Source organism: Ailuropoda melanoleuca, chromosome 1 (assembly GCF_002007445.2).
Source record: "Ailuropoda melanoleuca isolate Jingjing chromosome 1, ASM200744v2, whole genome shotgun sequence".
Classification (NCBI taxonomy): Eukaryota; Metazoa; Chordata; class Mammalia; order Carnivora; family Ursidae; genus Ailuropoda; species Ailuropoda melanoleuca.
This window is the reverse complement of record NC_048218.1, coordinates 109672493-109738038: the sequence shown is the minus strand read 5'-3', so window position 1 is coordinate 109738038 and position 65546 is coordinate 109672493. Positions and strand designations below refer to the sequence as shown.

Genomic DNA, 65546 nt, shown 5'->3' with positions numbered 1-65546 from the left:
TTGCATGGTGCACTGGGTGTTATACGCAGCTAATGAAGCATCGAACTTTACATCGGAAACCGGGGATGTACTGTATGGTGACTAACATAATGCAATAAAAAAATTTTTTTTAAAATAATAAATAAATAAATAAATAAATAAATAAATAAATAAATAAAAATCGGGCGGCCTTTTTTCAATTGATTTGTAGATGTTCTTTATGTGCATATATGTACCCGATCTTAGTCGCTGCCCTATTTGGTTTATTGCTGTATAGTTTACGGCGTGTGCTGTTGCGTGGAGGGTAACCCGTACAGTAATTTACAGTGGAGTATTGCTGTTGCACAAGTGGATTATTGGTTTCGTATGCAGACTGCTTCCCGCCACCACAAAATCTCATTGGTTCTGATTGTTTTTATTGATTTTCATGACTTTCTAGATAGACTATCATACATCTGCAAGTAATGACAATTTTGACCTTTCCTTTTCAATCAATGTCCCTGCTATTTCGTATTCTTACTACACTGACGAGAGTCCCCTCTGTAAGACTGAGTACCAGCCTCAAATGTGAGCATCTCTGTTTCGTTCCTGACGTTGAAAGGGATGCGTCTGATGTTTCCCCATTAGGACACACGAGCAGCAGTTACCTGGGGGCTGCCTGTCTGTGCTCACCCTGTGCCCCCGTCCTGCTCTGCTTAGGTGGCACAGGTGTGGGCTGCTCATTCCCTTCCCTCTGTCCTGTGCTTCTCCTCTGGAAGCTGAGAAGTGATACACTTTATTCCCGGCCTCTCTTGCAGCTAAAGGGGTTCCCGTAAGACAAGCCTGGCCAAGAACCACAGGGAGAAGCCCTAGAAGTGCTAGTTTTCCTGGATAAAAGGTGCAATCCCAAGAAGAAAATGCCTTTGCCCTTCATCTTACCCCCTGTTTCATGCCCGGATGCAGGTGGAATGCTTTGAGCTGTGGCAGCCGGCCAAGCTCCAGGTAGGAGCTAATGAGGCCAATTCCTTCATGACATCCCTGGATCATGGCCCCAGCCACGGGATGGTCAGTCGGGTTCCCACGGAGGACACACAGGAGAGGCTCAGGAAACAAAGGCTATTGTACCTTCAGGGCCCAGAGACAGGAGGCACAACATGCAGCACAGGGAGGCACCAGGGTGTTCACGTGGCAGAAGCAAGAGGAGGGGAGAGCCCAGGGCAGGGTCTCTACTGGTATTTCCACAGGAAAGGCAGGGCAGGGCACGGTGAACAGCCTAAAACTGGCTACTTTGAATAATTCTAGCAGGTTCTAAATGACAGGGGCGTCCCTTAGCTGCCTGGTACCTGGCCTGGGATGCTGAAGACAGAAGTCCTCCCTCTGTGGTCCAAGTAGGTCGAGTATGGCTCTGGATTGGCCGGTTTGCATATCAGTGGCATGCTTCCACTGGGCCCTTCCGTCTCCAAGTCTCCAAGAACCCGCTAAGCCAGGAGGGTCAGTCTCTTCCCAGCCAGAACATTTTTAAAATGTTGAAAAATCCAGGCACCTGGGTGGCTCAGTTGGTTAAGCGTCTGCCTTTGGCTCAGGTCACGATCCCAGGGTCCAGGGATCAAGCCCCGAGTTGGCCTCCCTGCTCAGCAGGGAGTCTGCTTCTCCCTCTCCCTCTGTGTTCTCTCTCTCTTGCTAATAAATAAATAAAATCTTTTTTAAAAATGCTGAAATAGCATAATACACAGAAAATAAAAAACATATACAATATGACCACAAACTTTTTTAAGCCACTTCTTTTTGGTCATGCTCGGGCTCTATGTTACCTTTGGCAGGATGCATCCTAGCGGGTGACCTTGGCCATGTACCATTACGTAGGGAAATTCCTGTCTTTGTCCATGATCTGGGATAGTTTATACATCACATAGGAACAGATGATGGAAACACTCATAAACCCACACGTAGGGCCTGTTGTCATACTTATAAGTTAATATCTGAGTAACTTGCCAACTTCTTCTATGGAGATTATTCTATTCAGGGATCCTACCTCAATTCTCGTCTTCAGAACGAGTGTGCCATTTTATTGATCAAATCCTCTCTAACTTTTCTATTTCATTAGCTTTGTTCCCATCATTATTTATCTCTTCCTTCTATACTTGATGTGTTTTCTTTGCTATTTGTTACTAGTGTATTGCGTTGAATTCTTAGTAAATTTTGTTTCAATCTTTCATATTTCCTGAAAAACACATCCAAGGTTATACACCACTGTGATCGTGCAGGGATTTGGGGCCCATCAACACCTCCAGCATGAACCCTCCACACTGGGCAGTCGACCCATGGCGGGAGGGCGTTTGGTCAGTCACGCTGGGCACCAGGCTCCTTGCACAGCCCCTCACTGCCGAGCATAAATGCACCCATGTGCACTGGTGTGCAGACGGTGCGTTTATCCTTGTTGACTTTAAAGTGATTGTGACTTCTGTTTTTCTTGCCTCTTGAATCAAAAATTATACAAAAATCTTTTTTGTAATTTCCAAGTGAAAAGATTCTTTCTTTTGCCTCTCAAGTCCTTTCAACCCAGGAACGTGGCCAAAATCATTTCAACTTTTATCAGTTCCCCATGGGTGTTTGAAAAGAATGAGTATTTCCATTTGGGAAAGACAGACAGGTGGGTGATAGATAGATGGTAAACACTAGATATATATTATATCAAGCTTGTCCGTTGTTATACAACCCCAGTTTTGATGTGTGTGTTTACTTGATCTGATTTCTGGAAGCCTCCACGGGTGAGTGAGGCTCCTGGACCCCTCCCATGCCCACCCCTCTCCTCGCTGCCAGGCTGACCACAACCCCTGAGACAGAGTTCTCTGCAGCACCTCGCATCTCCCAGACTCACAAACATGGAGCCCTCCGAGGGCAAAGAAGGTGCCTGTATGGACCCCAGCCCTCACAGCACCCACCACCTAGTTAATTAGGGCTGGATAACCGAGAGAGCATGTGTGCTTCCCAGATACCTTCTTGATCATCACTACTATCTATTTGGTGTCGATCCCCTGATTGAGAGCTTAGTCCTCCAATGGTACAGTTAAAACTGTGCTCCTGGGCGCCTGGGGGACTCAGTTAATTAAGCGTCTGCCTTCAGCCCGGTTTATGATCTCAAGGTCCTGGGATTGAGTCCCGCATAGGGCTCCCCACACGGTGGGGAGTCTGCTTCTCTCTCTCCCTCTGCCCCTGCCCCTCCTCCTGTGTTCTCTCTCTCTCAGATAAATGCATAAAATCTTAAAAAAAAAAAAAAAACTATGCTCCTACAGGAAAACAAATCCATGAGATGAAGAGACTCCCATGAAAGCAGCGTATTGTGAGAACAGCCACAGCCACAGAGCGCACCTGCAAAAGCAATGATGTCATTGCTTTATCTCGCCCTGACTGTCCCTTGGCACGAATGGGGCCACTGAGGGACAGAGTCCCTTTCACATCTGCTGAGGTCAGAATGTTTGTGTCCTTCCCAAACTCACGTGTTGAATTCCTAATGCCCATGGGACGGCATTCATAGGTAAATCCCGCATGAATGGTAGCAGTATCCTCATAAAAGAGCCCCTCCCCCCTCCCCCTGAGAAGGTTCAGCGTGAGGACATCTGTGAGCCAGAAGCGGGCCCTCAGCAGACACCTCACAAATCTGCCAGCCAGGATCTTGGACGTTCCAGCCCTCAGAACTGTGAGAAACAAATTTCTGTTGTTTACAAGCCGCCCAGTCTGTGGTATGTTGCTGTAGCCGCCCAAACGGACTAAAACGATATTCTTCTAAACAACCAAAATGCTTAGAAACAAAACATATGGAGCACAGAAGCTGAAGCCAAAGGAAGCAGCTTCTGCGGCCCTGGTCTACCTTCGTCTCCGGGTACATCCGTTCCCCGTGTAGGGATGAGGGACCCGAGGCAACCCCAGGGAAGATCGGGTCAGGGCGCAGACAGCTAAGCGAGGCTGAGTGTGGGAATGGACACGGAGCCCAGGCCAGCTCCGTCCCTGACTGCGAGCAGCTTCACGTGGATATAAGTTTACAAACACAACACGCCTGGGACACCCACAGGAACATCCTTGTCTCTGTGCCTTGGCCCCGTCTGCCCACCACAGGCTTGCCACGTTCTCTCCTGTGGTCACCCTCTGCAAACATGGGACTCTGAGCATCCCACCGGTGGCTCTGGGACCTGTCACGCCCACAAAGCTGAGCAGAGGATATTCATACCCCACCTCCAGCCAGAGATGATTTTCAGAGCAATGGCAGACAGACGACAGCTCCCCAAGGGAGGGCCCCAGCCGTGGAGACTCAGCCCCAAAGCGGGGGGAGCAGGCAGGCTCCTGGTTGGACAGGTGACGGTGACGGCAGAGACCCTTGGGCGTGACCACAGCATCCCGGGACAAGGTTCTGAAGAACCAGCAGTTGCCAGCTCCATTCTGCTCCGATACCTTGCAGGGGAAGGTCCTCAAGAGCTGGGGTGGCGAGAGGGGCAAGGCCTCTCCAAGGTACAGGCCCTGCCTGCCAGGTCTCTCTGGCCTCCCCCAGAGCCCAGCCCCACCGCTGGTCCCAGCAAGGGCGTGCTGGAGCCCATAGCCCATGTCCAAAGACCACCCTGGAACTGCAGCTGGGACAGCAGCCAGCGAGAGGTCTCCACCCGCTGCTCCACCCGATGCCTCCAGGACCAGCATCGGCCCCCTCCCCTGAAAACCCACCCAGAGGTCCCGAAACGCGCAAAGAAGGACAGGCTGCCAGCACCTGCCTGGCATCCCTCCACCCACCCACATTTCCCTGGCTTGAAGCCCTCCGAACTCTGACATTCTGGGCTTCTGGGGCATCCCTCGGTCACTCCCTATCTGGAAAACGGGCATGAGGACTTGTCAGCCCCAAGAGACAGGCCTCTCTCCGAATGCCCTGAAATAAAACAGAAAAGCCAGAAGCGGATGACTCTTTACTCAGAGAAAGCACACACAGCACAGACGGAGCTCAGCCAGCACGCAGCTCACGGGACCCCAGCCCAGAGGGGCCTGACTCACAGGGGGCCTGGGAAGGAGGCCTGCACTGGGGGCACACACAGGGGGTCTCAGGCAGTGCCTGGCAGCCAGGGGACCCCGGCCTGACTCTCAGTCTGTCGGGGCTTTCCGTCCTCAGGCCGTGCAAGGGCTCCCCGCCAGAAGGGCTCAGACACAGAGGAGCAAGAGCCTACAAACACCTCGAGCACCGTCCATCCAACCCCAGCTAAGGTGTGAGTGGGCGGGCCAGGCCAGGGAGGCCCAGGGCAGAGCCAGAGGGGGTGGAGCCAGCCAGGGGGTGGAGCCTAGGGCCGGCGCAGGAGGTGGGGTCAGGGCAAGGGGTGGGGTCAGGACTGGGGTGGGATCAGGGCAGGGGGTGTGGTCGGGTTGGGAGGTGGAGTCAGAGCCAGGGCAGGGGGTGGGGTCAGGGCAGATGGGGTCAGGGCAGGGGGTGGGGTCAGGACAGGAGTGGGGTCGGATTGGGAGGTGGGGTCAGACCCAGGCCGGGGGGTGGGGTCAGGTCAGGAGGCCCGGGCGGGGCCAGGCAGGGCTCTGCGAAGGAATGGCCTGGACACCAGCCTGGGCAGCGGGCACAGCAGCAGCGATTCGGGCTCCGGCCTTAGTGCGTTTTCTTCCCCCGCCCAAGAAAGAGGAAGAGCCTGGGTGAGCAGCATGAGTGCAGCGGGCTGCGGGGCCGGGTGGCGCCTGCCCACGACCGCCGGGTCCGGGTCGGGACAGCTCCGCAGCACCCGGCCCGGCCTTCCCTCTCTCCAGGCGCGGCCCCTCCGACCGCCGGACCTCACAGCAGCTGGTCAGGGCGCTTGCTGCGCCACACCACCAGGCCGGCCATGGCCACGGTCAGCAGGACCGGCACGGCGATGAGCGGGATGAGAACCTCGTCCGGGGGGTCCTCCCAGTGCGTCCTGTCCACGCTGCAGTTGGCGAAGAACTGCCTGTGGACGCCGCTGATGAATCCCTGCGCCAGGGGGTTGGGCCAGTAGCAGCCCACCACGTTGGTCTCCACCTCGGTGCAGTTGGTGAAGCTCTCGTAGTACCTGCAAAGGCAGAGGGCGTGACAAGCGGCTCCCTGCACCACCCCCCATGCTGGCCGTGACCCGGAGAGCAGGGGGTGGGGGCCCAGCCCTGGGCAGCGCTGGACAGAGGGCACAGGAGCACCCTCGGGACCCTCCTACCATGGCCCCTATCTGACATGCCGCCTCCTTGCCCAGAGGCTCCTGGGGCAAGGTGATCATCCCCCCCACCACCACCAAGCCTTTCCTCCCCCCAGGCTTCAGCCCGGCTGTCCCTGTGCCTGAGCTGCCTCCCCCACACGCACAACCAAGCTCCACTCGGCTTGGCCGGATGCCTGCCACGAATCCCCCAGGCCAGTGATGTGACCTCTGCACACACCCTGAGCTCATCTAGCCCAGACCCCAGACCTCCCATCTCAACCAAGAGCAAACGGAGCAGGGAAGCTCTGTGGCTGAGTGATGTCCGCACCTCATGCCCGGGACTGGCTCCCTGGGAGGCCAGGAGCCCCCAGAGCCCCCAGTCTGGGCCCAGCCCCCAGGGCTCCCAGGACTTCCCGGTCTGCCCAGAAGACATATCAGGCCTGACTCTTCCTTCAAGGCAGAGGGATGCACGAACCACAAGGGTCTTATCATCTAAGATGCTCTGTGGGCCTCAGGGGAGGGGTCTCCAAGGCCAAGGGCCAGCTGCCTCATTTGCCAGGTCAGGAGGGGGCGGCCCCCATTGGACAGGACAGGCTCGAGCCCCCTCCTCCACGGGCCTCCCTGTCCATGTCATCAAACCTCCGAAGGGCACTCAGCAAGCCACCCATGAGGTGCCACGTCTGTCCAGCAGGTGGGCTCTGGACAGTTCAAACAGCCGACTATGGTGCAACTAAGGGGACCCAGAGTCAGCCAAATGGCCACCCCACCCTGAACACAACCAGCGGCCCCGGGACGTGGGAGCCTAGACTGGTGACCAGCACCCAAGATGCTCTGGAGAGAGGGCTGGATGGACACATGCCAGGTCCACGGCCTGTGCCTCCCCACACCTGGCTGAGTGCCGCATGCAGATCAGGATTAGGAGGGCCAATGGTTCCGGCCTTGGCTCCCCACGGGAACGAAGGCTGGGGTGAGGCAGGCCTGAGGCTCTGTGCCCCGTGCCCTCCTTCCTGCGCTGTCCTGGGGAACATGGCCTGGCCTGAGCCCTCAACAGGAAGGAGCTGCTTCCTACACAGATGCTGTCTCTGCCCAACAAGGGGTAGGAGACGAGGGGCAGTGGATTCACGTGGCCAGGCCCTCCGGGTGCCCAGCCCTCTTGGCTGCACCAGGCAGGGTCCTAGCGCAGAAGCTGGAATGCAGGTCACACACCTGGGCCCCCCAGGTAATGCCTACGAGGAGGAGCCCACACAGACAGAAGAGAACCAGAAGCAGAAGGGACGCCTGAGTCATGTCCAGAGCCTGGGACATGCCCAGGTCAGAGCCACAGGAAGCCTGTCATCCCCAGACCCACCCCCGCACCCACACGGTTAGTGGGCTGCTGTCCAGGAGAGATCCAACATGGCCTTTGCTTGGGGCAGCCCCCGCCCCGGGAGTCTGACGAGAACCCTATGCTCTGACTCCCTCGCCTGCGGGAAGGCCAGCACCACTCTCCGCAGGGCCGAGATGAGGCCGGCTGAGGCTGGACACAAGCGTGCAAAGCCAGGCAGTGGAGCCCGGCCCCACACCCCCAGAAGGCAGTGCTGAACAGCGTAGGCTGACAGGCTGCCTCCGGCCCCAGCTCTGACCATCTTCCAGATTTCAGCCATGTTTCTTGTGTTCCTGAGCCTCAGTTTCTCCACCTGTAAGGGGGGGTTCAGAGTACCTCTCTCCAGGAGGATGACGGAGAGGACAGGTGAGTGTGCATAGCAACCATCACCGCGGATCAGCTCACAGAGCCGCATACCCAGTGCCCACGCAGGGTGCTTCTCGAGAATGCTGGGGACTAGCTGGGCGCACAAGGGTTGCAGAGGCCACGACTCCCTGGCATCCTGCCGTCCACACGCAGCCCCGCGCCCTGCTGACTCGCCGGCCCCGGCTGGGGCTGGAGACACAAATGAGACTTTCTTCACAAGGAAGGCGCTGTATGCACGACTTCAGGGAACCAGGGTCACAACACTTGTTCTTCCCCAGCATCCCCTGGTCACACGGGGTCTCCCCATGTCCCCCTTGGGTGTGGCCCCCGGAGCACCCTCCCTCCAACTCCTGGGGTGCTGCTCACACAGTTAAAGGAGATGCAGCTCTAGCCCCGATGGCAGGGGGGGCACACAGCCCAGAAGCCCCCGGTCAGATGCCCTCTCCCACCAGGCAGATGCTTTCCCCACTCGGCTCCTTGCTTTCCTTCAGATTGGCTGCCCGTGTTGTTGCTCGTAGGAGATACAGCACGGCACCTGGAAACCTCGCCAGCAGCCACCCCTTAATGGGATGGAGGGGGTCCCACCCTCAGTGAGCTGGCCGTGGGGCAAGCACAAGGGCAGTGACCTCAGATATGGATCACCGTGGGGACAGTCCCCCCTTGGTGCTCCCTGCCACTGGGACCCCTCGCTCCCCCCCTCCTGCTCTCACACTCTGCCTCTGCCCTCTGCCTCTGACTTTGTCCTCTTTGGTGGTTTTCTCACTATTTGGGGGGCTGGGGGTGGGGGCTGCACCCTGAGAAAGGGCGCCTGGGAAACAGGAGGTGGGAGCCTGTTGCTGTTTCCATGATGACAGATTGGCAGGGGGAGAAGCATTCTTGAATTCTGAAGCCCCAGCCCCACCCCCTCCTGGTTTCCAGGGCTGCGTGGGGAGCCTGAGGCCCCGAGTCCTCACGTGTGTCTAGCCCGCTGTTCTCTTTCTGCACACGCACCTCTGCCCCTTCACGGCCCGCGTCTTGGTCCGGGGCCTTGGTGCCAGCCACTGGGCGAGCCCTCGGGGTCTGAACCTGAGCCTTCACCTGCAAATGGCCTGGAGTTTCTCCCTGCACCTCCCTGCCCGCCTTCTAGAAGTCCTGCCCCCGCAGGACACCCGGCCTGTTGGCAGACCCTGGACTGCCTCGTGCTCCCAGCTCTGTCTTCCCGCCACTGTCATCTTCTGCTCCCTGGTCCCCCCGCCAGGGACTCTTTCTGTGTCTGCGGCGCTTCTTCTCTGGCCCTTCACGAAGCCTCTGAGGCACCGATAGGGCACTGGGGTCTCCCTCTTGCTGCACGGGGATCTCGAGATGCTGGTCCCTGCCGTGCTGTTCCTGCCAGAGCCCTTATCCCTTATCCAATGCCCCAGTCACACCTGGTCGCTCACAACTGGAAGGGGTCACGGCTGGTGGGGGCTCGTGCCTGGGGGAAGGGGTGGCCTAGAACTTCCCTCCGAGGGATCCCCGGGGGCCCCGCACCTCAGGAAGGTTGGTTCACCCGAGGGGTCGCCTCCTGGGTACAATGGAAGGGGCGGCCAGGCGCCAACCGCTGTCCCTAGGCCCCCCAGCTCCAGGCCCCAGGCCATGCTCGTGGGTATGAGAAGGCACAGACCCTCCGTCCCAACGGCTCAGAGAACAAGCCTCAGGGAGGGGCTCTGGACCCCAGCTGCTCCTTGGATGGTCCTCAGGTGACTCACAGACCACCCAGGTCTTTGGAGGCCGGCCCCCCTCTCCGGCGTGGGGTCTGGCTCAGCTGGCGTGGGAAGTCAGCTCCCACTGGCGCTGACCCCAGATGCCCCTCTGGCAGCCTGTTTCTGTCCTCTGGCCCTGGGGCTGGACATCGGCTTGACCTCCTCACCGAGGCTTTGGCGGTGACAGAGGCACAGGGTGGGAATCTCCCACCTCACCCTCCCTGGCCCACCTCGCATGTCCACTCCAAGCCTGGTGCCCAGAAACTTCCTCATGGCTCCGAGGACAAGAGGGAGCCCGGAATCACACTTTGCATCAAACATCAAGACGCACTGGCTTCTCCCTCCTTGCAAATCATCAGCGATGGGCCTGCCCCCACTCCCTGCATCTCCCCATTGCTGGTGCTATGCCGGTAGCCCCCTTGGACTGAGCTGTCCCTGCCCCACGCCTGCCGGGAGCCCCCGTCCTCCCCAGAAGCCCGGGGTCTGCTCAGCTGCTTTAGTCCTTAATCCTCCAAGCTCAGGCCCCCTGCTCTCCATCCCCAACAGCTGTTCTAGGGGCTTCCGTGCCCAGTACCCCAGCAGACAGTGGGTCTGGGGGTGAGCTCCACACCCACAACCCCTGCGTGGACCTGGCACAGTTGGTGTGGGGGAACTGTTCCTGAACGAAACAGAGTGAAATTTCTCCATCTGCTGGGAATGGGCAGGGGAGGGCAGGGAGGGCAAGCATGGCCGGGGTGAGCAGGGGAGGGCAGGAGGTGGCAGGGGAGGGCAGAGGTGGGCAGGGGAGGGCAGGCAGTGGCAGGGGAGGGCAGGGGTGAGCAGGGAGGCCAGGCGGCGGGGAGGGCAGCCCCGTGCGGAGCCCCAGCACTCACACAATGAACTCAGACAGGTTACACCACTTCCAGACGTCCACCTTGTGCATCCTGTCGGCGAAGGCCTTCCCGCAGAGGGGCAGCTTCTCCAGCATGCGAGTCTCGTTGCAGCCACCCACTCGAGGACACCCACCTGGAGAGGGGACAGCCACAGCCATGACACTGCTGGGAACGTCGTTTGCAATGTGATCCTCACACTGCTCCCGTACCGTGTGGCCCAGGGAAGTGAAGCCACTGCCAAAAGGGGACCCACGTGGGTGTCACCTAGATGGAACCCAGAGAGCCATGGTCTCCCAGCGGGGTGTGGGAGAAAGAAGGTGAGGGAGGGCATCGGGCAGGGGATGCGTGTCCTGGGGGTTGGGGAAGCCGAGAACAGCTGGGCTCCTGCATATGGGGAGGGTGGAAAGTGGGTCCCATCCATCAGGGATGGCAAAGCGGCCCCACTGACTTCGAGGGTCGAGGGTGCCCAGAGCACCTCCCCAGAAAGATCTTGAAAGTCTGCTGACCACCTAGGGCCACAAGGGCACCACAGAGGGCCACGTGGGAGCGAACACCATCAGCCCTGTCAGAGCTGCCCCTCGATTCCAGGAGGCCCAGGGCTGACAAGACACAGGGACTCATGTTCCAGAAGCAGGGGCCAGGTTACTCCCCAGGTCCATGGGGTCCCGCCCAGGATTCCTGGCACCCCCTCCCCGCTCCACCTCTGCCCCCAGCACCCCCATCCCTCCACCTCCACCTTCTCCCAGTTCATTCCCCACTGAGCAGTGCCCACCTTCAGGACCGGCCCACCCTTCCTCCCCAGACACCCCTCGTAAGCTCCCTTCCTATGACCCCTGCTTTGGCTCCCACCACATAATCAAGAGAAAGCCCTGTGGTGTGTGTCCTAGTATGTGTGTGCATATGTGTGTACATGCGTGTATGTATGTTTACGTGTGTGTGTTTGTGAGTGTGTGCATGTGTGTGCATACAGCTTTGCTGTGTGTGTGCATGTGTGTATATGCCTGTGTGTGCATATGTGTGTATATCTGTGTGTGTTCATGTGTGTGTATGTGTGTGCATACAGCCCTGCCATGTGCATCCTGGTGTGTGTACATGTATGTTTGTGTGTGTGTGTGTACGTGTGTGCATACATCTGTGTGTGTCCTGGCAGAGAGTATTGTGTTGCAGGAGAAACCACAGGGAAAGAAACAGGAGAGAGGCCCACACCCAGAACTGGGCAGACCTGGGCTCATCCCCAGCATCACTGGTCACCAACTGACCTCAGTTTCCCCATCTGTAAACTAAGGGAAACAGGTCCTGCTTCACAAGGGGGCCGTCCGGACAGGCACTAGTCATGTGCCCACAGAGACTCCCGTCTTTATGATGTTGTTACTGCAGGTGTTTGATAAATGCCTGCTGCGCTAACCAGCTAACCACCCTAACCACCCCATCCACCCCTAACCACCAGCACCTCCTTGGTATTCCAAAAAGACTTTTCAAGAGAATGAATGAATGAATGAATGATCAGTTCCTGAGGGCAGCAGCACAAATTTCATAGTTTGAGCAGAAGCACATGCAGAAGAAATGGCTGTCAACAAGAAATGGCAGGTTCTGACCCACTGAGATCCTGCATTGCAGGCCAGGTCATCCCCAGGGGAGACCACAGGCTGCCTGGCTCAGGGAGGGGCTTGCGCCACGCAGAAGGCAGCCCCGTGACCAGAAGGGCACTTCTGGGAACAGAAGGGAGGCGAGAATGAAGAAGACAAGGCAGTGAGGAGTTTAAAAAAAAATTAAGTCTAAAAGAATACAGAAAAAAAGAGAAGAGAAAAAGTACTGATGACACATTGGTAGATGTAAACCAAACCATGTCAATAGTCAGATTGAGGGGCGCCTGGCTGGCTCGGTCGATAGAACATGTGACTCTTGATCTCAGGATTGTGAGTTTGAGCCCCACATTGGGTGTAGAGATTGCTCAAAAATAAAATATTTTTTAAAAAAATAGGTTGAGTGTCAATGGCCTAAACACCCAATTAAGAAGCTAAGCTGTTAGATGAGATTAAAAAAAAAAAAAAAAAACAAGCCCCAACCATAGGCTGTTCACAAGAACCCTACTTTAAACAGAAAAACTCAAATAAGCTCAAAGTCAAAGGGTAGAAAAAAGACATACCATGCTACTACTAATCCAAAGAAAGGTGGAGTGGCTATATGAATACTGAACGAAGTATATTTCAGAGCAAAGCATATTACCAGAGATAAGGAGGGTCTTTCACAATGATAAATGGTTCAATTCACCAAGAAAACATAGCAATGCTAAACATGTATGCCCCTAATAACAGAGCATCAAAACACAGGAGGCAAAAATGGATAGAACTGCAAGGAACAAAATGACAAATCCACAATAACAGTTGAGAATTAAATACTCTTTTCTCAATAATTTACAGAACAAATTAATAAACAAAAAATCAGTGAAATTAAAGAAAATGAACAGTGAGGGAGTGCCAGGTACAGACAGGAGCCCAGGGAGCCAAACCACTGTGCTTAGGGATTGGGCACCCACAGTTGTGAGGGGTGAAGGGATGACAGTGAGGTTGGAAAGGTGGACCCTGAGCCAGACTGAAGCAGGCCTCCCAGGGCAGTTTTCAACCCCAGCACACTCCCACTGAAACCAATCTCAGAGCCTTCACTCACAGGGTCCAGGCATGTAGCAGCCAAGACTCAAGCTGATGTTCCTTCAAGAGGAGCCTTGCCATCTCCTCCACAATGCCTGACCAATGTCCACAGAGTGCCCTGTCCTAAGTAAGGTCCCACTCTCAGAGTCACTTAAAAAGACAGGGTCACCAGGAAGGGAAGATCATCCACCCGCTCAGTAACACAGTGAGGGGTCAACCCAAGCCACCTGCCTGCAGAGTTGCCCCCAGTGGCCTGTCCATACTGGCCTGAGCCAATACCCTCAATGCCAATCCCATCTTTGGTTTGCCTGAGGAACAGCATCATGCCTCCTGCCCCCCATCTCCCCAGTTTAAATGCCCAGAGGAAAAGTGACTTTCCAAACGAGAGCCAGGGTATGCCATGCACCTGCCCAGCGGCTGGCAGGAAGGCAGCCCTGGGTCCAGGGCCACATGGGCATGGTGCTAGTGACTCTGGGGAGTGCAGGNGGGGGCACAGGGGGGGGGGGGGGGGGGGGGGGGATGATGATGAAACCAGCCCGTGTTCCTTTCTCCCATCACTGTCCTATTCCAAAGGCACCTCTCTCTGTAGTTCCCCAATGGACTCCCCACCAAAGGTTCTGGAAGTCCACCAGCATTCTCCACACTTAGCCCTTGGCCCCATGCTGGGCCTAGCCTTTCCCTGATGGGGTCATCACAGCCCATCTGAGTCTCCTGAGTTCCACTCACCTCCCACAGGGGCATAAGCCACACAAGTCCTACACTGTCACCTACTCCTGGCTGCTGCCATACCTCCCAGCGAAAACCCACCTTTACCTAGACCACCTACCTGATCCAACACCTGGGCTGGACCCCGACACCTGGACCTGCACTTCTGGACCCCCCGGACACCTGGACCTGCATCCCCTGGACCAGGACCCCCTGGCCCTGAAACTCTGGACCAGCCCCCTCTGGACCTGTACCCCTAGACCTGAACCCCCTGGACCTGCATCTCCTGGACCTCGACCCCCAGAAGCCTCTGGACCCGGAACCCCTGAGCCCCACAGCGTACCCAAACCACCTAAACCACTAAGACCCAGCCCAGTGTTTCCTTCCTCTTGTTCTCCTCCCTCTGCCCTAGGACCCTCTCTCTTCTCGCCCCTCCTCCTCCTTCTTCCTGGACCGGAGTCTCCACCCGGCAATGTGGCAGGAGCCTGGCCAGGACTGGTGGAAAATGTGCCATCAAGGACCACGGGGGTGCTGTGGGGATGCCAGGACAGTGCCACCCCTGAGTCTGCACCAGGCAGGCACCATGGGACAAACCAGAAGTGTCCTGGGCGGCGGGGGGGCGGGATTCTAGCACCATCTCTGAGGCACACCCTGCTCAAATGCTCCCAGCAAAACCCAACACCCCAGCCGGTGGAGAACAGCAGGTAAAGACGCAGATTCCTGACAACACCAAGAAGGTGGGCGGCTGCCACAAGCTACCAGCTGCATCAGTAAAGGTCTCGGGAATTAAACTGAAATACAAAACTCAGTTCCCCAACAGGGAAACAAAGAAAATGTAGAACTGTGCTCCTTTTGTCTCGGGGACTTCCAGACTCCAGGAGATGATAAACAGCCAAACAGATGCATTTCCCGGAGAAAGGCCTTTTACAAGCGGGGCATTTGGAAACGAAATACAGGAGCCTCTCATCCCGCTCGGATGGAAATGAGGACCAACAACACCAGTCACCAGGCTCCGAGCGGCAGGAATGGCCAGGCTGGCCATAGTTTCTGGAAGGTTCTGCCCCTGCCCCTGAGTCTGAGCAGTGTCCTCCCCACCCTGGACCTCAATTTCTTCTCTATAAAATGAGGAGTGGGGTCAGAAGACCTTCGAGGCCCCTCTCGGCCAACCACCTGTGTCACTGGGCCCAGTGGTGTGCACACGAGTCAGGGTGACCAGAGGTGACTCGGCATCAGGACATCATTACTCATCACTGACCAAAAGAGGACAGTGCCACGCTCACTCACAGCACCAGCGCTGTCTGGGGGTCCTGTCGGCCCCTGGAGCTGCGGCACATGTGCCAGGCGCTGGTGGGCGCTTTCCCACACAACCCTGTGTCTGAGCGTGAACCCCACGGCTGGCACAGGGTTATCGGGAATCAAACTAAATGTCGCAATAGTCCTTCACATGTTGCTATTCCTACATCCACACTGCAGTGGGGGAAACTGAGTCCAGAGCCAGTAAGTGCCCTATGATCTTGGGGTTCAGCACTTACAAAGGGAGGCCCTGGGATTCGCGCCCAGACTGAAGGGTGCCATCGAGGAGTGGGCACAGAGGTTAGCCCCAGCGGGGGGGGGGGAGGGAGGGGGCTTCTGTTGGACCTCACCACCCCGAGGCCCTGCACAGTGGCTGCTGCCTCTGAATGGAGGTCTGCAACTCCCCCAGAAACCTGAACTCACCTTCCTCCCCTGGCCCTCCACAGTCAGTCCTCAATGGGCCTCTGCCGGCAAGAGGAACCAGTCCCCCAGCTGGCCCTGTTCCCTGGATGGCCGGGCCCCCCTTTTGCACAGATGTCAGCAGGCCTGGGACCCTCCTTCCAGATGTAGCAACCTCCAGAGCTCGGCCCCAGCTATGACACATGACGTGTGACCATGAGCAGGTCTTGCCTTTCTTTCCCTGCGTCCCACTCCGTCAGCAGCCACTTCCCAAGGCTCTCCCTCTGGCAGGACCAGCACTGGGCTGGATCCGCAGAGAGGCTGGCCTGGCCCCACCCTGGCCGGGGCGCCCCACCCTAGCTCCATGGAAGGGAGCCGGTGGAGCCACGGAGGGAGGATCAGACCGCCCTCGGGCCCAGAACCCAGTGCTGTTAGACACGGAGGATGTGCGTGCAATGTCTGCCTCTGGTCCTTCACAGTCTCATGCTGGAGGCAGCTCAGCGGGGCCTCAACAGTCCTCGGAATGAAGCTAAGGGCTCCCTTCCCTTGAGGAACCAAAATCTCCACTCCACGGGCCTCGCATTTGAGGCTTACTGAAATCCCGTGTCAGAAGCCACAACACACCCTTTCTTCCAACACGAACAAGCACCTAACCGTACGCTCTGACCGTGGAAGGTGAGATGAAGCCCCACTTCCCCACCCAGACATCTCCGGAGATCGGGAAGCCAAGGGGCCAATCCAGCCCTTTCCCACCTCCTAATTGGTTCCAAACCAGCAAAGCTGACAGTGATTTCAAACAAGGTCAACTTTGCGTCTTACAGCCAGGGACATGGGCCAGCGAGGGCAAGGCTAGCCTCCCACAGGACTCAGGGGACAGTGGCCCCTCGGAGAGGCCCTGAACCCCTTGACCCCCAGGTCAGGGCTCCCACCTGAGCTCAGCTGCCTGCTCAGCAAGCCTCTCCCAGGGAAGCCCTCCCCAAACACACACACACACACACACACACGCACACACACGCACACACACCCTCTTACTTGATCTTGGATCGTCTCTTTAGTAAAATTTTTCAAAACAAGCTTTTCATCGGATCCATTCCCAAGTCGTAAACAACGTATTCTCCCTGGAGCCCAGTTTTCTTGCTGGAGGAGGGATCTGGGAGCGAAGCCTCAGGGAGCTTCCCCCTTCCCGGTCCTGCGAGCCCTGCGCACACGCGCACAGGCACGCGCGCGTGCACACACACACACACACACACACGGAAGGGCTGTCCTCGGAGGACAAGTACAAGTGGAAAGCACCAGCCCTATGGGGTCTGGATTCCTCTCACCCAAGCCCTGAGCGTGGGGTTCACGCAAGAGCCCCAGGACGGAGAGCTCATTACCTAACAGCGAAGTGGGAGCCGGACCTGCGCCGCCTGTGCGCTCGGGGAGTCGCCCTGGCAGGCCACCCCAGCCCGCTGGCAGCGAGACCCGGGACACCGCAGCTGCGAGGAGCAGGCGTGGCCCCAGCCCGCTGGCCGGGCAGATCCCGCACAAGACCCCACGTCCCCCTTCCCAGCCCCAGTCCGTCGCCTTCGGCTCCTCCGGGGACCGTAGACAGGACCCTCCCTCGGAGGCTGGGGACGGCGCCGGGGTCACGCCTCGCCTCTCCGGAGCCAGGCGCGCCGGGCAGGCCGGAATCCGTGCAGGGCAGGAGGCGCGGCCCGGCGGGGGAGCGGGAGGTCGAAGCCCGCGCTGGTCCCCGTGGCCCCGGAGGATGTCGGGGAGCCCTGGCGCCGGACCCCGCGGCCCCTTACCGCAAAGCAGCAGCAGCAGCAGCAGCCGAAACTGCGGGCGCCGCCGCTCTCGCGTCTCCATGGCCGGATAGCTGTGGCGCGCGGTCGGCTCGGTCCCGGCTGGGTGCGCGGGGGGCGCCGGGGGACGCGGTCGAGGGTGGGGCCGCGGAGAGCCCGCCCCTAGACTGTGCCCTCCCCCTCGGGGACGCGCCCACCCACCGGGGACACTCTTGCTTCCAGAACGCGCGCTTGTCCGGGACGCGCCCTCCCGGGACGCGCCCACCCGGGACGCGCCCCCACCTCCCCCAGAACTCGCCCCCTAGCCGGAGCGCACACCCTCAAGACACGCCCCCCACCCCCGGTGCTAGCCCTGGCCCTCCCGTTCCAGGGTGCTGCTGGCGGCGAGCGCGCGGTTGGCAGGACGGGGGCGGCTGGCGGGGAGGAGCGGCCTAAGGAGCGGGAAGGAGTGGGTGCGCGTCCGGGAGTGCGCCTGGAGGCGGGGAGCGGGCGGCCGAGGGCCAGGAAGGTGCCTGGGGCAGGAGTGCTGTGAGGCTCCGAGGGCAGGAGAGACTTGGGGGGGGGGTGTGCGGGGGTGGCACCAGCCGGAGGAGAGGTGGGGCCGCGGAGGGGTGGGGAGCGCTGTGTGCTGGAGCAGGGAGGGGCCACCAGACTGAAGCGGCTCATCCCGGAGTCCTTATTGGCCCCAGGGCCCCCAGGGTATTTTCTGGGGGCTTCCCTGTGCCTTTGCACCCCTCTGCACCAAAAAGGGATGGGGCCTGGGCAGGTACAGCACCTTGGTGCGCGCCCCAGTCCTCAGGCCCTGGTCCCTGCCCTGTGACCTCTGGGAAACCTCAAAGGACAAAATCAGGGCCAGGGGAGTGACTGGTAACCAGGAAGACCTGACCGCAAGGAGCATCGCGGGCCTGGAGTGGGGGAGGGAGAGACTCGATTAGATCACTTATGCGGGTTTGGTCATCTCCGTCACCTTCAGCCCCTAGCATGGACCCTGGTCCAAGTGGACACCTGGTCACATTGTCATCCCGAACCCCTTGGAGGGAGGGACCCCTCTGCCCTCGGTGCCCACAGCCCAACTGTGGGAGCGCACACCGGTCTGAGGGCTCGCAGAGCAAAGCCAGGAGGGCGGGGCTCCCTGGGGGATTGCTGTCTGCCAGCGCCCCGCCCACACCAGAAGTACCAGCAAGTGGGCTCCCCACCTGGACAAGCCTTCCGCCTCTCTGAGTGGCGGAGGTAGAAGGTAATAACAGCTGGTGGGGTCACCCCGGAGTCCAGATGCTGGTGGCAGTCACACACCGTTGCTGGCTGCGTGAGCTGATCTGACCCTTCCTGCATTAGTAAGGGATCGAAGCTTTCTGTGCCTTTTCTGGCAGTAGCCAGAATTATTTCAACGGAGACTTAAAGCTAATTAATATTGATCAGCCTTCCTGCCTGCCTTCCCCCGGAGGTGGTGGGGAGGGCAGGCACAGGAGCAACCCAAGCCTTCGCTCACGCAGAGGGGCCTCGGGCTGAGCTCGGCTCTGAGCCAGCCACCCCCTCTCCAATGCCCTGCGCCAACCCACACAGTGCAGGGGCCCACCAGCGTCCCAGGAGACTCACCAGGGCCCACGGCACTCCGCGGGAGAGGCTCGGCCAGACCCCCAAGACCCCCCCCCCGCGTTTCCATAAAGAGGGACAGGTGGACAGCAGCCAGAAGCCTGGACTAGCCCGTGGGCTGTGATTCCGTGGGACTAGTCCTTGGGAATGAACAGCGGGGCCAGGCAGGGCTGCAGCAATGATAGTAGGAGAACCCCAGGGCCTGCACACTGCACCTTGGACCTGGCTGAAGCCGCTCCCCCATCGGGGATGCCCTCCCCTCCCCCATTCTGAGGTCCCACGCACCCCCCAGGCTCAGGAGCTCCTCCGTGCTCCACAGACCACCCCTTGTCCCCACTAGAGGGCGTCCCTGTGCAAGCCTCCTGTGCTCTGTGCGGAGCCCCACTGAGCAAGAGTTTGCTGGTGCAGGGGGTTCCCACAGTTAGTGAGAAGGAGTTAGGAGAAGCCCCTGCCCTTCCCCCTCATCCTGACTCCTTCCTGGCCTGGCACCTGCTGGGCACATGAACCCCCCCACACACAGGTGCACAGCTACCTCCCCTGCCCCAAGCTGGCTTCTCTCCTCTCCAGAGGGGCAGGTCAACAGTCCTCGGAGATGGCCACCACCCTGTCCAGATCCAGGCTGGCATTAGCATTTGCGGTGACCCCTGGATCATGGCAGAAGGGACGTTCAGGGAACTCCAAGGCTGGGACAGAAGAGATCGGCAGCTCTCGCTCCACGCTGTGCAGAACTGCTTCATCCTGGACAAGGAGCAGCCCTGTGGGGAGCCCTGGGATAAGCTCCCACCACGTTCCAGCCACTTGGACGTCTGGACTGGGTCAGGACCTGGGCAATCTCAACCCACCCTGAGCAGGACAGCCTCCCGGTGGAGCCAGTAACCCAGGCTAGTGAGAACTGATGCATGTTTGCTGTGTAAGGTGTGGGTGCACAGGTGTGGCGTGCCCAGGGCAGACAGAAGGGGCTGTCCCAGTGGAAGGATGAGCTGGAGAGGGGAAGAGGAGAGGAAGGGGACACCCCGGACAGGTGGGCTAGATTCTGAGCTCACAATAGGGGGTGCTGGTTGACTCAGGGGCTGCCTGAGGATGAGGCATGGTAAATCCACTGTAGCCTGGATACCTCCCTCCAGAGACAGAAGCCCCCACCTGCTGGAGCCAAGCTGACGCGGGATCCCGGGGAAGCCTCGGACCCCAGCTGCAGCCTCGAAACCAGCTGCAGCCTCGGAACCCAGCTGCAGCCCTCGGGCCTCAGAGCAGACAGGACAGATCAGGTCCAAGTCAGGGGCTGCCCTGACATCTGGTTCCTTCCCTGAGCTCACAAGCTGCCAGCCCAGAAGAGCCAACCGCTCTTCCCCAGGGCTGTCTGCTCCCCATAGAGAGGACCCGCACCTGCCCATGGACCAGCCTGTGCCCCGGGCCTCCTCCTCGGCCTGGCTCTCCACTTCTCTCTTCCTGCCCCTTCACAGAAGCGCTCAGAGTTGCTTCTGCTGAGCTGCCAGACCCCTTTGACTCCTCTCCAGCCCACTCGCTGGGAATGTCCTCCCCCATGGGTCCTCGTGCTGTCTGTCCTCTCCTCTCCTGTGCCTCGGGCCAGCACCCTGGCCTCGTCTGGGGCAGGGCTCGGCGCAGGCAGTCAGTGGGCATCTGATGGGGCTTTGCTCTAGCTCTTGGCTGTCTCGGTTCCAGAACATGGTGTCCCTGCACCCAGCCAGCCCTCCCCCTCCGCCAGCCCCCTGGTGCTCCTGCCTGGCCCAGGGGTCCAACCCCGGAATGCAGCCCAGCCCCCAAGGAGGAGAATGTCATGCTCAGCTGAGTTTCTCACCTCTGCAACTGCCCTCAGCTCAGCCCAGACACCCTTGAGAACAGACAGCCCTGGGGAACAGGCCCAATCAGCCTTTATAGGAATCTACCCCAAGCTCCCCAAACTTGCTCTGGAAATGACATGCTCACCTCTCCTTCAAGAGGCTCAAGCAAATCTCACCCACTTCCTGGTGTCTGCTTCTCCCCACGTGGCATGGCTCAGGTCAGGATCTCAGGGTCCTGGGACAGAGCCCCAAGGCAGGCTCTCTGCTCATCGCGGAGTTCTCCCTTTCCCTCTCCTTCTCTTCCTACCCCCGCGCATGCTCTCTCTCTCTCTCTCTCTGACAAATAAACAAAATCTTGAAGCTGGAGAAAGTCACTGCCTACTGCCTCATTCCCAGATTAGAGGTGAGGACCAAGGCTAGGAGGGCCACTCCAAGCTGAGATACATGGGCACAGGGGGAGGAAGGTGAGAGTGAAGGTGGGGAGGACTGGGATGGCTGGGGCCAAGAGCAGCTGTCATTCCTGGCAACCCGGTGTGTCTCCCCCTGCCGCCCTACGGCCCTGAGCAGATGGTTTCTACATCAAGAAAGCGAGGCCATCAAGCCCCACCTGCTCCAGCAAGCCTGCAGACAACTCCCTGGCAGTCCTGTCCCCACCCACTTACTCTTCCCAGATGGAAGACTGAGTGTGTTCTCATGGAGGAGGGGTCTCTCCAGGCTCCTGGACCCCTTGGCAGGTCCTCTGGGGAAGGGACAGCACAGGTGAGTGTAAGTCCTCTGGATAAGACAGGCGCCTCCCCCAAGGCTCCCAGTAGGCACAGTCCCTGCAGTCAACCAGGCCCTCCAGGGTGACCCCGAGTGGTCTTGACCCCGTGAGTAGCCTGGCAACCCAATCAGAGAACCGCCCCACTGTGTGTGCACCAGCGTGGGAGGGGCTGAAGTCAGGCAGGCCTGCTAGCTCTGGGAGGTTCCCCTGCAAAGCTGTGGCCTGAGAGGCCATAGCAGCGGGCAGGTGCATGGGCGCTTGGCTCCCCCTGCCGACAGACCACGAGCACTGCATCTCCATCCTCAGTGCCCTGTGGGACTATGCAAGGGGGCGAGGGAGTTGTCCCCCAGGCCCGGGGTTGGACAAGGGGACCCACAGCCACTTCCCAGCTGCCCCAGGACCCAGGACTCAACTCTCTATGTCTTATTATCACTATCATTTTCGTTGTTATGAAAAAGCCGTCCTCGCCGGCTCCAAGTGCACCCTTCAGTAGCATTGAGCTCATTCCCTTTGGGCGCGGCCACCACCACGTCCGTCCCTAGAACTTTCTCCTCGCACTGAAGCTCTATCCCTGTGAGACACTAGCCCCCATCCCCTGCCCCTGCGCTGGTGCCCACCGTCTCCTCTCTGTCTCTGTGGCTTGGACACATCTCAGCACCTCCCAGAACGGGACCCCTACAGTGTGTCCTTCCCTGTGTGGCTCATTCCACTCAGCATCGTGTCCCCCAGGTTCATCCACGCTGGAGAAGGTGTCAGAGTGTTCTTCCTCTTCCAGGCCGAGGACGGACCACAGTGTGGATCGCTGACATGCTGTCTACTCATTCACCGTCATCCACGTCCCTTTTAAGTGAACAAAGCAAGTTCACCTTCTTTTGATTTCAACTTAGTAGAATCAATCAGAAAATGTTGTGAGGAGAATACACCACAACGTTATCCCTGGTCATTTCTGGATCTGGAGGGATTTGGAGGGATTTTTAATTTATGTTCCTTTCTGTTTTCCCATTTTCCCGCCATGCCGGAAGTGGCCCTTGGTGGGTCTTATGTCGTGTGTGTGTGTGTGTGTGTGTGTGTGTGTGTGTGTTGCAAATTTGTGTGTGCGTGCCTGCTTGCACGTGTGTGTGCGTGCGCATGTGTGCACGTCTGATGTGTGTGTACATGTATGTGTGTGCACGTGTGCTCTCCTACTGCATGCACTGACCTCACTGACTTGATGAATAGATGAAGCGTGCCTCAGGGTGAGAAACAGGGGCCACCTGGTCACTTCCTATGGCCTGACTAGACGGCGGTCTCTACCAGGGGCCGGGAGCAGGTAGCCACGTTGCTCACAAGAAGAACAGGACCAGTGGGGAGAACAAGAGTGCGCTCCAGAACTTGGGGGGTCGGGGCTGCCATCCCCCCTGCACAGCCACCCCGTCCCTGCAGGCACGTGGAGCGCCGTGGCATCTGCAAGGTCAGGGCACAGGTAGACGCTCAGGTGCACGGACCGGACCGACCACAGAGCCCCCCAAAAACCTGGTGCCCAGATCCAGGGGGAAGTTGGCTCTGGGGAAGGGGCAGGCAACTGCAGGGTCCAACTCCTTGGCTCTGGACCTCACTGTGAATTTCACTTCTGACTCTCTTGGGGTCTGCATGCAGTACCAGGTGCGGAGGAAATGTGGGGGGCAACAGGCACACCGCTAGGACCCGCCACCATCGCCGTAGCGACCGGCTGGCCACGCTGGTGCCTTGCAGGTGTGCAGGGCCTCCCTGGACAGGTGCTCAGGCCTCAGAGGAAGGAATGACCCCACCCCAAGCGAGCGAAGGCAAGGGCGGCTCCTCCTCCCTGCGGGTCCCCCTCTGGTGTCCCTGCTGCAGCCCTAAGGACCCCTCGATGGAGGCCACTGTTGATCTGAATAACTACAGCTCAGCAAACTTAGAACCCAGCTCCTGGTTTGCACACCTTCCCCCACTGCAGAGGTTCGGGAGGCGCCTTGCCCAGATCACCAGGGCACGCCCCACAATCTGTGCAGAGGTGTTGGTGACCCAGCAGGGCTGGTGCAAGGGAGCTGGGACAGCCCAAAGATAGCACAGAGACAGCGCACAGACAGCCAGAGACAGCGCAGAGATAACCAGAGACAGCGTAGAGAGAGCCCAGAGACAGCCAGAGACAGCACACAGACAGTCAGAGACAGCGCAAAGATAGCACGGAGACAGCCCAGATACAGAGACAGTGTACAGCCAGAGACAGCTCAGAGAGAGCCCAGAGACAGCCAGAGAAAGCACAGAGACATCACCAGAAATACCCCTAGAAGCCTGGAGGAAACAGGCCCTTGGCCTCAACGGTCTGTGGAGTGGCTGAGCATTCAGGTGGTAACATAGCTGGGTGAGCACATGCTGGGGCTAAAGGCTGAAGGCCAGCACACAGAGCGTCCCTGGCCAGTCCGCAGGCCCCACTCGGGAAGCATAGGTGACGTCCCTATTTTTTGTTTGTGTTTTCCCCCATTAATAGAAATAATACACATCATTTCAGGGAAAAACAGAAATGAAGTGAATCGAAAGGAAATAGACACCATCTCTTGCAAACTTATTTTAGAAAGAAAGAATCTCATTTGGCCGTGCAAACTGCTTTTTAATGTTTTAAACGAGATTCATGTAAAATTAAATAACAGGGAAGATGCCAAATTTTTTTTTACTTGATTTGTTATGATCATTTTACCACTTGGTTATTGTAGAACCCTTTTCTAAAGTTAATACTTCATGATTGCAGCACAGAATAAAGAGATTCACAGGGTGGAAACCCTCTGCAAAGCAAGGAAATATAAAGTGGAGGAGGGGAAGGGGGAAGGGAGGGAAAGAGGAGGGAGAGGAGAGGGAGGTACAGGAGGGGGAAGGGAGGAGGGAGAGGGAGAGTAGGGGGAGGAGGAGAGGGGAAGGGAGGAGAGAGAAGGGGGAGGAGGAGGGGGAGAGGAGGAAGAGGAGGAAGGAGGAGGAGGGGAAGGGAGGAGGGAGAGGAGGGGAATGTACAGAAGGGGAAAAGGAGGAGGGAGGAGGGGAAGGGAGAAGGGCAGGAGGGGGAGGGAGGGGAGGAGAAGGAGGATGAGGGGGAGGAGGAAGAGAAGAATCGGCGCACTCAGGCACCCAGGAGCATTGGCAGTGAGGTGTCTGTCCAAGTCTGCTGAGACAGGGACCTGGAGGTCACAGTCCCACACCGCCAGGATGTGCATGTGCCAGCCTGAGGCCATCACATCTCTGACTAAACGCCATGCAGCCAGGGTTCCAGTTGCCATTTGGTTTTCCACGTGGCTCCGTCTCCTGGGAAACCATGCTAACCATTCTGGTGTTGGATTGCATTCTATTCTGGTGATGGTTATTCTGATGGGACATTGATCTGCTGCAAGAAGAGTTGATTACATGTCTTGGCCAATAAGCATCCTTCCCTGAGGAATGAAGTCACTGTTATATGCTCACAGAATAACATTTCTTGGCCAGGAGATAGGAACCTGACACTGTGGGATCCTGACTCCTGCGTCTCTATGGTATCCCCACCTACAGCCGTCTGGCACACCCACCCTCGTGGCCCCCTTCCTTCTTGCTCAAAGTTTCTACAAGGACGTCTAGCAACCAATGGGCCCAACGTCGGTACGGCATGCCCATGCCCACGGATAGTCCCCTCACTACCCCTGTGAGCCTCACCATAAATCGTAACCAAGGCAGGGCAGGACAATTTCAACACACAATCCGTGTGAAAAGTTTTAAGAAGGTAGTTGCTGTCTTTGAAGTTGGACACCTTGTTTTGGACCCTGACTCCCGTGTCTTCCTCTCCACGCCTGTCTCCTTGTAGCAGACAGTGGACAATGCCCCTTGAGGGGCTGCTGTGGGGTCAGACAGCGCGATGCTCCCCACGGCCAGGGTGGGCTGCCTGGGTGGCTATGCGCTCAGTATTGGCCCGGGAGATAAGGGCTGCGTGGACTCAGCTGTGTGGGATCCAGAAAAGGAGAAGCTTGAGAAAAACAGAGGGCTGGCATGGGGAGCACCCCCCTGGGAGCCGACAGGGCAGAGCTGACCACCGGGGCGGGAGGAAAGAGAGAAGCAAGGTGAGGGGCCTCTACCGCGGAGATGCCCCCCTCACTGGTGGGGGATGGGGCTCCTGGTCGAATGCTGATGAATATTGCACAGTTCCTAAAAAATCAAGTCAGCTTCAAACCTCTAACCCCAACAGTGCATAGGAAGGAGATCCTGCCGACAGGATCCTGCTGAGGTCGGCTTCCCAGGCTCCCGGGGGGACTTACGAGGGTCTTCCCCTGGGACCTGAGGCACGCAGACAGCAACAGGAGGGCAGAGCCATGCGATCTCCGGTAAGATGGGTGAGGCTGAGAGCCATGTCTGGGGAACATGCCCCCTTTGGAAAGCTCGTTGAGCCCTCAAAACAGGAGGCAGGAGTCCTTGTCCTGCATTGAAGAGTAAAGTCTGGATGATGTCCCAAAGGTGACCAAACAGGACATCCCTCACTCATGTCCCCCTCGACAAAAGCAACGTGGCATACGGCCACAGACAACAGTGGTTTCGAGGGGCTGTGGGGTACAGCCAGGAGCCTGTGAAACCCCACTGTGCTCCAAGACTGAGGAAGGCTGGTTTGAGAAGCCAGGCCCCCACCCAGGCTGCTGACCCGGGGACCAAGGGCTGCTGAGCAGGAAACCGCCCCACACCCCTGAGGACTCAGCCCCTCAGCCGGTCTGTCACCAACACCAAATGCCAAGGGACCTGGAAGGAGTCTGACACACACACACACACACATACACACACACACACACACACACCATGGACAGCAACCTGTGCACATTCCCAAGCCCCCAACAGGGGCGAGAGAGAGCGCTTGCAGACAGCTAGTGGGCATGCCCAGAAAGCCAGCCCAGATTTGCCGGCCAGGGAGAAACCCAAATAAGGTTTAGCACCCTCTGGGAAAGCAAAGGGGAGGCTGGGGGCACAGGGCTTGACTTGGCAGGTAGAGGGAAAGCGGGCAAGCTAATAAATTCTGCCACGGGTGGGGGCAAGGAGCGGGGAGGAAGTGTGTCCACAGGTGTGAGAAAGCCTGAGAATCCCTAACAGAGTCAGCAGAGAGGTATGTCTCTCCGGGAGTCAGTCGGTGAAGACAGTCGGTGACAACTGCAGGTCATAACTGCCCTTTCCGTTGTGAAGACAGTAACACAAAACTTCAAGAAACATGAAAAATCAAGGCAACATGACACTACAAAAACAAACAAACAAACAAACAAACAACAACAACAATTTTCCCAACTTGCCATTTGCCCAGTTAATTCAAAATACAGTTATTACGTCCAGAGCACTGCAATAAAGTGAGTATCGCAATGAAGCAAGTCAAGTGAATTGTTTGGTTTCCCCATGCCTATAAAAGTTATGTTTATACGACCCTGTGGTCTATCAGCGTGCAACAGCATTGTGTCTAAAAAAAAAAAAAAACAATGTACGCAGTCTAATTAACAAATACGATATTGCTGGGGTGTCTGGGAGGTTCAGGCGGTTAAGTGTCCCACTCTTGATTTCAGCTCACATCATGATCTCAGAGCCGTGGGATCGAACCCCGTGTCCAGCTCCAAGCTCAGCACGGAGTCTGCTTGAGATTCTCTCTCCCCTTCTTCCTGCTCATGAGTACTCTGTCTCTAAAATAAATATATAAATCTAAAAAAAAAAAAAAGAATTAACACCAATCTCTCTAACTCTCCCAAAAAACTGAAAAGGGAAGAACACTCCCAAACTCATTTTACGAGGGCAGACTCACCCTGATACCAAAGCCAGGCAAGGACACTACAGGGGAAAAAAACCCTACAGACCAATATCCCTGGTGAATATAGATTAATCAAAACCTCAACTAAAATTCAACAAAAATTCTCCACTAAATACTTGTAAACCAAATTTAGCCCCACAATAAAGGAGCCATACACCATGGTTTAGTCCTGGTGCAGGACTCCGCAAAGCCCTCAGGCAGGGGTCCTTCAAGAACGTTGGAACTCTCTTCTCCCTGGGGGCTCAATATTAACCTCAGGATTTTCACCAGGATTGTGCTGACTCTGGAAATCTATTTGGGAACAAGGAACATCTACAATGATTAAATCTTTTGATCTATGAACATAACGTATTTTTCCACGTTTTAGGTCTTGAATGCCTTTCCTTCAGTTTCGTTTTTGTTGGGATTTTTATTACATTTTCAACCTTTTATTTGCAGTCCAGAGAGATCCCATGGGTCCTTCATCATGCTGCCCCTGTGAGCCACGTGGGGTTAATTTTTCTGTAAGGTGTGAGGTTTAGGCCAGAGTTCATTCTTTCGCCTATGGATGCCCAATTGTTCCGGCACCGCCAGCCGGAAAGATGACGCTTCCGTACCGCTGAATTGGTTTTGCATCCATGTCCAACAATCCATTGTCTGTGTGGGGCTACAGGTGGACGCCGCATTCCGTCCCACCGTCCCGGGTGTCTGTCCCTTTGCCTGTCCCGCACCATCCTGACTGCTACAGCCACAGACGTCCTTCACCAAGCACGTGGCTTTCTCCCTTCTTATTCTTCCCCCAAGTCCTTTTAGCTATTCAGGTCCCTTTGCCTTCCAATGTAAAATTTTACGATGACCTTGACCATGATTGCCAAGAATCTCCCTGGGATTTTCACAGGAACTGCATTATAGATGTTATCAAGCCAAGGAAATTCCCTTCTATTCCTAACTTTCTGAGAGTGTTTATCCCGATGTTTCTTCTTTATACTCTGTAGAGTACGCCGATTGGTTTTCACACGCTGAACCAGCCTCAGACCCCGGGAACACGCCCCACGTGCTCACGCTGTGTAGTTCTTTGTACACAGGACTGAGTTCCTGCCTGTGCTGGTCGAGGACTTCCGTGTCTGTGTGTCCTTTTGTGTGTCTGTGTCTCTGTGTGTCTGTCTGTTTGTCTGTGTGTGTCTGTGTGTCTGTGTCTTTGCGTCTGTCTGTGTCTGTTTGTCTCTGTGTCTGTCTGTGTGTGTGTGTGGGTGTCTGAGTCTGTGTGTCTGTCTGTGTGTCTCTGTCTCTCTGTATGTCTCTGTGTGTGTCTGTGTGTGTGTCTGTGTGTCTGTGTCTGTGTATGTCTGTGTGTCTGTGTCCGTATGTCTGTGGTTGTGTGTGTCTGTGTCTCTCTGTCTCTGTGTGTGTCTGAGTCTCTCTGTGTATCCGTGTGTCCCTATGTCTGTGTTTCTATGTGTCTGTGTATCTGTGTGTCTGTGTCCATCTATCTGTGTGTGTGTCCATCTATCTGTGTGTCTGTCTGTGTGTCTATGTGTCTGTGTCTGTGTGTCTGTCCATATGTCCGTGTCTGTGTGTCTGTCTGTGTGTCCATATGTCTGTGTGTCTGCATATCTGTGTGTCCGTATGTCTGTGTGTCTGTGTGTCCGTATGTCTGAGTGTGTGTGCTTTGCTGACTCTGTGAGATTTGGGTGGGCTCAGTGTAATACTGCTGGTATAAAATGAGCTGGGAAGGGCTCCCTCCTGTTCCATTTTCTAGAACTGATTGTGGAGATTGGTTCTTAAATCTTCCTTACACGTTTGGGACATGTAACCAGTGAATCCCTCTGGGCCTGGAGGTTTCTTTTTCAGGAATTTTCATCTACAAGCTCAGTTCCCTAATTGCTTGGTCCTGGGTGAGGTCAGCCGGTGCGGTTGGGAAGCCGGTCCCTTCTGTCCCAGGTGTCACAGGGACCGTGAAAGGAGGAGCCATCTGTCCCCGGGATTCCCCCACCACCCTCCCCGGCGACATCCCCACTTTCAGCACAGATGCTGCCCCTTTGTCTCCCCCCTTTTCCTTGTTAGCGGTTTATCAATGGTATTGATCTTCCCAAACCCAGAGACTGTGGGGGACTTCGCTTCATTCATTTTTCTCTGTGTTTCTGTGCCGGATTTATTGATTTCTACCTTTATCTTTATTATTCCTTTCCTTTTGTTTGCTCTTCCTTCTTCCTTTCTCGGCTCCTTCAGGGGAGCGCTCAGAGGATTGACGTGAGCATTTCCCCATTTCCAGCGCCAACACTGCCTTGGCCACACCCCCAGGTTGGAATATGCCAGATCTCCCTCGTCATCCAGTTCTGGTGGTCCTTCCGGGTCCCTGGGGCTTCCTTTTGACCGGCGGATTATTTAGAAGCGTGTTGTTTAGTTGCCAAGAGTTTGGGGGCCTTTCCTATTATTTTCTGTTATTAATTTCTACTGTAATTCCCCTGTGGTCACGGAAAACACTCCGTGGCTTCACTTGCTTTGTGGCCAGGATGAGCCCATCTTGGGGTGTGGGCACTTGAAGAGAACGTGCGCCCTGCTGTTGGTGCGTGGGGAGTCCCGTCGATGTCAGGGAGGTCCTGGTGGGTTCCTGCTAATTTTCAATGAAGTCACTCCGCCAATTGTCAAGAGAGGTGTACTGATGGCTTCTGCTTAAACGAGGACTGGTCCACGTCTCTCGGACCTGCAGGGGATAAGTGGCCACGTCCGCACGGGCCCCTGGCAGGCTCTGGCAGCCCCAGGAAGCCCTGCACACCGAGCCCGTGTCCACCTCCTGCCTCTCGGGCCTTGGCCAGAGGACAGCGTTTTCGTTCCCTCCAACCAGGAAGGAGCCCTGGGCAGCCCTGGCTGCACCCGGCTGGCCTCCAAGCCGTGGTCGACAGGTGTGGGGTGGGGGGACCCCACCGCAGCCCTGGGCTGACACGCCTTACGTCACTTTCCCATCACGGTCCCTCGACCCCAGGTGGGGGACTGGTCAGCTCCGAGCACACTGGTGTAGACCCCAGGACCCGCCCTTGTGTGCTGTTAAAGCTGTAACAGCACCGTCTGGAGCACAGGCCGAGGGCCCCCTGCCAGCCGTGCATCTCAGGGCCCGCCGGAGCCTGGGGTCTGGCCAGGCCCAGAGATGGAGTCCAGATCCTTCCCAGGAGGGCGCTGCAGAGGAAAAGAACTCCCTGGTCATTCTGGAAAGTGCACTGGGCACAAAGGGGCTGCACGTAGATGTACATACATCTGTACCGATATAAACAGTCTGCACATAAGCACACGCATGTGCACACGTGTACTTGAGCTCTGTACGTATCAATGTACAGATACACATACATAGATCACACGGGACCCCCCGCCTCTCCTTAGCCCCTCCAGCCCCCCAGGCTTGCAGCCCCCACCAGCTCTGCGCCCCCTTCACCGGGAAGCCCTCCCCTCCCCTCCCCTGCCTGCCTCTGGGCCTCTGCCCACCCAAGCAATGGGGACGCCCTTGCCATGGACACACGCCTGTGCCCCTTGCCCGGTGGGCCTTCCTGTGACCCCACTGGAAAGCAGATTTTTTTTTAAAGATTTTATTTATTTATTTGACAGAGACAGCCAGCGAGAGAGGGAACACAGGCAGGGGGAGTGGGAGAGGAAGAAGCAGGCTCCCAGCGGAAGAGCCTGATGTGGGGCTCGATCCCAGAACGCCGGGATCACTCCCTGAGCTGAAGGCAGATGCTTAATGACCACACCACCCAGGCACCCCCCACCAGATAGCAGATTTTAACAGAAAGTCTCCCGTTCTCTGAATGTTGGGAAGGAAAATGAGATTTTTAAATGTCAGGGGAGGGGACGAGGCTGCGAGATTGTCAAGGGAAGCACAATTTCCTCTGCTGGACCCTCCCCCCCAGCTCAGTGTATGCTGGAGAGGAAGTCCAAGGGCTTCTCCGACCCTCACCCCTGCCCTGGGCCCTGGGAGCCTCTGAGCCAGTGTGGGGGGCCCCCCGCACACCCTCGACATCTCAGGTGAGCTGTGATGACGTGGCCATTGGCCTGGCCCTGGGGTCCCGCCGGGGCGTTCCAAATCCATGCCTCAGCCCCTCTGGCTCCCCGCGCTGGTGGGAGGGCTCCTCCTGCAGCCGTCCCGCTGCGTGCTACCTCTCTGCCCCGGCTGGCTCTGAAGCAGGACACTGCGCCAGGGCAGGGCGTCTGAGGGTGAGGGCAGACACCAGACAGCAGGTCCCCTCCCCCCTGCGCTCCCGCCACGGCCTGGCTGGGCCCCTGAACAGGAGGCTAGGCCTCCTCTGTCCAGGATCCCCACCACCCTGGTCCCTTCTCACTAGGATGGGCAGCGGGCTGTCCAGGGCTCCCCCGTCAGCCAGCAGACGGCCTTTGTGAAATTCATTGGTCAGCCCCCCCCACCCGACCCGGTCCCGGCCCCATGGTCCCCTGCGGTCCTGAGCCTGCAGCCTCCCAGCCCCTCCCCCTTCAGTGACTTGGACATCGGCTGCCCCCCAGAAGACCCCGTTTCTCTGTGCCCAGCAACACCGCTAGTCATGGCCCCTGGATTGAGGGCACCTCCCGCCCTCTCCTGCAGGCCCCCAGGTGGTGAGACGCTTGCATCGGTGCTTCCCCTGGGGCCGGAGGGCCACACTTCATCCGGGGGTTGCCCCAGCCACACCGCCAGCCCTACACCTGCCTTCCTGCCCAAGTTCCACCCAGCAGCTCCCGCCACCCACCCCTCACCCTGGACATCCAACCAACCAAGGAGCCCTCCACAGGGGATGCCTTGAGAGACTGTGGGTAGGAGAGAACTTTCCAGAGAGGAGCGAGAGGCAGGAGGTGTAGCCACTGTGTGCAGGGGCATGACTCAGTGAGACTGGGGTGTGGAAGGGTCCTTGGGCCTAAGAGCCCCAATGAGGAGGGCTGAGGACTGAACCCCACCCAGGGGTCGTGACACCAGTGATGGAGACAGGACCTCCTCCCAGGGGTCATGACACCTGATGATGGAGACATGACCTTCATCCAGGAGTTGTGATACCTAGTGATGTGGACTGAGCTCAAGACCCCCACTCAGCGGCCATGACGCTCCCCACAAAGAGGGGCAAGTGTATACAATGCCCCCCCAACCCTGTCTCCACCTTGAGAGCTGGAGGAAACCCTAACCCAGCTGACCCGTAGGACCAGCGGGGATACTGTGTGCTTAGCCCACAAAGGCCATGATATCCAAGTGATTACAGTGGGGCCTCAGTTTCCCCACCTCTCCTGACTTTCAGGGGCTACTGGGAAGCAGGAAGCCCTGCCTATCTTGGAAGAAGATGGGCTGAGGCTAGGCCCGCAGGGCCAGCAAGCATCCCCAGGCGCATCTGCAGGCCAAGAAGCGGCACACGTCCCTGCCTCGGGGCTGGAGAGCTCAAGACAACACCATTCCTGGAAACCTCTGTTTTCTCCACCTGCCCTCGGGACTGTGAAGGCAGAAGGGCCCCTGCCCCCACGCTTCTTCCGCCAACACCTCTTGTCCTGTTCTCACCCCCCACGCCTGTGGGCCGTACGTCCCCTCCAGGCCACGGCTTGTGACTCCAGGCGGGGACCTCCACTCCCCCCGCCGGTGAGACCCCGAGCTCAGAGAGCAGTGTGGCCCAGCCCCATGGCTGCCGCACAAAAGGCTCCCTTCACAGGTGAGGAAATGTTTCAAGTGGTGCTCACCTGCGGGTGAACGCCGCTCTCCACCACCACGGAGTCTACCGCCTCTGAGCATGGTGCTTTCTGGAAGCCTGGAGGGCCCGGGGAGGGCTCAGCGTACGTGCCTATACCACGGGGGCAGCACGGCCCCAGTGACCGAGATCGTTGCAGGGACGGGGGGCCATCTATGATGTGTAGGAGAGCATGAGACGGACGGATGGATGGTAGATGGACAGATGCGGGAAACCTAGATGAAGCCCGAGCGAGCCGGTGACGAGACAGCTCCCAGGTGCAGATAAGGCCTGAGTTTCGTTTCTTCTCCGCGCTGTTCTGAATTGTGCGGCCTTCCTACAATGCGTGTGTTACTCTTCTAATCAGAATGGTTAGAGGTTGTCTCCTAAATAATCTGACCTGCATCACAGAAAGCTTCCCAGGTCCACTGGCACCTTGGCCAGCCTCCTACAGTCCTCGGCGGCCCCAACAGGAGAGCCTGGGGGGAGCAGGGGAAGGCCAGGTCCTGTCTGAGGGCCTCCACCTCGCGGACGGACTCCCCCCAGCACGGGTTCCCAGGGCCTACCCCAGCCCTCAACTCCAGGCAGCCCTCTGGGAAGCTGCTGGAGGCCACGCAACTCTCAGGGGCCCAAACCATCCCTGTCCGGAGAGGCGTTCAGTCCTCACCCGTGTTTGGACTCCAGCCCCCAGGTCAGAGAGTCGCACTAAGGTGTGAGATGTCACTGGCCAGAGTGCGGGCCACCGTCTGGAAAGACCTGATGCGGTCCCCTCCCCACACCATCCACATGTGCCCAGATGCGGGGACGCGCTGAGCAACGTGATGGACAAGGGCCCAGACCCAGCAACCTATGATTTGGAGGAGCAGACAATAACCGTCCAAGAGGGGAGCTTCCCTAGGCCTGTGCAGGAAGGGGAGAGGCCAGGGCAGCAGGGCTGAGGGGACACGCGGGAAGACCCTGAGTAGGGGAGCACCGGGGGAGCAGGCCACCAGGAAGGTGCAGGATGTGGGGGGAGAGGAAGGGGGAGAGGAGGAGGAGGGCAGGGGAAGGGGAGGTTAGATGCAGGAAGGAGCTCAGGTGCTCTGAGTGCTCAGAGAGGAAGGGACCAGGCAGGATGGTCCGCCAGACCTTGTGACCACAGGTCCCGCAAGCCGAGGACCACGTCCTGGGGAGCCGGTGGCAGGCCTGGTCAGCCTGGCCTCAGACCCAGCATCTAAGCAAGACAGACACTGAGTCCCCGGTCTTGGTGGAGGGGAGGCACAGAAAGCGGGGACAGAAAGGCCAGCAGGACCCGCCAGGGAGTGACCGTGGCCTCACTACCCCTCTCTCCTCCTGGGCCCAGTTTTCACCCTCAGGCCCATGCACTGTCTCTTTCCCAGGCTTCCGGGGGGAACATTTCGGGAACTGCCAGCAAGAGACTGCAAGTCACTGTCGTTGGCCAGGATCTCGGCTGCTGGACGCCCTGGGAGGGGCCTGGGCTGAGGCCCCAGAACTCTGCTGAGGGTGTGCGAGGCCAGCCCGGTGCTCCTTGGGGCTGGTGGCACCTGAGCCCCAGTGGAAGAGTGTCGGGGCTGAAACATCTGGAAATGCGTGGAGCACAGGCTGAGGGCCTCGGGGGACCGCTGTCCTAGGCTAAGGTCATGTGGCACTGGCCCTCAGTCACCCTGGGGCCCCTTCCCTGCCCGGGCCCTTAGGGAAGAAGGATGGAGGAAGCTCCCTCCCCACCCCAGGAGTGCCGCCACCGCCATATGGCCCAGCTGCCTGCCACAGGTGGGCCCTTCTGGGAAGAGGCCTTCCGGGTGGCTGCCCGGCCCTGCGCAGAAACAGCTGGGACAGTCCCTGGCCCGATGCTGCTGCTCTAACACAGGCAGCCGTTCTTGTAGAAAGTTCCAGAGAAGACAAAAGGCCCCACAAGAGACACAGCCTGTCCTCCCAGATCACCCCCCACACCCAGGATCTGAGTGCAGGATGCAGGCATGCCATTTGGCGGGGGGGAGCATCACAGGGAAAACACTGTGCTGGACAAATCATTGACATAAGACACGCTATTGACTTCAGATGTGCAATAAGGTGACTTGATGTTTGTAAACCGTGGGACACGATCAGCATGATACCTCGTTAACACCCATCAGTACACACTGTGACAGATTTTCTTTTCTTGTGATGACAACTTTTAGGTTCTACTGTCCCCTCAACCTTCACAAATGCAGCCAGGCCCCCCATCCCACCCCCACTGCCCTTCAGGCACAAGGAAGATAAATGGCGCACCTTATCAGGGACTTTTTTAAGTTTTAAAACGTGTCCCTGATGCAGCTGGCCTGTCCAAGGCGGAAGCCTCTGGGCCAGTTGGGCCAGCGCCAGCACCTCCCCCACATTCCTCCTCCCACTGCCGCCTTTAAAGGCACCTGGGGCCCACAGGCCACCATCTGCCACCTGCCTGCCACCCGCTACCATGCGCTCTCTCGCCAGCCTAACTCTGGCCCTGCTGGCCCTGGAGGCCACCCTGGCCCTGGCCCCGGCCCCAGCCCTCACCTTGCCAGGTAGGCCTGAGCTGCTGCCCCTCGGGGGGCGCCCAGGAGGGTCCTCCCAAACTCCCTCTTCTCCGGGTGCATCCCTGACACACCGCTGGCCCTGACGTGTTGGTGACAGGACGGGAGGCGCAGAGTGGAGGAGGCTGACCCCTGGGGGTCCCCCACAGCAAAAGAGCAAGGCACTGCCTGGAGAACCCCAGGTGCTGCAGGGCCTGGGCCGTTGTCCCCCCACGAAGGTGGCAGGACAGCTCCCAGAGCATGGTGGGCCTGTCCTTGGCCCCCTGGGTCTTAACCCCAGCGCTGCCCTTTTGTCCCCAGGTCCCACCCCGCATATTTTCCTTTCAAGAAAGGGTGCGAGTTAGGGTACTGGGGACCAGACTCCCCGTGGTTCCCACTCTCGCCCCCCCTTACCTCCCCCCACACCAAGCAGCCTCAGTGGAGGGAGTCCACTGGGCCCCCCACCCACCTGCCTGTCCTGTGTGCAGGGCAGGCTGTGTGCCCGGAGCTCAGCTCCTCGGAGGAGGATGCCTGCACGGTCTCCTGCAACTCGGACGAGAGCTGCCCCCAAGGCACCAAATGCTGCGCCAGGAGCCCCTGCAGCCGCTCCTGCGTGGTCCCCTTCATCGGTAACACCGCGGCCCCTGTGCCCCATGCCGAGGCCTGTCTTTGTCCAGGGTCCACCCTGAGTGGGCATCCACACCCCTCTTAGTGACCCGCCCCCCAGCCCCCTAAACTCCACCCGGCAGTGAGCCCATTCCCCTGCCGGCCGACCACTGAGGCTCAGCCACCTCCTCCCAGCATTGCCCAGGCCCAGCTCCACGAGGCGGAGGCCGCAGTCCCCTCCCTAGGGGCTCTGGGGGCACAGCGTTGGCCCTGGGGACCTGGGCACCAGCCGAAGGGCAGTCCCAGGGCCTGAAGGGCCGGCCCTCTCTCCCCAGCTCCCGCGCAGAAGGCGGGCCGCTGCCCGCGCATCCAGGCCTCACTGATCTCCGCGCCCTGCTTGGAGAGCAACGAGTGTTCCAGAGACGACCAGTGCGCCGACAACAGGAAGTGTTGCCTCAGCGCCTGTGCCATGCGGTGTCTGGAGCCCGAGGCAGGTGAGCACCCCACACCCTCCCCGGACAGCGCCCCAGCCTCGGCCACCGATGCAGCAGAAGGTCTGGGCTGAGTAGATGTCAGGCAAGCAAAGGAGGCACAGGCTCAAGAGACTTGCCCGAGCAGGACAGCAGGACGTGGTCCAGCCCAGCCGGAGCAGGGCCTGTGCCCTCGCCACGTCACCTTGGGAGGCAGCTGGGCTCCCAAATGCAGGAGGAAACATGGCTCCTGGCCCCTGGGACCGTGCCTGCCTGCGCACCACGGGGAGGGCTGGGGAGGGATGGGTGTGGAGCGGCCCTTCCTCCCCTGCCCCCCTCATGGTCGGTTCCCCGCCTCTGAGGCCTCCGTGTCCCATGCAGAGGAACCCCTTCAGTGAGGGGCTTCCCCAGGAGCCCCTGGCTGCCAGGAGTGACCGGCCCAAGACTGCTTGGCAAGAAATCTTCTCTCTCGGATCCAGAGAGCACAAGATGCTACCTACATGCTGCTAATAAAAACCCACTTGGCTTCACATCTGTCTGTCTGTCTGTCTGTCCGGGGCACCTGCCGGGAGGGACAAAACACATAGGCCTCCGGGAGCACCCGGACTGCGCACCTGGCCCTTGGAGCTCTGGCCCCGCTGAGAGGCGTTGCTGGCGTGGGGACCGGGGCAGAGTGGAGCCTGCAGGGAGGGCTGGGGTCCCGAGGTCGCCGTGGCCTCTCTCCACAGTGGCCCATGACCCCATCTGGTGGCGGGTGCGGAGGGCAGGCATGGTTATAGGGCGCCTCGGTGCCGACGCCACTCAGGCAGCCTTGTTAGGACTTCCAGGAAAGTGTGCACGCCCACCAGACACGCAGTGGGCACCCCACAGCTAAACTCCGGGGTTCCCACTATGCTGCCCAACTGCAAACGCCCCCCCAGAATTTCCGGAGGCCACCTGCACCCTGACTCACTTAGCTCCAGATTCAGGAGTTCCCACGAACCCCACAGATTCATTAAGTTGTGAGGACGACCCATAGAACTCCCAAAGCACCGTCTGTTTTAAAGGACACAGACCAGCAACAGCCAAATAAAGACCCCACCTTGGAGGTGGGGACGGGGACGTGGAAGCCTGTGTCCCTGCTGGGCTGGGCTGTACCACCTCCCAGCACACCCCCACATCACCAGCCCAGAAGCCCCCTGAGCTTCGGTGTCCAGAGGTCTTCCCGAAGCTTCATTAACAGACGTTAGGATGAAGCCGTTGGCCATTGTTGACCAACTCAGCCCCGGCCCTCTAACCTCATGGCTGGCTCCTCGGGCCACCGGCCCCTATGCTGTGCCATCGAGGACCCCCAGCCCAGAGCCACCTCCTCAGCATTAAACTCAGGTATGAGAAAGGAGTCCTTGCAAATATCACAGGACACTCGTATCACGCAGGAAACTGCAAGGTTTTGAAGTGCTGTTCCAGGGAGGGACAAAGACCAGAGTTCTTGCCTGCACCTCAGCGTGCAGCCGGCCCGCGTGGGGGCTTTCTGCCAGCCTGGCCCCAGCTCGTGCACATGCAGCCACCTGCCACATGCGTGTCCGCTGACATGTCAGGAGCTGGAGAGACAGGATGGATCATCCCAAGTGCAAAGGGCTCCAACCGGTGGCTGAATTTTGTTTCTGGACCATTCTCCAGCAAAAGGAACCAGGATTCCTTGGAGACGTGTTGAGTGAACACAGGACAAGGTCACGTGGGGCCCCGTGTGCCAGAAAGCGTCGCCAGCCTGCAGCCACCACCAGCCAACTGGGGCCCCAGTAGCGTATGGCGGAGGACAGGAAGCCCTTCTTCACATAAAATGCTAGTTAACATGGGGAGGGGGGAGGAGCCACAGGACTAGAAGCCCACATCCGCAACTCTAAAGCCATCATACTCCAGGCAACATCATCAGATGCTGGGGAAACCACTGGGAGAAAGTCAGTCTCAAAGCATCCCCCATACTTGCTCATTATTCACCAGGGGGGGCTCCTTCCACAGCAGAGAGCAGGTCCCCAACCGATCCAAGGGATCAAACCGGCACCACACATTCTAGGACCCACCATGGCTCTGTGTGTCCCAGGGAGACCCAAGGGGACCACGACACTCACATGTGGTGGCCTTGCCAGAGATGTGCCATCAGATGAGTGCAGTTTCCACTCAGTGTTATAGAAGAAGGGGGCGGAAGGTGGGGGAGGGGAGGAGGGGAGGAGGACCTGAGCCAGCCTGGGCAGCTGAACCACCCAGCCCACCCTGCCTCAAGCTCAGAGTGAACCAGGCAGGAGGGAGACACCCCAGCCCCCCACTGCCATGCTGGGGGACCCCTCCCCTGCAGAGAACACCATCCCCTCCATCCCTGCATTAGCCAGGCATCCAGCTTGTCAGCTTGATGCCCTAACATCTGCCCTACAGGCATACAGTGGACACTTACTCACCTCCCCACACCCCTCCTCAGAAGCACTCCTCCTCCCCTGGGTAAAGGGGGGTCCTTTTCAAATGTAAATCAATGCAGAGCCCATGCCCCAACCCCCAACTCCATGGGGGTCTTAAACTCCAGGTCACTCCTCCCCTTCCCCCTCCTCACCCCCCAGGGGCCAGAGGACCAGGAGCAGCCCCCACACAGCAGAGCCCGGCCCTGGCCAGGTCCTCCCCCCAGAAACCACAGAGGCTCCTGCCCAGTGGCCCTCCCCTGCCTCCTGACCAGGGGCTTCCCTGTGTGGCCCTGTGCGCCCCTCTTCCTGACAACCTGTCTTCAATGACACCCATCTCCTGATGTGTTGGCCTCACCAGACCTAGGATTTCCTATGACACAGTATCTTAAAACAGCCGCTTTCAGGGGCTGGATGTCCATCCAAGAGAGGAGCGTGGGGTGGGGGGGATCCTCTCCCTGTTCCACCACCTCCCACCGCATGCTCATGTCAGCCCACCCCAGAGCTCCCAGGCCCTGCCAGCTGGCCTCCTGCCCGGCCCACCCAGCTCCGTACCCCTGAAGCACTGCTCCTCCACGCTGAGGGCCCCCCCGCGCTGGAGCCCAGGTGGGCTGGAGCCAGGAGAGTCTAGGAGGGCGGTCAGCACAGCTCAGGGCCAGCCCCCCACACACGCTGTACTGAGCACACACCACACCACGCCAGAAGGCCCTGCAGGACTTCCTGGTGGACGTGGTAGAAGGATGGGCAAGGGAAACATAGAGGAGGGGCAGGGATGGAGGAGGGTTAGAGGAATAGAGTGATGAGGAGGAAGAGGCAGGAAGGAGAAGAGATGCAGGAGAAGGAAGGATGATGGAGAGATGGAGGACAGAGGGAGACAGGGAGGGAGTGAAGGGATGGAGAGGAGAAAGAGAAGTGGCAGAGGGAAGAGGAGGGATGGAGGGGTGGAGGGATGAAGAGGAAGAGAGGAAGAGGAAGGAGGGGAGGAACTGAAGGGATGAAGAGGAGGAGGAAGGGAGGAAGAGGAAGGAGAGATGACAGAGAAGGGATGAAGGAGGAAGAATGTAGGAGACAAAGGGAGGAGGGATGGATGAGAAGAGAGGTTAGATGTGTTGGTCTGTGGGTTTGGGGGACCTGACTTCTGGCAGGATTCAGGGTTCGGGAGAGAGGGCAGAGGGTTCACTATCCTTCGCCAGCTGGGAGGGAGCCTCTGGCCAGGATGGAGAGGCGCTGGGGGTTTGGGTCTATAGGAGGTCTCCATGCACCCTCGGGCAGCCCCATTCCCCCTCCCTGGCCTCAGTCTCCCAAGGTTAGGAGGGTGTGTGGGACAGGGTCATGTGCCCCTGGAGCTCAGGCCAAGCTGAGTGAACAGCCGGCAGGTCTGATCCCTCTTTCTCCTCCTCCTCCTCCCCAGGGGGAGGGTCTTTCCCGGGCCCACCCCCAGGCTCTGTGATTCTACAAAGGACTCAGCAAAGCGCCTTGGCCACAGCCAAGATGTCTCATAGCAGAAGACTGCAAACCCTGCACACAGAAGAGGCACAGGGTTGAACTCTGGAGGAGGCCAGGCAGGAGCTTCCAGACTTGTCCCTGACTAGCTCACAGGAGCCACTGGATTCCCGAACAACCGCATGCGGTGATGTCCATCCAGGAAGCTCATCCAGGGTTTTCCCCGGAGCTGGTCTGGGGGTCACCCTCCGCCCAGCGCAGGCTGAAATCCAGCCTGGCAGAGGGGACAGCGGTGCCAGCACCACACCTCACCATCCAGGGTAGGCCCAGGAAAGCGCTCTTGGCGGGGGGGACACAGTAGAGGAGCTGCGCCCCCAGCCGCCAGCCAACCCTAACCCCCCTCACCACCACCACCAGCCCTTGGCAAGTCTGCACGACGCTCTGGGTCTGTCCCTCTCCCTGTCAGCAAGCACGCTGGACAGGATGGGCTTAAGTGTCCCCAGCAATCCTTCCCCCTCGAACCCCTCGGGTCCAGCCTTCTTGTCAGCCTGTTGCTCTTGGCCTCCAGGTCAGCCAGGTGCATGGAGGGCGCTGTCCTTCCCCAGCACCTTGCTGAAGGCACCCGGCTGGGACCCCAAGGCCACTCTGCCCCCAAGTCACCAACAGGCTGGGGGGTAAGGGAGCAAGCGGGGCTGGCCTCACTGGAAGGGGTACAGGAAATAGGGTGGCACGGGGGGTAAGGAGGAGGAACGCAGAGGGGCGCAAACGGAGCAGAACAGGAGGGCACCACGAACGTAGCCACCTGAATCTTCCCCGCATCCGGCTGGGTCCACTGCCTCTGATGGCAGTGGCGGTTCCAAGCTCAGCGCTCAGGAACAGTCTGAACACCTCCCACCAAGTCAGATCCTCTCCCCCAACCCACAAAACAGAGGCACTATGTTTCCCAGCCCCGCCCACCCCAAGGACAGGGGCCTCTCTGGGGAGCGTGGCCGAGGGCCTCTAATAGCCTCAGCCCCACGGGGTGTGGGCCCACCTGTGAAAATCTGAGTGACCGTGGGGGCACTACATGTAGCCCCCAGGCCCGGATGCCACTCCCCCCAAGAGTGAGGTCAGAGGCCGCCACCGTCTGGGTGGCCGAGACCACCACCAGGCCGGGGATGCAGCCCGCGGGCCATGTTTGCCGGATCGCTGACTCCTGGCTCCTGGGAAGTAGGAGAGGCTCTGAGGGGCCGCACTGGGCTCTGGGTGGGCTGGCTCTGGCTCCTTGCCATGGCCAGTGAGTCTCCAGGCTCCAGGCCCCAGGCAAGCCACCATCACAACCTCCAGGAGCAATGGTGACAAGAACGGCGGCCCCAGCAAGGTCTGCGTACTCAAACCTGACGCCCTTGTTCCCGGGCCAGCTGTCCCCCAGCCCAGGCTCCCAAAACGTTGGCAACTCTGACAACGTCTCCGCTGTCCCGCCAGCCCAAGAGGAAGGAACTAAACAGCCGGTGACGACAGGTACCCTAAATGTGGCCTGACGGCGAGGCCTACTTGTGGGCCAGAGGCCCCTCTTACAGGCCCCCCGCTTTCTGTGACACCCCTGCTTTTACCAAGACCATTCACATAACCTACATCTGCCCCTCAAGCTGTAGAACCCCGTGGCTCCCCCTATTCTCTCAGTTAATGGGGCAACCGTCCAACCCCAGAGCGTTTCCAGCACCCAAACCGATCCCAGCCCCACAACCCCAGCCCTGGCAAGCACTGGTCTACTTGGGCGCGAACGGACCTGCGTCTCCAGGATGAGCGCATGGGTGGAAATCACACGGTGAGTCGTCTCCTGTCAGTTCTCTGTCACTGAGCATGTTCTCAAGGCTCATCTCGAGTGATGCTGGCTGGCAAACATCCCATCGGACACACACCACGTCGTGTGTTCGTTCATTCGTTGATGATCATTGAGGACTGTGTCTAGTTTGGGGCTTCTGGGAACACTTGTGCACAAGCATTGGCGCTGACGTGTCTTCTGTCTTCTCAGGTTGTGCCCCTAAGAGTCAGAGAATTTCGAGAAACTGCCCCGTTTTCCAAAGAAGCCACACCATGTCAAACGCCCACTGACAACGCTCGGCGCACCGAGCTCCCCACGCCCTCGCCAACACCCGTCACCTTCTGGGTTCTGTGGAGGTTGTTTTCATAGCAGACATGTAGGTGGGTGCAAAGGGGCACCTCACTGTGGCTGTGAGTGGCATTTTCCCGAGGACCAGTGACGCTGAGTGTCCTTTCGTGTGCTTGTTGGCTTTGGAGAGATGTCTACTCAAATCCTTTGACCAGTTTTTAACTGAGCAACTGCCCCTTACCGTAGAGTTGTAAGAGCTCTTTGACTTTGCGTCTTGGAGACACACCCCATCACTGTGTGCACTGCTGTTCGTTGCTTCTCCTTAACATTCATCTTCTGGGCAATTTTAGGTTCACAGCAAAACCAAGTGAGAAGTACAGTGAAATCTACGTCGTCCCCACAGCACACACGCATGCCCTCCTCCCACTATCAACATTGCCCACCAAAGGGGACATTCGTTATGATCAATGAACCCACAAGGTCTCATCATGAACACCCGAAGTCCACAGCTGACGTGATGGCTCCCTCTTGGTGCGTATATCTGATGGGTTTGGACAAAGGTGCGATCCCCACCCATTATCGTAGCACATAAAATAGTTTCACTGCTCTAAAGATCCTGCACTCCGCCTAGTCATCCTTCCCACCCCCACCCCTGGCAACCACTTGCCTCTCCATGGTGCCCATAGTTTTTTGCCTTTTCCAGAACGTCTTGTGCTTGGAATCACACAGTACGCGACCTTTGCAAATAGGCATCTTTCACTTAGCAACATGCATTCGAGGTTCCACCATGTCCTCTCGTGGCTTGACAGCTCACTCTTTTTTAGCGCTACGTAATACCCCACCACGTGGATGGACCACAGTTTGCTTAGCCGCCCCCCCCCCGAAGGGCACCCTGTTTGTTTCCAAGTCTTGGTAATTAGGACTGAGGCTGCTAGAAACATCTGAGTGCAGGTCTCCGTGAGGATGTAAGTTTTCAGCTCCTGGGGATGAATATCCAGCAGCACGACTGCGGGCCTGCGTGGCATCTGAGTATGTTCTGGCCGCTGTCACAAAAATACCATCAACTCTGTCTTACAAACAACAGAAATCTGTTTCTCATAGTTCCGGAGGCTGAAGGTCTGAGATCGGGGCACCAGGACGGTCGTGGGAGGGCTGTCTGTTCTGTACTGTGGACTTTTGGTTGTGCTCTCACGTGGTGGAAACTCGGGGGCTCTCTCAGTTCTCTGTCTCCCTTTTTTTTTTTTTTTTAAAGATTTTAGTTATTCATTTGAGAGACAGAGCGAGAGGGAAAAAGAGAGCAACGAGCGAGATGAGGGGTGACGAGAAGAGGGAGAAGCAGGCTCTCCACTGAGTGGGGAGCCAGACACAGAGCTCGATCCCGGGACTCCGGGATCATGACCTGAGCCAAAGGCAGACGCTTAACCGACTAAGCCATCCACGCGCCCCTATGTCTCTTTTTTTTTTTTTTTTTTGAAGAGAGAGCATGTAAAAGAAAGGAGGAGGCAGACTCCGTGCTGAGCATGGAGCCCCACTATATAGGGCTCAATCCCACAACCCTGATAAGCTCATGACCTGAGCCAAAACCAAGAGTCAGACGCTCAACCGACTGAGTCACCCAGATGCCCAGGACATTAATCCCACCACGAGGCCTCCACTCTTGTGACCCAATCAGGTCCCAAAGGCCCCACCTCCTAACACCGTCACCTAGGTCTCAACATATGAATTGGGGCGACACAATCCATCCATTGTACATGGTAAGAGTATGTTTAGTTTTGTAATAAAATGCAGAACTTCAAAAGCCGGTGTACCATTTTGCAGTCCCACCAGAAACAGATGAGCAGACATCTGAGGGTAGAAACCAAACCAGGATGGATAATAACAGCAAGAGGAAAAAGAACAGCAACTACACAGGGAAAAGAAAAACTTAGGGGAAAATCCCTATCACCAAACTCCTTACAGAGATAAGAGAAAATATTGCAATTATGGGGGGAGAAATAGTATTAAAGGGAACATTCAAAAGCCAAAAAGGGGCTCTTGGTAAATCAAAGTGTGACAGCAGAAATCAGGCTTCGGGAGAAGAGTTGGAAGCTCAAGCTGAGGCAATGTCTCAGAAAGGAAAGCAAAAAACAGTAATAATCAGGAGACCAAGAGAAGCAGAGACAAGGCGGGAAAACCAGGGAAAATCAGAAACCAGTCCGGAAGAGCCAATATTCAAATGGGGGCATTTTGGAAAAAGAGCTCAAATGAAGGAAAAGAAACATCCATCCGACTGGACAACAAACTCTTGGCCTGAGGACACGGGTTTTTAGGTTGAGGGCACATCATGGGCTCAAGCAACAGAGGGAGACTCGGCACATCACTGTGAAATATCAGAACCCCAGGCATAATGAAAAGACAGCTTTTAGAAATTTAATTTTATTAATTTTAAAAATTAGAAATTTAGTGATTTTTATTAATTTTAGAAATTAAAACAGAAGAAAGAGGAAAGAAGGAGGGAGGGAAGAAAAGAACAGAAGGAAGAAAGGAAGGGAGGGAGGGAGAGAAGGAGGAAAGACAGGCACCACAAACTTCTGGACTCCCCAGAAACGTGAGGAGCTAAGAGGCCAGAGGGTCGTGCAGGGAGCCTTCAAAAGCAGGAAAAGGCTTCCAACCACAGCCAGCAGGCCCGACGAACCAGCAAGCGGAAGGAAGTCCCTTCAGACCCACAAGGTCCGAATTTGCCTCCGCCCCATCGGCTCTCTAGAGCGAGCCAGGGCGCACTCCGGGAAACGCGCGGCCGCAAGAGCAGCGACAGGACTGCGCAAGGGAGACCCCGCCGACGGCCCCTGGGAAGTGGGGGACCCCGCCGAAGGCCCCCGGGAAAGGGGTACGCCCAGCCCACGCGCCCCCGGGAACGGGGCGAACTGCACAAAGCGGGGAGAGCGCGGCGGGAAGGGGCAGTAGCCACGCACAGACCTCAGGTGCTTGGAGCTCCTCTTTCCAGCACTTCAGTCCTTCCAAAATTACACGTCCACACCTACAAGCCAGAGATTGCACGTAAATTCCACAATTGCAGAGAAAACAGAAACCCCGGCAGGACGCTGGCACACCGCCTGCATTTCTGCGCGACCTCGGCCGTGCACCGTCTACACCGCAGCCGCTCCGCACGGGGACCCGGGGCGGGCTGCAAAGTGCCCGGCTTTCAGCCACCCCCAGGTCCTGGGCGCCGCATTCTTCACCCCTCCCACCTTTCCTGAGCTGCCTAGCACCCGTCTCTCCGTTACTTCCCATCGCCTAGTCTGCCCTCAGCAAAGATGGCGCCCGGCCAGAAAGGGGCAGCCAGCGTGACTTCCGGCTGTGTGCCCTCAGCAGAGATGGCACCCGGCCGGAAAGGATTGCGGGCGTGACTTCCGATCGGGCGGACCGCGACTAGGCCCGCTTCCGGCGGCGCTCCGAGTGACGTAGCGAGGGCGCCGCGCGGCGTGAGCCGAGGACGGTGCGGGGGCACATGGAGGTCAGCGGCAACGCTCTCCGCTGCTGCGTAGGTCTGGTGCGAGCGGGGAGGGTGATTCTGGGCGTGGGTCCTGAGGGCTGGAGGGCGCGCCGGAATGCCGGGGGGTCGGGGTCCCGGGGCTGGAGGGGGGACCGGCCCGCCCGTGCGCACGCGCTCCTCCGCCGCCATCCCGCGTGGTGGCCCGCGGGCGTGGGTGCAGGTGTTCTGCCTGCCCCCGAGGGCCGAGCTTTGGGGCTGGTGTTCGCCTAACCGCAGTGGGGCCTCCGGACTTCAGCTCCCTCCCTAGGCCTCAGGGCTGTTTTCCGTGGGGAGCGACCCCGGTGTCCCCGCTTCCGGGGCGCCGTGGATGGGGGATGTTGCCTTTGGGCCCGTGTCTCTCCGGAGCCTCCGCTTTTCGGTGATCAGATCGAGCGTATTAGAGCTGCGATGCGTTGAGGAGCGAGTGAGGCCTGCAGGCTGTATGCCAAGTTACAGGAAATCGAAGGTCAAAAGCTCTTTCTGCTTTGGCAGGAGGGGAGGCCCGGGCACTTGCCGTGTGCCGGCCATTGGATCGCCCTGCTGTGCGAGACGGTCCGAGCGGTTAGAGGCCCCAACAGGGGGATGTGTGACGGATCCTTGGAGGAGGTAACGTCTTGCCTGGGCGTGGAGGGATGAAGGGCGATTTCCTGGGTCCTGTGATGTTGGGGGCAAGAGGGGGGAACCGCAGGACCTGCCGGGGTCTCCTGAAGGTGCGGGGCTTGTGAGAGGCGGGAGTGTGCTGCAGGAAGGTCGGTTCCTGGCTGGCCCTAGTGTGAAACTGTGGAATGGGGATTACACGATCTGGAAGCAGTCTTGTCCAGAGTCTCTGCAAGTCAGCGATTCTTTTCTCTTTTTTTTTTTTTTTAAGATTTTATTTATTCATTTGACACAGAGAGAGAGCGCAAGCAGGGGGAGTGGCAGGCAGAGGGGAGAAGCAGGTTCCTTAGTGAGCAGGAAGCCCGATGTGGGGCTCAATCCCGGGATCACCACCCAAGCCAAAGGCAGAGGCCCAGCTGACTGAGCCACCCACGTGCCCCCAAGTCAGCGATTCTTAATTCTGGGTGTTTTTGAAGTAAAAGAGCAAATGCCATCGGAGCCCCCCATGGAGGCCTCCGGCTGCGCCTGGGGGTCTGCATTGTTGAACTAGGTGATTCCAAGCAGAGCCAGGACTGACACGCCACAGCCCACACTGTAGTGGTCCTGAGTTTGGGTATTTGGGCACATTCTACGCTGAAACAAAAAGCCCATGAGGTTTTTGCTTCAGAAAGCACTGGCCTGTGCGGGGATGGGCAGAAAGGAGAAGTTCCGACTGGTGTGGAGAGAGTGGCGGTGGTTTCATCTGTCCTGCTTTGGTGTCTGGGAGTTGGGAGCTCTGCCCGCATCACCCCTTTCTCTCCTTTGTCTCTTCAGGGCTGTGGAACCACTTGCTAGCAGTCTTACTTGCCTAACCCCCAAATTGTCATGGCAGCTCGCCTGGTGAAGCGATGCACGTGCCTCCTGAGGGAGGCCACCCTTGTGAGCCCTGCCGTGGCTCCGGTCGGCCGACTGAGACTTGCCCGGGTCACCCCCAGGACTCTGACTTCCTCAGCTACCTCGCCCAGTTCTCACTCCCCAGGTTCCTTGTCGGGGCTCTTAGAGAAGGAACAAGTGTTCACCGCCAGGCAGGAGCAGCAAGAGGTGGACCAGCTTATCGAGAAGGCCACTCAGCCAGAGGAGCTCCTGCAGCTGCTCGGTGGTGGTCACTGCCTGCACAAGAACCACGCAGCCCTTATGCTCATCCAGCTTTCTCGCCTGGTCTCTGACAAGCCACAGGACAGGGCCTCGCTCGTGCAGGATGCCCGCTTTCAGCGGCTTCTCCAGCTTATCGACAGCCAGGTGGGTTTCTAGAATGTTCTCTGAGGGCTCCACGAGCGCAAAACAGTGGCACTGGAGTCCAGAGCAGCCAGTCGCTTTCTATAGGCAGGAACCCTGCTGCCTCCTTAGCTCTCCACATCCGGTGGTTTTTCATTTTGTAGAGTCTGTCTTCTCATTAACCTTCCACACAGCCCAGTTAGGTGAATATTGCTGTCTTTCCAAGCAGCAAATGGGACGTGGAAAATGGATGCACAGGAAATAGGCTGGTTCACCCATTTCCCGGGTGCTTTTCCCCCATTTCCCGGGTGCTTTTCCCCCAGGCAGTCCTAACTTGGTGTAGCTCCCCTCCAGTGTCTGACTGACAGCGGGCACGCCCCTAAAGCTGGAGGAGAGGCAGCTGGGCTGAGTGCGGCGGGCATCCAGCCGGTCAGATCCTGACCCATGAGCGCAGAGGAGACGGGGGACCTGTCTGTGTGGCATGGGGGTGGGGTGGGGGGAGCAGAATGCCAGCTGTTGGCTCTGGCCTGGTCGGCCCCCATGCCCTCCGCTGGTCTGTGCTGGGGGGAGGAAGCCATGCTGCTGTCGCCGAGCACCGGAGCTGTGTCCGGTTGTCAGAGGTGCTGAGAAGAGTCACAGTTCAAGGGTGGGCTTTCCAGACGGCAGGCCGCGAAAGCAGTGGGCGCGGCTGGCTGTTTTTAACGAGATTGGCTAATGGAGAAAATGCTGGAATGCTCGCGTGGTAAGGGCAGTATCGTGTCACAGAGCTTTCTGTCATAGTGAAACGTGTGCGTGTGCTGGGGTCAGGACAGAAGGTCGCGTCTCTCTGATGCTGTTGCTTGTAACCCTTTAACAAGCCCCTTATTCTGAGATCGTGATCCTGATTGTTATTTATTGTTTGGTACACACGCAGACAACTGAAGCACGTTCTAGGAGATGAAAACGAATGTTGTATCAAGTTTATGAGCCAGAACAAACCAAGAACAAAGTATAATGTAGACGGTGACGAAGCTTCCTTTTAAAAGTCCCCCTGCCGTCCAGGAGATGCCCGGACACAGGCACCGGGTTTCCTGATACGGACTCAAATTCTGCACTTGTTGGCCTCCCCAGCCCTTCACTGGCTCCCCTGTTTGCGCTCAGCTCCCTCTGTGCGGTCCCACTTCACAGATGAGGGGAGCGGCCCCACCAGAAGGGGCAGGGTTAGAGGCTCAGTGTTCCCAATAGAGCCCCACCTGAGTGCCCGGACCCTGCTCCGCCATGGGCCATGTACTGCGTCTGCGAGGGTGTGGGCTGGGCTGGAGGGGCTGCCATGCATCTCTGAGGCCTGGAAACACCCTTCTGGGAACAGCAGGGTCGCCCTTGTCAGAAACAGCCCCTGAGGAGGAGGGAGGTGCTGGCGCGGCCGGCACAGGGCTTTGGGGACACTGCATGTGGAGTGCACTGTGAAGCCTCGCGGGGTGTGGGAGCGGACATGGCAACGGTGGCAGCAGGTGAACAGCCAACCCCTCGTCCCTGACTCCTGGGGGTGTAGGGGTGGCCAGGCCTTCTCTTGCCCACATATCCCAGGGCTGCTTCACACAACCTCTTGCCTTGGGGAGCAGGGGCTGGGTGGGAGGGTGGGGCAGCAGGGCTCTGGCCCCTGGACGAGCCCGGGGGGGTGTGGGCTTCGCTCTCATCCGCGTTCCTGAGAGATGGCTACGCTTTTGGGAGCTGTAGGACTGCTCCACTGGAGAAAAGGGGTGTGGAGTTCGGGGCTTCTCAGCCTCGGTGGAACACCTGTTTGCAGAAAAAAAGTCAGCGTGTCCGTGACAGCTATCAGTCCTTACTGTCACTGCCAGCAAAGAAACCAGCGGGTTGACAGAACTTGACCCTGAGTCAGTCCTGCGGGCTTTCCCCTGACTTCTGGACTCCATGGCTTGCTTGGGGTCGGGTCTGCGAGTGCGAGAGGGGCACTCGTCAGGGGTGCCCACCGCGCAGATCCGTGGCCAGGTCTCTGTAACCGGCCACCTCCGTGGAATTTGCACTGGGGAGACCCAAGGGGAGTTTCCCTTCTCACACAGAGCTCTTGTTTGCAGGTGACCTGGACCGCTGGCAGAGTGGGGCGAGCCGCTGGAGGCGCCTGCCTTACAGCAGTGGGTGGGGAGTCGTGCTGGGCCAGACCCCTGGCACAGGACGGGCGGGGTCTCAGGTGTGACGTCCCTGTGTCCTCCCCACAGATAGCCTCGGTATGGCACGGGCCCCTCGTGAGGCTGCTCCGGAGCCTCTATGCACTGGCGCTCCCCACGGCCTGCAAGGAGTTGCAGTCGGTGGAGCAGGAGGTCCGCTGGCGCATGCGCAGGCTCAGGTACCGGCACCTGGCGTTCCTGGCGGAGACCAGCACCACCTACATGCAGGAGCGGGGCTCCCAGGAGCTGCTGGCTGAGCTGCTTACGCACCTGGAGCGGCGCTGGGCGGAAATCGAGGATGGCCGCACGGTGGTGGCCTTGATGGCGAAGACGGGGCACCTCTCGGAGCCACTGATGAACCGCCTGGAGGACAAGGTACTGGGGTAGGAATCGCGGGCAGCCACGGGCACACTCTGTGGCCACACTGATGAGGCTGGCGGGCCGCACAGAGCCTGAACCATGCCTCGTCTTCTCCAGAACCACCTTGTGCGTGTAACCTGGGCCGGCCGGTGGCCCCGCTCCAGGCTCGCACTTCCCAGTGATGTCGTGCCACCCCCACTACCCCTGCCCTGCAGTCAAGTCAAATTCAGCCCCCGTTCCCATCGTAGCGGGCGCTGGCCCAGATGGCTGCCACAGCAAGCCCTGCAGCTCATGGGCCCCGGGTCCCCCTGCGTGGGGCCTGGGGATAAGTTTGGCTGCACACAGGGCGCCCCGGGCCTGGGAGGGTTCCCCGGCTGGGAGCTGAGGCAGGCACCACCCAGGTGGGGCCTGGGGTTAGTGAGCTCAGGTCCAGTCGCTGTCCCACAGGGGCCACACAGCGCTGCACGGGAGCCCTGGCCTCGGCTGTCCAGCTGACCCCTGCCGGCTGTGATTGACAGTGCCTGGAGCTGGTGGAACAGTTCGGCCCTGATGAGCTGCGGAAGGTGCTGGTGACACTGGCTGCTCAGAACCGGCGGTCAGTGCCCTTGCTGCGAGCCATCTCTTACCACCTGGTCCAGAAGCCCTTCCCCCTGATGAAAAGCGTCCTCTTGGACCTGGCATACGCCTTCGGTGAGCCCTTCCAACCGGGAGCAGTGGGAAGAAACGGCACTCTGGCCGCAGCTGTGTCAAATTCGGTGCCTGCCCACCCTGTGGCCGGCACTGGCCCGAAAGGCTGCCACAGAAACACTGTGACCCATGGGCCCTGGTCCCCTGTGCTGGGCGTCAGGGATAAATTTGGTCATAGACACCTCGCCCCCAGACCTCGTCGAGGCCAGGCTGGGGTGGCTGGGAGGCTCCCAGGACAGCCTGCCGACCCTCACCGGCTCTTTGTCCCGAAGGCAAACTCGGCTTCCAGCAGACCCAGGTGTTCCAGCGCCTGGCTGCCGACCTGCTGCCACTCACACCCAGACTGACCTCCAGCGAGGTAGCCCACTGTGCCAAGTCCTTCGCCCTCCTCAAGTGGCTCAATGGGCCCCTGTTTGAGGCCTTCGTCCAGGTGAGCCAGGCAGAGCCCTGCGGCCTGGGCTGGAACAGCCCTATGGGCCCGACACCCTCAAGGAGTGAGTTCCCTGCCCCTTCCATCAGGGAGCCACAGCTGGCCAGACGTGCTACCTGATAGGGGGTTCCTTCTTGGGTCATTCGGGGAGGAGCGATCTCTCTCGGTGGTGCAGGTGGCATGGGTGAGGACGGTGTGCCCTTTTCCTCTTGCTCGTCTTTGGAGTCGTTTCTGTCCTTGGGTGGCTGTCACAGGGAGTGGTATGGACAGTGAGGCAGAATCTGCTCATAGCTCCCAGAACAGTAGCGAGGCAAGACGCTTACGTTTGCACAGCAGCTCGAGGCCGTGCAGGGCGGCTTCCAGGGCTCCCCGCCTCTGGGGGATTGCAGCTGCTGGCGGGGAAGGTCTAGGTGGCCCCGGGTGGCTGGGCTCATGGGCTTGGCGGGAGGCACGGGTCTGTCTCACGCTGTCCTCTGCCTCACGTCTCCGGCCCAGCACATCCTGGACAGAGCCCAGACCGTCACAGTGCCACACCTGTGCAACGTGCTTCTGGCTTTGGCGCATCTGAACTTCCGTCCAGAAAGAGAGGACCAGTTCTTCAGCCTGGTACGGTCTGTGCATCCCTGCTCCCCCATCCTCGTTCCTCTCTGTGCCAGGTGCTGCTGGGCCCCTGGGGAGCAGCTCCAGGCTGGACTTCTACTTGGGGGCCGTGGGGGTGCAAGGGGAGCTGGCTAGAACCACATGGCACATATTGGGGACAAAAGATGTGAAATCCCCTTCACCACACAGTGAGGGCTGGGGGACCCATGGTCTCCGTTCCTGGTGCTTCCTGAACACCCCACTGTCACTGACCTGCTGGCAGGGCTGCATGGTGTGCAGGCCACCGTGCAGAGTGCATCCATTCAGGGGTGAGACGTCCCGCGTGTGCACTGGCTTTGACCCTGGGCCTCCATGGGACACCACCCTAGCGGGCCAGCTGCAGCTCGAGGCCAGAAACACGTCCCTGGCCTGGGGCTTGCTCACCATGTTACGGGAGACATGATTTCGTGCCATGGACCCTTGCTGCTGGGAGGGGCCGTGGGAAGGTCCAGCTGAAGGTCGTGCTGTCCATGTTGGCCCTGGCTGCCAAGGCGAGTTTCTGGTACTCTCTATGAGGGCTGCCCCAAGCCTGACCAAGAGCGTCAGCAGGATTGCCCTCGTAGCTGCTTTGGGCCTCAGTGTGGCCAAGTCTGTTCGGGAGCCCTGAGCACTGCTGGTCCAGGGATTTTGGCGGCCACTGAGGGAAGCCCCCTTCCTCCGCCCGCCCTGTCCTTGCCCAGGTTCACGAGAAGCTGGGCTCAGAGCTCGCGGGGCTGCCCCCAGCCCTGCAGGTGGACGTGGTGTGGGCCCTGTGCGTGCTGCAGCAGGTGCAGGAGGCGGAGCTGCAGGCCGTGCTGCGCCCTGAACTGCATACCCAGTTCCTAGGTGAGCAGTGGGCTGTCCTCCCTCCCCTGAGTGATGCTGACCCAAGGGCCTCACCCCCTCCCCCACGACCGCCGCTGGGTGCCTGCCTGGTTCTGCGTGCCTCCATCGGGAGGGGAGAGGTGGTCTCCTGAGTCACCTTGGCATTCGCTGTTCCTCGTGCCTTCCCCGCGGGTGGCTCACAGACTTTCTTATCCTGATGATGCATATAGTTCAGGGGGCAGCGAGGGGGTGGGGTGCCACTGTCCCCCACCTGGACCTCCACCCCAGTGCCAGCCCTCAGCTCACCTGCTCTTCTCACACTGTCCCCTCCCTTAGAGAGCACGTCCCCGAAGGACCAGAGCACCTTCCAGAAGCTGCTCCACATCAACGCTACCACCCAGCTGGAGCACCCGGGGTACACGGGCCCCCGTCTGCCGGCCTCAGCCCTGGTCCCCAGACTCTCGGTCCTGCAGACGAAGGTGACCCCCTTGCAGAAGGAGCTGCAGGACGTGCTCAAGGGGCTGCTGGGGAGCAGCGGCGGGGGCAGCTTCATGGTGCCCACGCAGTACGGCTGGGTCCTGGGTGAGGCCCTCCCCACACTCCCCCTGCTGGCGGCCACGGGGCTGCTTCACGTTCTGCCCCCTGCGGTGACGGCCCTGCAGCCCCGGGGACAGTCCCCAACACGTGCACCCATGCCCCTCCCTAGACGCTGAGGTGCTGCTGGACCCCGACAGCCAGTTCCTGCCGCTGAGGGACTTTGTGGCCCCTCACCTCGCCCCACCCTCCGGGAGCCAGCCACTGCCCCCTGGGGCCAAGAGGTAGGCAGCCACGCAGCTTCTCCAGGGCTCCCTCCCCACTCCGAGGGCCCCGGGAGCACGCTGCACTCCAGCTCCGTCTCCCTTCCTCGCCAGGGTGGCCTTCCTGCGCTGGGAATACCCCAACTACAACAGCCGGAGCCGAGAGCTGTTGGGGCGCTTCGCGCTGGCCCGGCGCCACATGCAGGCCGCTGGCTTCCTGGTGGTGGACGTGAGTACCATCAGGCCCCAGCTCCGGAGGCCGGCCACACCGGGGTTCCCCCCTTCATGCGGGAGGAAGGGAAGCTTGGAAGGTGGTATTTTCCCCAAGGCGCCAGTTTCTGGGATCCGCTCAAGGCCTTGTATACCAGGTCTGCGTGCTGGCCCCGGAGAGTGGACTGGCCCGTACGGGCCGGAGGACACAGAAGTGGCCTTCCAGATCACATGATGGTTTTGTCACATTTACATCTTGGGCAGTTTTCTGTTTTTTTAACAGTCTTTAAAAATTAAAAAGTTGTTCTCAGGTGCCACAGCGCAGCCTATCAGGTCTGTGGCCCAGGGATCAGGGCCCCAGGAGCTCTGAGCACTGAGGGAAGCGGGGCGTCTTTCGCGGCCACAGCCCCGCAGCTCTGTGTGCTTGGGATGCCAGGGGTGCGGGTGCAGAACAGCAGGCAAGAGCCGGGGTCCCCACGCCCTCCCTGCAGGTCCCGTACTACGAGTGGCTGGAGCTCAAGTCCGAATGGCAGAAAGCCGCCTACCTGAAGGACAAGATCCGAAAAGCAGTGGCAGAGGAGCTGGCCAAGTGACCCGTCCCGAGCGTGGACCGCGTTCATGGGGGGCACTCGGACACACATCCCTGCGTGTGCTGGCCGCTGGCCAGCAGCTCCTGCCTCCTGGGGGCAATAAACCTGTGATTTCGGTTTTCAACACCAGGAGGCGTCCGGCCTTTGTCATCATCTCTGCCGTCTGTCCTGCTTTCCACGCGCCCGGCCTGTCCCCGCTTCTGCCTCCCCCAGGCCCTTGTCCCAACCATGCACACACAGTCACCCGCCGGCACTCAGTGCGTTGGCACGGATGCAGCCCTCCGCTTCCAACCTTGGGGCCATCAGGACCTTCCTGGGCAGGCCCGTTGCATTGGAGCACGTGGCTTGGGGGTCTTAAGGCAGCGTGGGTACTGAGCGCAGTCATCCTGGGAGGTTCTCTCCTGCCCGTAGTCTCAGGAGAGTGGGGGGAGCCGGGGAGCCAAGCCGACAGGAGGCACTGGGTCTGGAGCAGAAGAAAGAAAGTGCGCTCGGCTGACACAGCAGGGTTTGTGACCCCTCCCCACTGGCCAGGCCAGGGGGTCCTGGTGTTCTGTGCGTGTATGCCCCAGCCTCCTTTCCCGCAGCAGTGCCACCAGACGCTGGGAAGAAAGGTCTGTCTCCTCCCTGGTCCTTCGCCAGAGACGTGGCTGGGGGAGCAGACGAGAGGGAGACCACTGCTGCTTGCCCCCAGCAGCTCTGGGGCGGAGGGAGATGGGGAGAAGGGCCAACTCCGCCCTGGGTCCCCAGGCCAGCCTTACCCCATGGCTCCAGAGGGAGTCTCTTCCTGAAACGTCACAGCTCACATGGGGGTGGACAGGCAGCCATGAGGTTTGCACAGGCCGGTGGCTGTCTCTCCCCAGGTGGGAGGGGGCAGCCATGGGGGCCTGGGTAAGATGAGGGAGCAGGGAGGGCACGCCACAGTGAAGGACTGGCGTGGCTGAGTGCCAGGTGCAGAGCTGGCTCGGGGGCCCACTGAGGGCACGTGAGCCCCTCCTGTGCTTTGCTCGGGACCACCGGCCTCCATGGGAGACACTTGGGTTCCTTTGCATTTGTGAGAAGAGACAGTGGTATCTGTGTCCTCCCCGTTTTCTCAGTGGTGACCTCTCGTAGCACTGGCAGGTGTCACACCGAGACACTGCCAGGGATGGGTGTCCCCAGGCAGGACTGGCACCTCGGCACTAGGACCCCTGTGCCCTCTACACCCACACTTTTCCCCTCACTGGCTGTCCCCCTGTTCTCCATTTCCACTCTGGTTTTAAGAGCTTTGTGTAGTGGAATCCACATGGCCGTCAGGTAGGGTCTGCAGTAGCTCCTGGGGGGGGGGGGGGCCTTGGGGGNCTACACCCACACTTTTCCCCTCACTGGCTGTCCCCCTGTTCTCCATTTCCACTCTGGTTTTAAGAGCTTTGTGTAGTGGAATCCACATGGCCGTCAGGTAGGGTCTGCAGTAGCTCCTGGGGGGGGGGGGGCCTTGTGGGTGTTCCCTGTGCCAGTCCTTCCTTGTCCCTGCGGTTAGATGGCTCAGATCTGCCCGCGAGGATGGCGGGAACCCCAGTTCTTGGATAAATGCCCAGGAGCACAGCTGTCACTGCGCCATCCTATGTTCCTGTCAACAGAGTGAGGAGCCCTTAGGTCCTCTGTCCCCGCCATGTGGTGTCCTCACAGGAGGACAGAATGTGGTGCATCTTCCCTGTGGCTAATGCGGGGGAGCCCTTCATGCTAGCGGTCTGGTGGGCTCACAGCGAGCCCCTGCTCTCGCTGTACATTTCCACGACGACCAGTGGTCTCTTCATCTTCACATGCGCTTACTGTCCGTTTGCGTCATCTTTGGAGAAATACCTATTCCAATTCTGTGTCTTGTTTTTTAATTAGGTCGTCTGACTTGTAAGAGTATGTTCTAGAAACCAGTCCCTTATTGGATAAAGGATTTGCAAACGCTTACTCCCATTTTGTGGGTTTTATTTTTACTTTCTTGATGGTCTTTAACTTAAAGCAAAAAAAGATTTAAGTTTTTGTGAAGCCCACTGTAACTTTTTTCTTTTGCTGGTGCTTTAGAGGGGGGTTCATATCTGAAAATCCTTTGGTGAATCTAGGTCATGAAAATATACCCGCTTCCAAAGAGTTTTATAATTCTGTCCTTAACGTTAACTTAATCTGTTTTGAGTTAATTTTTGTATTTGGTAAGTGCTTAGTGTCAACTTCATTCTTTTGTTGTCCCAACACCGTTATTGAGAAGACAGTTCTTTTCTCATTGTATGGTCTTGGCACCTTGGTGGAAACTCAGCCACAGATGTCTGGGTTTACTTCTGGGCTCTCAGTAGCACACTGTCCCTTGATTATTGCTTTGTAGGACATTTTGAAGTTAGAAAGGGTGCGTCCTAGACTACATCAAAATAAAAACCTTCTGCACAGTGAGGGGAACAGCCAACAAAACTAAAAGCCTACAGTATGGGAGGAGATATTTGCAAATGACATATCCAATAAAGGACTAGTGTCCAAAGTTTATAAAGAACTTAACACCAAAAAAGCCTTCCAGTTTAAAATAGGCAGAAGACACGAACAGACATGAAAAGATGCTCAGCATCGCTCATCATCAGGGAAACGCAGATCAAAACTACAATGAGATACCACCTCACACCTGTCAGAATGGCTAAAATTAACACAGGACACAACAGATGCTGGCAAGGTTGTAGAGAAAGGGGAACCCTCTTATGCTGTTGGTGGGAATGCAAACTGGTGCAGACACTGGAAAACAGTACGGAGGTTCCTCAAAAAGTTAAAAATAGAACTACCTTAACTGCCCAGCAGTTGCACTACTAGGTATTACCCAAAAAAGACAAAAACACGAATTCAAAGGGATACATGCGCCTCTGTTTATAGCAGCATTATTTACAAGAGCCAAGTTATGGAAGCAGCCAAGTGTCCATCGACTGATGAATGGTTAGAGAAAATGGGGGAGGGGGGTATATACACATACATACACAATGGAATATTATATTATTCAGCTATTAAAAAAATCTTGCCATTTGCAATGATGTGGATGAAGCCAGAGGGTATTATGCCAAGTGAATTAAGAAAGACACCGTAGGATTTAACTCACGTGGAATTTAAGAAAAATAAAGCGAAAGAAACCAAAAAACATTCCTCTATAGAGAACGAATGCGTACCAGGGGAGGTGCCCAGGGGGATGGGGGAAGTAGGTGAAGGTCTAAGTACCCTGTTGTTGACAAGCACTGAGTGATCTGCAGGTGTTGACGCACTATACTGTATGCCTGAAACGTACAACACTACGTTAACTACACTGGAAGTTTAAAAAGCATGAGTCCTAGTGGATTCTACATTTTCAAGGTTGTTTGGCTATTCTGGGTCCCTCATAATTGCATATGAATTTTAGAAGTAGACTATCAATTCTTACAAAGAAGTCAGGATTCTGATAGGAATATCAAGGAAGTCTTAACTCAGTTGGGGTGTTTCTGAGCCACCATGCTCTTCTGATCCATGAATATGGGATGTTTGCCCATTTATTTAGATATTCCTTAGTCTCAACGGTGTTTTGTAATTTTCAGAGTATAAATTTTGAACTTCCTTTGCTAAACCTGATTCCTAAGGATTTTATTCTTTTTGGTGTCATTATGAATGGCATTTTCTTTCTTCAAAAATTTTGGATTGTTTACTACAAATTAATAGAAATACAATTGAATCTTTACCCAAAGTATAATTCACGTACGATATCCTATTAGTTTCAGGTGTACATCATGGTGACTCAGTGTGTGTGTACATTATGAAATGATCCCCATGAGTCCAGTTACCATCTGTCACCAAAGGTATTAGAACATTATTGACTGTGTTCTCTATGCTGTACATTACATACTCATGACTTACTTATTTTCTAACTGGAAGTTTGTGTCTCTTAATCCCCTTCATCCATTTACCACTCCCCCAAACCGCCCCCCCTCTGGTAACCCTTTTTTGAAGCCGTTTCCATTTTGTGTATTTTGGGTTTTAGATTTTTTACAGTTTGTTTTGTAGTTTTCCATGGAGTGGCTGCACCAATTGATGTTTCCACTGACAGTGCAGAAGCGTTCCAATTTCTCCACGTCCTTGCCAACATTTGTCATATTTTTCTTTTTGATACTAGCCATTCTGACAGGTGTGAGGTGGTATCTCATTGAGGTTTTGATTTGTATTTCCCTGATGATGAGTGATGTGGAGCATTTTTTCATGTGTCTGTTGGCCACCTGGATGTCTTTGGAGAAATGCCTATTCAAATCCTCTGCCCATTTTTTAATCAGGGCATTTGTTGTTGGGGGGTTTTTTTTGTATATGTTCTTTATATATGTTGGATATTAACCCCTTTCTTGGTTGAGTGATTCACAGGTATCTTCTCCCATTCAGTAGGCTTTTGTTGCCTTTATGTTTTGTTGATGGTTCCTACCTGTGCGCAAGCTTTTTAGCTTGATGCAATCTCATTTTAGCTTTTGTTGCCCTTGCCTGAGGAGACTGGTCCAAAAAAATATTGCTGAGACCAATACTCCCTGTGCTCTCCTCTGGGAGTTTATGGCTTCAGGTCTCATATTTAGGTCTTTCGTCCATTTTGAATTTATTTTTGTGGATGGTGTAAGAAAATGGTCCAGTCTCATTCTTCTGCATGTGGCTGTCCAGTTTTCCCAACACCATTTGTTGAAGAGACTGTCTTTTCCCCCATCAGATAGTCTGGCCTTCTTTGTCATAGATTCATTGACCCCATAAATGTGGGTTTATTTCTGGACTCTGTTTAGTTCCATTGATCTGTGTGTCTGTTTCCTGCCAGTACCATACTGTTTTGATTACTTTGTTTTCATATTTGCTTTGTAGTATAGTTTAAAATGTGGGAGCATGACACCTCCAAGTTTTGTTCTTTCTCAAGATTGCTTTGGCTATTTGGGATCAACGATTGATTTTTATATACTGATCTCGAATCCTCCAACCTTGCTGAACTAATGTATCAGTCCTAATTATTTTTGCTGCTTTTAAGATTTTGTCTTTGATTTTTAACATTTTTATATGTCTGCAGCTCTGTCTGTGTATATCCTACTTGGAGTTCGTTGAGCTTCCTGAATGAATGGGAGGCTTCTGTTTTCAACTTAGGAAGTTTGCAGCCGTGTCTTCTTTGAAAGTTCCCTCTCTCCTCCTGGTATTCCCATTATGTGTATGTTGGGGCAGTTAATGTGTTCCACATTTCTCGGAGGCTGTGTTCATTTTTCTTTTTTCTCTATTCTTCAGCTATCGTAATCTGTGATCCATCTTCAAGTTCACCAATTCTGCCAGTTCAAATCTTCTGTTCATCCCCTGAAGCGAATCTCATCATTTCTGTGCTTTATGGATGTTCTCTACTTGATGTGACCTATCATTACATCTTTCTTTACTTCTTTAGTCATGCTCTCCTTTATAATGAACATATTTATAATGGCTACCTTGAAGTCTTTGAGTGATATGTCATCTAGTCACTTTTACAGGCAGTTTCTGTTGCCTGCTTTCTTGCCAGTATATGGGTCATACTTTCCTCTCTTTGTGTGCCTGGTTATCTTGTTGGAAATTGGGAATTTTAAATAAAATACTGTAACAATTCTGGGTTCAGAGCCAACACCCCCTCTCCTCTGGGGCTTCTTACTGTAATTTGCTTGTTTGCTTGGGGGACTGGCTAGATTATTTTGGTGAAGTCTGCTCCTTTTCCCCTGCAGTGTTCAGCCTCTGGTGCTTTTCCTCTGGGAGGTACATGGGTCTGCCCCCGGTCACTGTGGCCTGCTGTCTAAGCTGTGCTTTCACTGGCCCTTTGAATCCCTACTCCCTATGCTTTTGATCACAGCCTCCACTGTCCCGAGTGCACCCTCGGGTTGAAACTTCCCCATGCTCTATTGCAAGGGAAGTCAGCTCCTATGGGAAGAGATTGGGAGCTATCCACTTCATAGCCTGGCAAAATCTCAGCCAGGGCTCAAAGCAAGAGAGACACCCCCAGTCTGAGAGCTGAGCATTCAGTGCAGGGGGGACAGTAGCCTCTTCTGGAGAGGAACCATGGCCTTGAGCTGGGAGAGGGGCCACCGGGTCGGCATACTCAGCATGCCAGGCCCAAGGTAGGGTCTCCCTCCCACAAGTGGGGGCTAAACAGAGGAAGGGAGCCCCACATGGGTCACACTTGCCTGGGACTTAGCTTCAGTTGTAGGTGTCAGGATGATCGGATAGGAAATGCTACGTGCCTGGGGGCCCTGTGGTCTTGGCCCCAGCAGTGGGGTGGATCCTCTAGCTTGGTGAGCAGGGAGAGGGGAGAGAGGAGAGAGGGGGCAGCTTGGCTCAGATACCACTGACTCTGCTTCCTTAGTAACTTTGAATGGGGCTCCTGGGTGGCTCAGTTGGTTAAGCGTCTGACTCTTGGTTTCATCTCAGGTCATGAGATCAAGCCCCGCGTCAGGCTCTGCATTCCGTGCAGAGTCTGCTCGAGGTTCTCTCCCTCTGCCCCTCCTCCTATGCACACCTACTCCCTCCCTCTCTCTCTCAAATAAATAAACAAATCTTTTAAAAAAAAATAACTTGGCACCAATTTTCTTTTTCTTTAATTAAAGATTTTATTTATTTATTTGACAGAGAGACAGCCAGCGAGAGAGGGAACACAAGCGGGGAGTGGGAGAGGAAGAAGCAGGCTCCCAGCAGAGGAGCCTGATGTGGAGCTCGATCCCAGGATTCTGGGATCATGCCCGGAGCTGAAGGAAGCCACTTAACGACTGAGCCACCCAGGCACCCCTGGCACCAATTTTCTTGAATAACTCTTTCTTCATTTGTTTGCCCATCAGACAATTTCCAGGAGCTTTAACTGTTTGTTGTATAAGTTCCACCAGTTTCACTGGGAAGCTGGCCAGCGGCGCTGCTTGTGCTTTCATTCTAGAAGTCTGGCTGTCCTTACTTCTTTTCTTGCCTCACTGTGGGGTTAGAACTCACAGCCCTGTGTTGAAACCAGGGGCGGGAGCAGATGCCCTTTCTTGCCTCGGCCCTGGAGAGCATTCAGTCTTTCACCACCAAGCACAGTATTGGCTATAAGGCTTTTGCATATGATCTTATTCAAGTTCATTTTAACTTGCTGGGAAGTTCTGAACTATCTGAACGGCTGTTGGATTATGTCAGATGGGTTATGTGTCACTCAATACGATCACGTAATTTTTCTTGTTTAGCTTGTTGGTATGGTGGGTTACGCCAAATGATTTTCAAATGTTGAACTGCCCATGCACACCTGGAATAAGTTCCATCTGGTCATGGTTGTATAATTCTTTTTATACAATGTCAGATTTGATTTGCCAGTATTTTACTGAGATTTTTTTGTGTCTAAGTTCATGGGAGAAATTGCCTTGTTTCTTGTCTGTCTGTCTGTTTCTGGTACTATCTTTGCCTGGTTTTGGTACAGCATTTAAATTTGTCCCAGGAAATGAGTTAGGATGTGTTCCTCCATCTTCTGTTTTCTGGAAGAGATTGCTTAAAATCGATGTTAATTCTACTTTACATACTTGGTAGAATTCTCCAGTGAAATCATCTGGGCCTGAAAGTTTCTTTGGGTAAGCTTTTAAATGAAAAATTAAATTGCTTTCATGGTTCCAGGACTGTTCAGATCATCCACTTCATTTTGCTTCCTCGGATTTGGTAGATTTTAATTTTCTTTTTGCCTCCAGAGATTTCAGACATCACTCTGGCATTCCCAGAAATGTATCTCACCAGCTATCTGGACATCCTGTGGCCCAGTCAGGCTGACACGGAATCAAGCATCCAGCCCCCAGTGCCCTTCTGATACTGGGCATTTGTGCCTTTCTCCTCTTAAGGTTGTCGGTCTTGTTAGGGGTTTGTCCATCTTATTAATTCTTCGCAGAACCATTTTGTTTGTTTCATTGATTTCCTGTTTTGAATTTCATTGATTTCCTGCTCTTTTCATTCTTTCTGCTTGGTTTGGTTTTATTTTGCTCTCCTTTTCCTAGTTTCATGAAGCAGGCATTTCAATGACTTTGAGGTCTTGCCTCTTCCCGAGGTGCTATAAATATCCCTCCCAGCACTGCTTTAGCTGCAGACCACATACTTTGATGTTTTGTGTTCTTTTTATTCGGTTCAGTTCTGTGTTTTTAAAAAAAACGCCCCGAGTTACTTCCCCTCTGACCCATGGATCATTTACAAGAGTGTGGTTTTCTTCCCAGTGTTTGGAGATGTTCCTGTTGTCTTGCTGTGATTGATTTTGTTGGAGTCCATTGTGGTCTGAGTACAAACACTGTGATTTCAGTTCTTTTAGACGTGTTGACATTTGTTGTATGGCCTGAGGTTTGATCTCCCTTGGGGAATGTTCCATCCTTTGAACACAGGAGCACTCTGTGTTGCCAGCTGGACTATCCCGTGGGAGGCTGTGGGCGGGTGGGTGGTGTGCGTCTCCCACATCCGGGCTGGTGTTCTGTCTGGTAGTCCTGTGGGTTGTCGAGAGGACAAAGTGGAGTCCTCAACCGTACTTGCAGATTTGACTGTCTCTCCTCAGCTTTATCATCTCCAGCCTCGTGTATTTTGAGGCTCTAATAGGTGGCCTACTTTCTCAGATATTAACCTCGCCCCTCCTGCGTCTTCGTTTTGTCGTCGTTGTTGTTTTGCGTTTGATTGCTATTCATGTTGTTTATCTCCTTCTGCTACTTTCTCCCACGCATTTATGTCATTGAATTTGCAGTGACTTTCTTATAAACAGCATATATTCAGTCCGCTTTTGTTGTCCACTCTGCCAGTCTTTGCCTCCTGATCTGTGAGTGAACATTTTAACGTATTTAATGTAGTTTGTATATTTAGGCTATTTACGTTTGTGTGTGTTAAGGCCAGAAGTCTGCCATTTTGTTATTTGTCTTCTGGTTTGCCTCTGTTTCTTGTTCTTTTGTTTCTCCCATCTTGCTTTCCTATGGATTCTTTGAACATTTTTTAGAACATTTTATGTATTTATTTGAGAGAGAGAGTGTGCGCACAGGAGCAGGGGAGAGAGGGAGAAGCAGACTCCCCACTGAGCAGGCTGACGCAAGACTCAATCCCGGGACCCTGAGATCATGACCTGAGCCAAAGGTAGATGCTTAATTGACTGAGGCACCCAGGCGCCCCCCCCCTTTTTTAAGATTTTATTTATTAATTTGAGAGAGAGAGCATGAGCAGGGGAGAGAGGCAGAGGCAGAGGCAGAGGGAGAAGCAGACTCCCCGCTGAGCAGGGAGCCCGATGAGGGGCTCAATCCCAGGACCCCAGGACCACGACCTGAGCCCAAGGCAGACACCCAAATGACTGAGTCACCCAGGCACCCCTTGTATGGTCTTCTTAGTGCTTCTTCTGGGTATGGAAACACACTCGCGTGCAGGTCCTCACAGTCAGCTGCCAGCAGCGTGTGCACTTTGGGTTACGTGTGCACACTGCTTCTACGTTGGTCGCTTTGCCATCTCTGCTTTCAAGTATCCTCTCAAGTGTCAGCTGGTGTTAACATTTGTTTCTATCATCACACGTGCCACCGGGCACTCAGGAGAAGGAGTGTCCATTGTTATGCCCATCTCTCTGCCCTTTCCATGCGCTCCTTCTTCCCTCCCAGTGCCCCAAGAGGCCTCCCTTATCATGTCCATCCTTGTGGAGAGACAAGCCACCCCTGGCTTGTGGGGTGGTCTGCCAGGGCTGGAGCCTTCAGTGGCCCCTCATTCAGAGTGCAATTCTCCTTTGTTCTTGTGTGTGCGCACGGGCGCATGGCTGAAGCAAGTGTCTCCCTTCCCGAATGATGCTCACTTTCAACACTTGGAAAACATGGTGCCGCTTCCTTCTGGCCACTGGCTCTGGACCAGAAGTGCCCTGCAGTTGTCCTCGGCCTTTCCTGTGGTTCTCGTGCTCAGCTCTCTGGCTGCTTCCATGATTTCGTCCTCAGTGCTCAAGTGTCCAGACATGGATTTCCTTGGACGTATCGTACTTGAGATTTGCTCAGCTCCTTGAATCTGTAAGTTTCTGTCTCTCGCCCAATTTGGGGAGTTTCAGCCATCATTTCTTTGAATACTCTTTTCAACTGCTTGCCCTGGCCGCTCATCTTCTGGGACTCCGGTTATGTGAACAGTGCAACTCACGTTGTATCCCGCAGGCTCCTGAGCCTCTGTTCAGTTGTTTGTTTCCCCAGTGTTGTTGTTGTTGTTGTTACTCAGTTGAGTACTTTCTGTGGACCCATCCCCAGCCTCACTGGGACGTCCTCTGTCATCTCCGGCCACTGATGAGCTGCTCAGCAAGTGTCTCCTTTCAGGGATTCTGTATCGTTCTGTGCCTTTGGTTTGCTTCTGTGTTATAATGTGTTTCTTTGCTGACATTTTCCATTTGCTCCAAGATACACTGTTACCCCTTGTGGAACCCCCCTGATTAAGGCTGATTTAAAACCCTTGTCAGATAATTCTAGCATCTTCAGCTCAGTTTGGGCATCAGTTGATTTCTTATTCTAGTTGTGACTTTTCTGGGTCTTGGATTCTTCCTTGAGTTTCCTGGTATGACAGGCGATTTTTTTTTTTATTGTCTCCTGAACGGTCAGGCTATTATGTTCCCATTTTGTATTTTAGCAGGTCAGTCATCCTGTTTGGGCTCAGCATGAAGGTCCTGGGCTACTCTAGTGGCCTGTGGTTTCAGTGAGAATGGAATGTGCAGAGGTCCCTGCTGGGCCATCCTGGGCCTCTGGACAGGGGCAGGGTATCTGGCCCCTGGGAGGAATACCTCCAGGGCTGAAAGCCTGTTGTGGGCTTCCCCTAGCCAGTGCCCCCACCCCCACCCTTGGGGCCTCTCGGTGGGGCAGGGGGGCCAGTGAGCCCGGTGGGGAAGAAGTGGGCCTCTCCTTGATCTTCCTGCCAGTTCTAGCAGACCCCCCTAGAGTCGTCAGCGGGACTCCAGCCCCACAGGGGGATGAATACGGCCACCCGGTCCTCTTCCTGGTAGCAGGCTGGGGGTCAGAAAATGTGGTCCCAGACCCCCTTATGTTGGGCAGACTGCTCTCTTGTTCCTCAAGCCCTGGGGAC

General features: G+C 56.9%; 3 protein-coding genes, 1 long non-coding RNA gene and 2 other non-coding genes across 8 annotated transcripts; 4 read left to right on the top strand and 2 right to left on the bottom strand.

Annotated features, from left to right (window-relative positions):
* Positions 1-5405: 5405 nt before the first annotated feature.
* RAMP3 (receptor activity modifying protein 3) lies at positions 5406-17664 on the bottom strand. The gene is made up of 3 exons (XM_034665177.1): positions 17295-17664; positions 10460-10592; positions 5406-6020 (listed from the first exon to the last, which is right to left on the bottom strand). Exons 1-3 carry the CDS (start codon positions 17353-17355, stop codon positions 5765-5767), a joined length of 450 nt encoding a protein of 149 aa, XP_034521068.1. The 5' UTR covers positions 17356-17664; the 3' UTR covers positions 5406-5764.
* Positions 17665-35309: 17645 nt separating this feature from the next.
* Positions 35310-37013, top strand: LOC100480260 (whey acidic protein). The gene is made up of 4 exons (XM_034665166.1): positions 35310-35428; positions 35905-36045; positions 36358-36516; positions 36874-37013. Exons 1-4 carry the CDS (start codon positions 35341-35343, stop codon positions 36888-36890), a joined length of 405 nt encoding a protein of 134 aa, XP_034521057.1. The 5' UTR covers positions 35310-35340; the 3' UTR covers positions 36891-37013.
* An 8016-nt stretch (positions 37014-45029) lies between these two features.
* LOC117803092 lies at positions 45030-45746 on the bottom strand. The gene is made up of 2 exons (XR_004626729.1): positions 45681-45746; positions 45030-45469 (listed from the first exon to the last, which is right to left on the bottom strand). It is a non-coding gene; the product is annotated as an uncharacterized LOC117803092 (long non-coding RNA).
* TBRG4 (transforming growth factor beta regulator 4) lies at positions 45463-54626 on the top strand. 3 transcript variants are annotated; one of them, XM_011230791.3, is made up of 12 exons: positions 45463-45973; positions 46457-46570; positions 47375-47839; positions 50032-50355; positions 50859-51030; positions 51300-51457; positions 51953-52063; positions 52777-52921; positions 53237-53482; positions 53607-53718; positions 53812-53926; positions 54399-54626. In XM_011230791.3, exons 3-12 carry the CDS (start codon positions 47426-47428, stop codon positions 54498-54500), a joined length of 1899 nt encoding a protein of 632 aa, XP_011229093.1. In that variant the 5' UTR covers positions 45463-45973; positions 46457-46570; positions 47375-47425; the 3' UTR covers positions 54501-54626. The 3 variants fall into 3 exon arrangements, with proteins under 3 accessions (XP_011229093.1, XP_011229095.1, XP_011229094.1); XM_011230793.3 differs by having other exon boundaries at positions 45463-45977; XM_011230792.3 differs by having other exon boundaries at positions 45463-45982.
* Positions 50551-50687, top strand: LOC117795536. Its single transcript, XR_004619597.1, has one exon. It is a non-coding gene; the product is annotated as a small nucleolar RNA SNORA5 (small nucleolar RNA).
* LOC117795535 lies at positions 51077-51211 on the top strand. The gene has a single exon (XR_004619596.1). It is a non-coding gene; the product is annotated as a small nucleolar RNA SNORA5 (small nucleolar RNA).
* Positions 54627-65546: the final 10920 nt, after the last annotated feature.

Coding starts and splice junctions, on each gene's coding strand:
- LOC100480260 (XM_034665166.1), top strand. CDS start 35,341: ATGCGCTCTCTCGCCAGCCTAACTCTGGCCCTGCTGGCCCTGGAGGCC. Junction 35,429..35,904: donor CCCAGCCCTCACCTTGCCAG/GTAGGCCTGAGC, acceptor TCCTGTGTGCAG/GGCAGGCTGTGTGCCCGGAG. Junction 36,046..36,357: donor CTGCGTGGTCCCCTTCATCG/GTAACACCGCGG, acceptor CTCTCTCCCCAG/CTCCCGCGCAGAAGGCGGGC.
- TBRG4 (XM_011230791.3), top strand. CDS start 47,426: ATGGCAGCTCGCCTGGTGAAGCGATGCACGTGCCTCCTGAGGGAGGCC. Junction 52,922..53,236: donor ACTGCATACCCAGTTCCTAG/GTGAGCAGTGGG, acceptor CCCCTCCCTTAG/AGAGCACGTCCCCGAAGGAC. Junction 53,483..53,606: donor GCAGTACGGCTGGGTCCTGG/GTGAGGCCCTCC, acceptor GCCCCTCCCTAG/ACGCTGAGGTGCTGCTGGAC.
- RAMP3 (XM_034665177.1), bottom strand. CDS start 17,355: ATGGAGACGCGAGAGCGGCGGCGCCCGCAGTTTCGGCTGCTGCTGCTG. Junction 10,593..17,294: donor GCTGCTGCTGCTGCTTTGCG/GTAAGGGGCCGC, acceptor TCCCCTCTCCAG/GTGGGTGTCCTCGAGTGGGT. Junction 6,021..10,459: donor AACCTGTCTGAGTTCATTGT/GTGAGTGCTGGG, acceptor CTGCCTTTGCAG/GTACTACGAGAGCTTCACCA.